At 38.0% G+C, this 70,599-nt stretch overlaps 7 protein-coding genes and 2 long non-coding RNA genes across 16 annotated transcripts in view; 6 read left to right on the forward strand and 3 right to left on the reverse strand.

Moving 5' to 3' along the window:
- LOC123504062 (importin-13-like) overlaps positions 1–2,916 on the forward strand; it is a 42,307-nt gene extending 39,391 nt beyond the window's left edge. For all 5 annotated transcript variants that reach the window (XM_045254329.1, XM_045254330.1, XM_045254331.1 and 2 more), the window contains exon 19: positions 1,369–2,916. In XM_045254329.1, the coding sequence (XP_045110264.1) occupies positions 1,369–1,477 (109 nt within the window). In that variant the 3' untranslated portion in view covers positions 1,478–2,916. The remainder of the gene's footprint in view (positions 1–1,368) is intronic.
- A 5,125-nt stretch (positions 2,917–8,041) lies between these two features.
- On the reverse strand, positions 8,042–13,020 carry LOC123504022 (protein kintoun-like). Its single transcript, XM_045254234.1, has 2 exons — positions 11,345–13,020; positions 8,042–11,168 (listed from the first exon to the last, which is right to left on the reverse strand). The coding sequence occupies exons 1-2, from the start codon at positions 12,953–12,955 to the stop codon at positions 10,248–10,250; spliced, it is 2,532 nt and encodes an 843-aa protein (XP_045110169.1). The 5' UTR covers positions 12,956–13,020; the 3' UTR covers positions 8,042–10,247.
- Positions 13,021–14,930: 1,910 nt separating this feature from the next.
- Positions 14,931–25,915, reverse strand: LOC123503993 (dynein axonemal assembly factor 11-like). 2 transcript variants are annotated; one of them, XM_045254192.1, is made up of 10 exons: positions 25,497–25,915; positions 23,892–24,059; positions 23,159–23,333; positions 22,632–22,810; positions 21,908–21,986; positions 19,994–20,111; positions 17,874–17,998; positions 16,942–17,107; positions 16,253–16,407; positions 14,931–15,191 (listed from the first exon to the last, which is right to left on the reverse strand). In XM_045254192.1, exons 1-10 carry the CDS (start codon positions 25,504–25,506, stop codon positions 15,005–15,007), a joined length of 1,362 nt encoding a protein of 453 aa, XP_045110127.1. In that variant the 5' UTR covers positions 25,507–25,915; the 3' UTR covers positions 14,931–15,004. The 2 variants fall into 2 exon arrangements, with proteins under 2 accessions (XP_045110127.1, XP_045110126.1); XM_045254191.1 differs by having other exon boundaries at positions 17,874–18,001.
- Positions 15,061–18,539, forward strand: LOC123503995. 2 transcript variants are annotated; one of them, XR_006674671.1, is made up of 5 exons: positions 15,061–15,194; positions 16,280–16,410; positions 16,591–16,721; positions 16,947–17,130; positions 17,797–18,539. It is a non-coding gene; the product is annotated as an uncharacterized LOC123503995 (long non-coding RNA). The 2 variants fall into 2 exon arrangements; XR_006674672.1 differs by having other exon boundaries at positions 16,591–16,692.
- LOC123503996 lies at positions 25,371–50,552 on the forward strand. The gene is made up of 2 exons (XR_006674673.1): positions 25,371–25,430; positions 49,381–50,552. It is a non-coding gene; the product is annotated as an uncharacterized LOC123503996 (long non-coding RNA).
- Positions 26,159–35,913, forward strand: LOC123503992 (uridine-cytidine kinase-like 1). 2 transcript variants are annotated; one of them, XM_045254188.1, is made up of 12 exons: positions 26,159–26,281; positions 27,437–27,570; positions 27,660–27,824; positions 28,373–28,479; positions 30,611–30,781; positions 30,945–31,016; positions 31,411–31,572; positions 31,817–31,906; positions 32,230–32,439; positions 32,932–33,117; positions 33,262–33,427; positions 33,923–35,913. In XM_045254188.1, exons 1-12 carry the CDS (start codon positions 26,166–26,168, stop codon positions 34,066–34,068), a joined length of 1,725 nt encoding a protein of 574 aa, XP_045110123.1. In that variant the 5' UTR covers positions 26,159–26,165; the 3' UTR covers positions 34,069–35,913. The 2 variants fall into 2 exon arrangements, with proteins under 2 accessions (XP_045110123.1, XP_045110124.1); XM_045254189.1 differs by lacking the exon at positions 26,159–26,281 and adding an exon at positions 26,313–26,429.
- On the forward strand, positions 36,923–48,004 carry LOC123503991 (DDB1- and CUL4-associated factor 6-like). The gene is made up of 14 exons (XM_045254187.1): positions 36,923–37,118; positions 38,896–39,031; positions 39,332–39,468; positions 39,615–39,793; positions 40,123–40,258; positions 40,468–40,628; positions 41,678–41,828; positions 42,574–43,102; positions 43,403–43,845; positions 44,455–44,497; positions 44,624–44,770; positions 45,090–45,342; positions 45,508–45,616; positions 45,728–48,004. Exons 1-14 carry the CDS (start codon positions 37,049–37,051, stop codon positions 45,808–45,810), a joined length of 2,577 nt encoding a protein of 858 aa, XP_045110122.1. The 5' UTR covers positions 36,923–37,048; the 3' UTR covers positions 45,811–48,004.
- Positions 50,553–51,385: 833 nt separating the features above from the next.
- LOC123503994 (carbohydrate sulfotransferase 4-like) lies at positions 51,386–56,597 on the reverse strand. Its single transcript, XM_045254193.1, has 7 exons — positions 56,429–56,597; positions 54,705–54,803; positions 53,941–54,067; positions 53,425–53,560; positions 52,575–52,778; positions 52,040–52,292; positions 51,386–51,729 (listed from the first exon to the last, which is right to left on the reverse strand). The coding sequence occupies exons 2-7, from the start codon at positions 54,793–54,795 to the stop codon at positions 51,428–51,430; spliced, it is 1,113 nt and encodes a 370-aa protein (XP_045110128.1). The 5' UTR covers positions 54,796–54,803; positions 56,429–56,597; the 3' UTR covers positions 51,386–51,427.
- A 5,927-nt stretch (positions 56,598–62,524) lies between these two features.
- The window catches only part of LOC123504206 (AT-rich interactive domain-containing protein 3B-like), a 123,506-nt gene continuing 115,431 nt past the window's right edge, over positions 62,525–70,599 (forward strand). Inside the window, 1 exon segment of the mRNA XM_045254559.1 lies at positions 62,525–62,666. Coding sequence (XP_045110494.1) covers positions 62,631–62,666 — 36 coding nt within the window. The 5' untranslated portion in view covers positions 62,525–62,630.

Consider the following 70,599-nt stretch of genomic DNA (forward strand, 5'->3'; position numbering starts at 1 on the left):
AATAATAGTTTTTTTTATGGGGGAACCATAAAAAAGACTCGCCACAACCCCTTCTCGAGTTCAGACTTTGGTTTGTTTACATCCAGTCATCCACTCGCCACCATAACACTCACTGGCTCCTGCAATCTCTACTCGAATATAGTGTCTGTGTGCCTCAACCATCATGCTTATGCGTAAACTCCAACGGTTAACCATCAAGGAAAAGCTTGAAATAATTGAACAGCTTGAAAACGGAGTGAAACCTGCTGCGATTAGTCTTCAATATGGCATACCTATGCAAACCATCAGTGACATAACAAAGAGCAAAGAAAAGCTACTGAAATTCGTCTCAGAAAGTGATGATAATAGGGAAAGCACCCAATATAAGAAAGCAGAGTTAGAAAAAAAAACGATTGCAGTATGGGAGATCAGAAAAACTTGAGGAAACTGTAATGAAGTGGCATCGGCAAGAGGTGGGCATTGGGGTTGCTGTTTGAGGGATTGAGATTAAGAATGCTGCAAAAAGGTTAAGTACACCCTCTATTGCAACTAATTGCAGTAGAGGGTGTAAAATGAATGACAGTGAAGTAAGGTACAAAAAAAAAGGTTAAAAAGGGTAAAAATGGGTCATTGTCGCATATAGTCGGACAAATACCTTACTCTGGTTTCCTCCCCATAAGGTCCGACTAATTGAGCTTTAACTGTACTATGTATTATGGTATCTTCTCCCTGGATGTTTGCATTGAAAAAAATACTAATTTAGAATGACTCCTTTGGTAATAGCATCCTTTTTATGCTGGGTAGTTCCATAGAGCCAGAAGAACATCTTGAAACCTGTAAGCAGACAGTGGAGCTAGATATGTCATTCCCTGTATAAAAGCTGCATGTTACATCTACTTAACTTTACCTTATCAGATATATGAGATTTATGTGATGTATATTGATTTATTTGTTTGATTATTTATGGCATAATTTTGAGATACTATTATTAAGCTTATTGTTTTGTCTTCTTCATTGTTAGTTTTGTGTTCACTGCTTTTTTCATCAGCAAATTTTTATCTCCAAAATAATTTCTGAATTACAGATGTTTTAACAATTTAGTTCAGTCAGACTCCTCTTTAGGAGGCAGTATAGCACAGGCCAGATGTCCTTCTTTCACATTTGATAGCTCCTTTATTTATGGCTTACTGTTTTACCTTCCTGTCCATACTTTTCTTATTCTTAGTTTTAATCATCATCCTTTTTAAAAATTTCTGTACAATTGCATGAATCAGCTTCACCTAGGTCTGATCAGGGCTATTTCATTCTTAACTTTCTTCAGTCTGTCTTTAAAAGGTTTTTCAACCATTATAACTACAAAACTAACTTTGTATCAATGTGTGTTTTCAGAAACAGAGGGAACAAGCGTAGAATATTAGAGGCTGTTACTGACCTAGCACTAATAGGACGAGGATTAGCAGGAACTGATTATGGGGCTCAGACGAGAGGGTTCCACTGAGAGGATGGATGGGTGCTCCACCTGCTGCAACCATCTTTACTCCAGGAAAGGTTTTAACACCAATGTTCCTTATGTATTTATATCCATGTTCCTTTTTTATCTAACCTGTATAGTTAGTCACGTATATTTGTTTATAAAGAAAATGTAAAGGATTGGTTACAGTTTAGGATGAAAGTATCAAGTTGTTTCATAAATTAAGTAAACTGTTGACTATTATTTTTTCACAAACAATATTAAAAACAGACTTTAAATCTAACTGGTTCATAATATTTGAATGTCTAATTTTCAAGCTGCATATTGTTGCTTTTAAAATAAATCTGTGTGTAAAAAGAAATTGAACATTTGAGCACTTGATGACATCTACCTCTTACTAGATATTTACTTTGATAAATTATTTGTGCAGTAAGGAGGCAAAGCTTGAACAAGTTTTGCCATGTCTCATTCTAATAATGCTACTTGTTAAGTTGAATAGGGTGCACAGTTGTAGCCCACCAAGAAACCATGGAGGCACTCCTAACATTACCGGTAGCTGAAGAAGAGAGCCAGGCCATCGACAGATGGTGGTGTGTCTTAAAAGATTTACATGTCTTCTTACACTGTTACGAGAGTGCATACTTCTCATGGCTTGGGAGATGGGAAGAGAAGTGGGCTCGTTTTTCTGTTTTGTTAAATACATTTAATGTTCATGTTAAACAAAGTGGAAAGAAGTTAGGAGTCACAAAGCTGTATTATAAGCTGGTTCCATTAAGTGATCCATATTGTGATTTGCTTTGACCTTGTATCAGGGTGTTTAGGAGTAGACCACTGATAACATAACCAGTGATAAGTTAGTATTTTTTACTTGTGTTTAAGTTCTTCCCTCTTACCAATGAACAAAGTTTTTTTTTTTTTTTTTTTTTTTTTTTTTTGTACAAATTAGTATGCTGAAAATATAGCAAATTGTAAAACATAGATTAAGTTACATTATGGTCCAGTCTTACTTTCATAAAATAAATATATATATATGACAAATTCAGATGACTGAAAATTATCATACATTTCATCACCATAGCATTTACAGCATTCTTAGTTGTTACATTCAGAGTGATGGTGGAACTTTACCTGAGCACTCTCCTTGGCAAAGCAGTGTTTGGGATTATTCCTGCCTTGCCATCCAGCTCTTATTATCCTAGGAGATCACATTTACTGAGAGTTCATTGTGATTAACTGTGCTCCATCCCAATGATTATCCTTAACTTCTGAATTTTTTCTCTCAATAGTTTATTTTTTTACTATTCATGTGATGCATTAGATAATGGGGACAAAAATAATTATGTTATAGTCATGCATTATTTACTTGCTTTAAGGTATGTTTGTTGGTAGAGGAAGTCCACTAATATTTATACATTGACCATTGTCTTGCCAGATATTATCAGGTGAAGTTTGCAGTAACTCTAAGCTCACTATAATATATATATATATATATATATATATATATATATATATATATATATATATATATATATATATATATATATATATATATATATATATATATATATATATATATATATTTTTTTTTTTTTTTTTTTTTTTTTTTTCTGAAACAACAATGTGCTGTCATAGGCCATGTCTGTCTGATAAAACTCTTATTTTGATAAAATACAAGTAAAGGCAGGAAGAATATTAATTCAAGGATGAATTTGCAACCTAAAGATTTCCATCATCATCCTGATGACCACACTTCATACATTAGGCAGGGAGAGAACTCCAGATTTTCAGCAAGCTTTGATTAAAATACCAAAATTACTCGGTCAGTGGATCAAGAGTCATGTCCTCAAGTCAAGCGATCTTCGTTTTTTTCTCTGTTTTGCCTTTTCTTTCACTTGCATGTTTTCCAATTTAGAGATATTTTCCTTACCTTAGCTACTGATAAATTCATAGCAGACCATGGGGACTTAAGATTAAGGGGAAAATGCCAGATGCAGTTGAAAGGAGTGTATTATATTATGTAATTTTTAACTATAATTGTTCCTCTGGCTCATATACTTACATACTTCAGACTTTCATAGGGATACTGATAATCATGGGAATTATCAGTCATATATTCACTGCTGTTTATCCTACTGATGACTCAGAATCTTTGTTCTAATATCACTTGAATTTTGAAACTCCACTAAACTGCATCAGAGATTGAGAAATTGAGATAAGATGTAGAAATGTTAGCAAATACAGATACTTCCCAAGTATAAACATCTTAGTTGCAAATATCCAGAGATAAGAACAAGAGACTTGGCTTAGGAGAAATCCTAACTACTATTGTATTTGAACTCCATTCTGCTACATGGTATGGAAGACAACAGTAATCACAGCTAGGAGTAAGCTTATGTATTCTTCCTCCCATTATTTCTACAAATTTTAGTTTTCATTTTGTCCCTGGCCTCTGGTGAAATAGGATAGCAACATGAAGGTGACAAACCAGTAACAGTCATTGTGCCTAAGTTAGGAACAGCAGTCAACAATCTTTACGATTAAAAAGAATAGGAAGCAGATTATAAGTTCAGATGAATTGTCACCATACATTAAATCCATCATCATCACACAGAAATTTGGGCTGATTGGTGAAATAACTTTTCATGTGGTTGGAAAACTGGATAATTGCAAATTTTTCTTAATATATATTGGGAATTACATGGACCATAGATGGGATATGGGTTAAAGCAGCAAATCTTGCAAATGTACATGTCTAATGACAATGTTTGTCACAATTCCATTCAGTCTTTCAAGAATTAGGTGAGGGATAGAAAAGATATGAAAGATATGAGGTGATTTGTAGGTAGTTGAGTTACTAACAAGTAACTGAATATGGAGATCAAACCCATAACCTTCAATTTGCTGGGCTACTATGCTTTCCATTATGCCATGGCACTCTTTGGTGACAACTATACACCTGGAAAGCAAAATTATTGTCAGTAAAGTGATTGCTTGTGATGATGTTCCTGTTCTAATGAGACTGAACTGTGAAAAGTAAATAATGTCGAATGAGAATATTGAAATCTTTATTGTAAAGTGCCTTGTGTTATTCATTATTGCATAAGATTGAATTACATTACCTACTTTATGAATGTGAATATACACATGTGTATTTCATCTTGGCTATCCTCTTTTGATGGGGTGCTAGCCTGGTATTTTGACAGGCAATGAATAAATGCTAATTTTAGTGTCATGGGTATGTAGCAAATTATTTTCATGAACCCTTTCCTTTCATCATCTTTGGGAGAGAAGAGATTTATGGAACTAATGGGTAGAATAAAGTGAACATGCTGGGAAGTCTGTGGTGGGTAAGATGGATTGCTTTGAAAAACACTTGCTACCACTGATGTGGAAGAACTGAGGCAAAACTGTTTACTTTCCTCCTGAAATAACTTTTTAGGTCAGATTGATCCTTCAGTTCAAAATGTATTTTGAAGTTGAATGTTTTGAGCATGAAGAGCTAAGATGTGAGTGTTTGTGTAGGGAGAGGTGAAGGTTCTGTGTATTACTGTTATGTTTTAAGTAGGTCAGAGGTGAAGTGAATTGATAAGGAAAGAAGAGAATAGAAAAGTTTGCAAATTCCAAAAAAGATGTGAAGCAAAACTCAAAATTTTAAGTCATTGTACCATCTGAGAACTTAAATGAAATGTGTTTTTTAATCCAGAAATTGAGTGTTATGTTTTAAATTTCACACAAGAATTTTTGTCAACTATGTATTAAATGGATTTTGAGAAATGTGTTCTTGATTGAATTAGATTTTTATATTAGATTTAATAAAATTTATTAGACGAATGTGAGTTTGAGATGCAGATCTGATTAAATTACATTTCTTGGTATGGTAAAATATAAAACACACCATTCATCTTGGCTCGCTGTATATGTAATTACAAAAAAGAACCCTTGTTATTTTCAGATTTTCAGTACCTGATAGAATTGGACATGAGTTTTTATTTTACTAAATGTAGCAGCAGGAAAAGCCAATCATAAGATATATACTATTGAGAAAATTATAACCTGGTGTAAGCCTTAATGATGAAAACACAAAACTTTTGTGTGTGTGTGTGTGTGTGTGTGAGAGAGAGAGAGAGAGAGAGAATATGAGAGTCAGTTTCTCTCTCTCTCTCTCTCTCTCTCTCTCTCTCTCTCTCTCTCTCCTGAGAACTAACTTCTCTAAACTATTAAAATAATTGCCTTTTTTCATGCATTTCTTACACCAGGTTATTTTTTTTCAAACATCTTAGAAATCAATAAAATGTTAAATTTCTCCATAATATTTTTTTGTGGTGCTCATCCTTATATGTAAACAAAACTACTGAAATTCCTCAGGCAGTGTTCCATCCATCATACTGATTGTTTGACCCACCAAAAAAAAAAGGTACAATTTGATTGTTTTTATTTGACACCCACACACACACATAAATACATGATATATACATACGGAATCAAATGAGACACTTCATTAAACTTTCACCAGCCCATATCATCATGTATCACATTATTATACTTTAAGATTATTTTCTGAAGCATGGACTGAATTGATTTCCAAAGTGAATAGCTGCAAGTTTATTCATAGGTCAGGGCACTGGCAAATGAATCATGTCAGTGGTGTATAAGATAGTATGTGTTCCACTAGTACTTTTAAATTCTCCTTTGTGTCCAGGAGCAACATGTGTTGCCAGTAAGTTTGTGATTTGCATTTACAAGAGCCATATATGCCATTTGAAGTTGGGGATAATACTATAAATAGTATGTGTGCCTTAGATCTGTTGGAATAATCCTTAAGAGTAATTGATTCTGGTAATTTCCTTCCAGTGACTTATCACTCACAGTTCATCTATTGTGCTCCACTTCCTGTCACCTGGTATTGTTTGCACATGAACAGGCCTTGTTTTTCATTTCAAGGTTTTAATGAAAAATTGTGTTCACACAGATTTTTGTAATTTCAATACACATATCCATATTGAATTGGCTGCTAATTCCTTAGTTTTAAGTGTACTTGGGTGATTTTTCTGATGTTAGTAATAAATATGCTCCAATAATGTAGAGCAGAGAACTTTTGACAGCTCTGTAATCATTCTAATTTCATTTCTGCCATCATGGATTTTCAATATGCAATTTTCACTGTTATCAAGCCATTGAGGAGTGGCAACAGTAACACAAACAAAGTATGCACTGAGTGTCAAAGTCACCATATCTTTCTAGATGAGATCCACATATATTGCTCAAGTGGCTTACTCAGATTTGAGATAGAGCAATTAATGTGCAATTGTGATTAATGCATGAATGTACATGTTATCACTCATACTTTTCAAGAGCAGGTTCCATGCCGACAGGTCAACAGGAGAATATCAAGATTTTTTTTAAATCCATGTACATTTTAGAAAACTATATTGCAATATTTCTATTTAGAAAAGGTTGAGTATTGTGTGCCAGGACCAGAGACAGCTATTTCCTAGGAGTAATGAAATGTTTGAGCTCAGCATGAATTATCTCAACTTAAGGGATGATGCATATCAGAGATGGTAAATCATACTTGTTAATAAGCGTTGATGCATAGAGGATTTATGTATAAGTTATTGTTAAATCTAGCTATCCTCCATCTAATATAGGAGACAGCCATGACAGGTATTTGCCATGTTTGTTTTATTGTACATATGTGATTAAATGTGACATGTGAGTGACTCATTAAAATGAAATATAGTTTTCTTACAGTTATTTGTTTCTTCATAATTCTTACCCTTCACTTCCTTGATCTTTATTTAAGGGATTACTGGAGGTGATCGACCACTGCTGCCACAGTATTAAGACTTTCTGTGCCTGTCTTACAGCTTAAGGGATGGCAGGCTTTCACAGTTGCAGCATTTTCTATGTATTTTAGGTGTTCTTTTCGGACTTCAAATTTAATTTGACTTACTGTCCTATTGTGCAGTATGCTACAGTAGATGATGGAAATGCACTCACTTTGTTCCTTCATCTTGACCAGAATAGAGGATTCATGATAATCTAAGTTGTTTGTTTAGTTTTCTGCTTTTCCAATTTTTTTTTTTTTTTTTTTTTTACTGCTACTGCTATTCATTTTGATATATTAATCCATTTATATCTGAAGCCTATTCCTGAATACTCCCTCCATAAGGTCCAATAGAGCAGTACTTAATTAACACTCATAAAAGAACTGCTGGAAAACATGATGGGTTGTGTGATTACAGCAAGATTAGATGGGTTTATGCTGTGGTCATGCAGGAAACAACCAATGCTTTATATCAGGTTGGGCTTTAACATTTACCTGCTGCCTCACATCACTGCTAGGCATCATCAGCTCCTGAAATAGGACATTGTAATTCTCAATAACCTGCAACAGACCTAATAACTGCCAAGACAAGCAATATTCATGGTAAGTGGAACACACATCCCTAACAGGTCCAGCACCTAAGTAGCTCAGAGTGCTCCCCATGGCCAGGCTTACCCACAGTGAACCAGTCTATTTAATGTCCACATAAGCCAATGGCTGTGTGGATTGATAAAACTAAGTAGGGTCTTGAATAAGAAGCAAACTTGGTAATATATTGATTTAATTTTGCATTATATAGCAATATTACCTTGAATATAATGAAATGTTGAAAAGGTCTACTTCCTATTAGCATTTAGTGAATACAATGCACCACATAAGACAAAGTAGCAATCATGATCTAGTGAAGGTCTGTACTAATCTTGTACTCTTAGTAACCCATCTTTGACATTCATGTTACTGTGCATCTGCTACTGAAAACACCAAAGTGAGGCTAATACTTTGTCCTCAAATTTCACTTTTCTACCACTTTAGTTAAACTATGTGATTGCCTAAGAAACATGTGAGCCTTCAATTATGTAAAAAATAATATCATGATGGTTTAACAATCACTAAACAATTAAACATGTCTTAAGACATACTCTCAAAATTAAGCAGCAGACTTTACAAAAATAGGAAAAAAATTAGTACAAAATCCTTATGAAGACAAACTTACATTTTCAGAGAACAAATTTTCAAGAAATCTAACATGATGCCCTTGTTTTCCATGCTTCAGGTTATTCACCCAATATAAACATAACCATAACACCCTTAGTGTTATACAGTCAGTTGTTCACTTGGTGCTACAAATCCAATGAATTCCTTCCAACACCTCTGAACATTATAAAGCATGTTTTAAATAACTTATAACAAGAAGTCACCCTTACAGAATGGCCTATTAGTACTCACTTCCAGTCTTTATGGCTAGAATGAGCCTCATTAACTTATATCACCTTCAAAACTAAATCACAGGAATCAATCACTGGGAGATATACTGGTGTAAGCAACATAAGGTTAAAGGTTGCACAACTAACATTATTGAGCTCTGAATATCCAGCCAATACCGATTCATCTATACTGGTGAAAATCTGAAACACTTCTGAATATGAAAACCTTCAAAAGGCACAACTACAAAATTTCTACCCAATGCTGACCTAATAAAGAGACTTTTGTCTGCAGCAGACAGGAAAGATGCAAGTTGAGAATCCTAGATCTAAAGTGTTGAAAATTTAAACAATATTAACATACAGGGTGCAGTATAAGTAATTGTATTGAACATAAATTGACTATAGTAGTTTTGAAATGAAAGTAATGTATTACAGCAGTTAAAACAAAACATTTAATAACAAGTAATGCACAAAAAGCATCAATGTTAAATTGTTCAATACAATCCCAGGAGCACTTTTACAAACTTTTTGACACATTCCCAAGGTAATTACAGAAAATTTTTCTGAACACACTTGTTATAATTCAGGAATTCTTTTTGGTTTGAAACTAAAAAAGAAGTCTGGTGGTATTATGATCATGATAGCTAATTAATTGATCGTCAATGTATAAATTCATACATAGAAACAAAAAAATAAAGAAAAAGGGGTTACTTATTCCACATCCTGTATATCTAATTATATCTGACTGTCTTTCTGCTACTTTATATATATATTTGCATTATCTATCTGTCTATCTACTGTAATCACATACACTGTATGAGAAAATGTGAAACAATTTCAAACAGAAAAGATAAGTTGTAGAGATGTGACAACATACATATAAAGAAAGCTTCTTTCCCTCCTGGTCTTGTGCTAGCATCTGTTACACTTAAGACAGTTTGCTAGTGTGGGCAAACACTGCACTGGCTAAATTTTCATGGTCATAAGAGAATAGAATGGTTCTTAAAACCCTGAAGATTTAGCCAGGTTCAGTGTAGGTCTTGTAAGAAAGGTGGCTGTCTGAGGTGTAACACAGGTGATAGTACAAGACCAGGAAAAAGGTTACTATCACAGTAACACCTGAATAGAATCCATGTTTCATTTGGATCTAAGATTCTCAACATGCATCATATTCAAATTTAGAAAACTCAAGTTTTGTACTTTCAATTTACCAGACATAAGGAACATAATTTTAGAGTATAAATTTGGCATGTATATGGAACAATCACACAGGTTTAATAACAATGCTCTTAAAAAATAGTGACAAAAAAGTACATAAGGATACAATAGTTAATGTTTCTGAAGTAAGGATACAACAGTTAATGTTTCTGAAGTAGTCTGAATAATTCACATAGCTCTTTTGCACTGACGTGACATTTTCCCCTGAAGGAGTAGATAAGCATTTCATCATAATGTGTAAGTGCACATCATCTTCCATAAGTCGCCAATGTACCTATGTCCCTTAGGCAGCAAATGAAAGCTGCAAAGGTGTTCTCCCTCCTATTGTTCATTTGTCCATGTCCAGCTGGAAAATAAGGGTGTTAGAGGGCTCAAAACTAGGCATCTTGTTTTTCCTGTTTTTCCTCTTCTTCTTTTTACTTGTTTTGATGATGAAATCACTGTTGTCCTCCTCTTCTTCTTCTTTATTTGTTTTTTCACTGGCAAGATCACTTTTACCTGAATTATTATTACTATTGTCATCACTATTATTATTATTATTATTATTATTATTATTATGCTTAGTTGACTTGTACATATTCTTATTCTTTTTCCCTGTCTTCAGAAATTGCAGTACATCATCACAGCTATTAATATTGCTGCTGTCCTTAGGATTGTTAGCATCACTGTCTACATCCACTTCTGTTGTGTTGGAGTTAGTAGCATCAGTGTCATCATCAGTGGCAGCATCAGTGGTGAGGTCACTATCACCAGAAGATGTGTTTATGCCAGCATCTTTCTCACTTTCAGACTCCCTACGTGCCTGAGACTTGCGCTTCCTTAAGGCTTTGCGTTGGTTTTTGGCCCGTTGACCCAAAATGGAGGAGTTGGACCGGAAAAGCTGCCGAGATACAACCTCATTGAAGCGAACACTCTTCTTCTCCCCCAGGCTTGAGGCAACACTCTCTTCAACACTCTCTTCTCCCTCCTCATCATCATATCTTGACTTGCTTTCAAATACTTCAAGGTCAAGTGAAGAACTTGTGGGCCCTAAGAGACCTGGGGAAGGTAAGTTGCCCACCTGGGATTCACTCAAGGAACGGACACGGTGCTTCAAGATCCCTCGAGGCCAAGAGCAGGTGGGTCCTCGAAGCCGAAATGGATGGCTGGCTTCAGTTTCACACATGCTGACTGTCCGAGCCATCCGAGGTGATCGAGGGGGGCAAGCACAACTCTTGGGGCTATCTTGCTTTCCTTCAGTTGACTCATTCTGTAATGCAAAATACAAAGTTTCGAGTTCTGGTTAAATAAAAAATTTTCAAAATAAATTTATATGGTAGTAATTAATAATACGTACATTTAAACTTTCAATAATTCTATACAACATCGATTCACCCAATACTAAAATTATAATACATCATATCCAAAATTTGTATTGCAGATTACCTTTGGTTTTTCTTCAGTGATGGGTAGATTAATGGTGGTCATGACGTCTCCATGTCCAATCTTGCAAGTCTCCCAAAACTCTTTCACAGCCTTCTTGACCATTAGCACCACTTTCCCCTCCTCCTCCTTGTGACTCAGGCCAGAAGCAGCAATCTTATGAGGGCTGACATCAACCTTAAGGCTGTAATGAAGCAAGGTCTGACCTCCCCCAATGCAGGAAAATTCAATTCCAGCATACAAATTGTCAACTTGTTCAACTTTCATACTGCTGGGAAGAACATTTCCACAATACAGAGAAATGATCATGCTCTCTTTATTTTGTTGAACAGAATAATTTGGTGCTAGTGTCAACTTATGCTCTGCTGATGATGGCTCAAACACATTATCTTCCTCCTCTGCACCAGTAACTTCTTCCACATCCTTAGCACCATCATCCTGGGATGACACTGACTCTTCCGATACATTATCACTATCACCATTAGTCCTCAAGTCAAGCTCACACTCAATGCCAGAGTCTGATGGAGGAGACTGACTGTGTGAAACAAGCTTATCACTGTTCTTGTTTGATGGAACCACAGCCAGATTCAGTGTCAGTTTCTGTGTTGACACATCAAACTTAGCAGTGCTCTGATCCTCATCGATGGGATACCTGAGGGGGAGCTTCAATTTGTACTTGGGTTCAGATTCTGTTGTGAGGAGAACAGACTGCTGCTGAATATCACAGTTCAATTGTGATGCCCGGGAGACCTGTGGCAGGTTCACTTCAAGTTCCAGGGCCTGTGGCTGCCATGGCTGGTTGCACTGGGGTATTAATTGCACTGAATAATCTTGAATGTCCATTTTCCTTACATACTTAAGCTTGTACTTTGGTTCAACAAAATTTGATTCTTCACTAATTTTCTCTTCACTTACATTAACAAATGAATTACCAATAATGTTAGTCCTGTGATCTTTGTATGCACTCTTTTGCTCATCAGCCTGGAAATGTTTCTTATCCACATGGCGTTTTATGATGGACTGGGCAGGCATGCCTATGTATTGTTTCTCCTTCACTTCCTCTACCTTGCCAACTTTTACACTGTAATGTTTCCTGAGGCTATCCAGGGCCGTGTCGATCAAGCTTTGCTTTATGACAGGCGAGTGGAAGGCCAGCTGAAGGGCTTCGGGATGAAACACGACATCATACACCGCTGTTGGTTTCCTTGACCTGTCCCGGTGGTCATGCACAGCCTCGCGCCGTGGCTTAGCAATAGCATGCGGCAGGGACCATTTATGGCACTTTTTACCCCCACCACTCACTGCCTGCAGATCCGGTTTCTGCACCACATCACTGCTGCATATATTGACAAACCCCACACCATCATCGTCATCGCCTCTCAGTGTTAAGGCGAATCCCGGACTCGGGTGAATGAAGACAGCTTCCACCCCACGTTCCTTTTCAAACTCTATCACTTCTTCCTCATATTGTTTTCGGTTCTCTGGATCATTCACTTCTTTAGCGTAGTCACACAAGAGTTGGCGGAACTTTTTGTCCTTGAAGGATTTCGCTAACAGGGTGCAATCTTCATTTGAAATCCCATCGAGGAGGGTCTCTGCAGTAAGTGAAGCCATGTTTGTGGGAAGTCAACAAGCAGATGCCAAGTCTCGCCGGCGCTCAAGTGGCGTAGTAGCCACAGTGGAAGGAAGCAATAGAGGTAAAAATTTGCGTAATAACTAAGCAAGGAGGGAGAGCGAGTACATATGGATGTGTAAGACGATATAAAGCTACAATCATAGTACCATTGAGAAAAATGTCACTGCATTAATGGTAGTTGATAAGGTTCTCTCTTTTAATTGATTAGTAGAAGCGACATAATGCGTAGGGCAGGCGTTTTATCATCACATGATAAGTTGCATGTTTACCACACCACCAAAACCTGAAAGAAAACAAGCATAGCAATCATGGAATTATGGGCAGTGACAGCAAGAGAAAATGCCTGCGTGGATAGGGCTTTAAAAAACAGTAGGAGACCGGCATGGCACGTATTCGGTACAGGATATCTAGGTTACATAGTATGTCCTTAACCATTCGATACGGCATCCATCTCGAGGACGATTGTGAGTCTTGGGCTTGTTTATGCTGGTATTGATGGACTTTTTACAGCTCATTGAAACATGTAACTAAGCATCGACTGAGGTGTCTAGCGAAGCCGAACTTGCTCCCACAGTTAAAGCCCCGCGGCATAGCAACTGTGGGTCACGGAGAACGAACACCATATAGCACTTTTTTGTCTGCCAAGGAGAATATTATGACGTTTATCATTTCCATTAGAGGCCTTTCGGGTTAAGAATATAAGTTATGTGCGTATGAGTGTGTAATGGAACATCTGTGTGGGATTGCTGGTCTACCTACTGTAGTATGTTGTATTGATAGTATATTTTGAGTAAACCTACAAAGAGTAGACCGCTAACTGATATGGATGTAAGGAAAGTGCAAGTAAATTGTTATAAGATAAACTGAAATAAGAAAAGTGGATGGGTGACGAAAAAATAAAGAAAAAATAAATAAATTACATCTAATGAGAGATATATATCTACATAGTGTTCAGAGGTCACATGAAGAACACTCATTCAATCCTGTCTCTGAACGTCTCTATACTCGTCCAGTTTTTCTCTTTATTCGATGCACTGTACAACATTCTTTGCTCTTATGACCATTAATTATAATCTATACCAAGCATTGAGGAAAATACTGCATTTTCTATGTTATTCAGACATTCTGACACGTGTATGTAAAAGCCTTTGCCTGGCAAGTTCCTGTCTTTTCCAGAACTACTCAGCGCAAACAGTTGGAAGGTGCCGCGGTTTTAGGCCTAATCTATCCCGCAGTTGTAACGCCACGCACTTCCATTCACCGAGCGCCACGTTGACTAGGGCTGCGTAAAACTCTCTCTCTCTCTGTCTCTCTCTGCGCTAAAGACATTGATCCACATTCTGAAACATCTCTGTGCCACACTTCAAATAATTCATTCAAAATGCTTTGATTGAAGTTCCGTAGTTTTACAAGGTTGCTTTAATGGCTTTAGTCACAGATTTCGACATTATATATATATATATATATATATATATATATATATATATATATATATATATATATATATATATATATATATATATATATATATATATATATATATATATATATATATATATATATATATATATATATATATATAACTTGAGAACTGGCTAATCACTTATGTGGCAAATCTGACGATAAAAATAAAGTCAAATTATTAATATACATATGTATTCAGTTTTGAATTCTATAAATGACTGACTGACTGACGATATATTACGGAAACGCCGATATATATATATATATATATATATATATATATATATATATATATATATATATATATATATATATATATATATATATATATATATATATATATATATATATATATATATATATATATATATATATATATATATATATATATATATATATATATATATATATATATATATATATATATATATATATATATATATATATCACCGCCGGAAAAAAAAACTTACCACTCAAGGATAAAGAAATAATACAAACAAGAACAACATTATCTTTATAAAGCCACGAAATTACTGACTAACGACTGACTGACAGTGAGAGTGTTACTCAAGCGGCGGAACAGAGGGATCATCCACGAAGTTCGGGGAGATTGGTCTGACAGGAACAGCTGAGCGTCGCGTCTCACAGCACTGCCCGCTTCTGACACTGCCTGTGCTTGCGTTGGTGCTGAAGATGTTGGTGTAGTCTACACTTGATTTCCTCTCCGTGACTTCTAAGTAATTGGAGTGGCTGGTAAGTAAGATAGCATTAGAACCGCATCGGCGTCTTATCATGACTATTAGTTATTGCGATTTTCATAGTTGCTTTTCAGTATGTTAATCTTTGGCAAATATAACTCATGCTATCTATTTATCTATCTATCCCTCAATTCAGCCATTTCTAAATGTAGCTAACTCTTTATTGTGTATCAACTTATCTATTCACATAATCTGACCATCAATCATCCTTTCATTGTTATGCATGATCATCCGTCAGTAACCTTCATATCACTAAAAAATGCTTCTAAGGAGACATATCACTAAAAATGCTTCCAAGGATACACAATGGAGAGAGAGATAAGATTAACTGAAGATTATGATATTTTTACGCAATAGAAATAGTCATTAATGTTTTTATAGGAAATTATAAAATAAAACAAAATTAGATAACAAAATAACAATCTCTCTCTCTCTCTCTCTCTCTCTCTCTCTCTCTCTCTCTCTCTCTCTCATGAATACACTTTAGGACCATACAAGCGATATAGTAGGTACATACATAGTGCATGGGTTATCATACAACAATACTATATAAGTCTCATTATCTGTTTTCGATAATGCTTTCATACTGCCTATTGTTATTGCAGTGATGTTGATTATGAGAGAGAGAGAGAGAGAGAGAGAGAGAGAGAGAGAGAGAGAGAGAGAGAGAGAGAGAGAGAGAGAGAGAAATGATGTACGTAATTGTCCACAATACTAATTAATTTCAACACCAGTCAGATGATATTGATGTGTGCTGTGGTGACTTTATGGTGATGCGTTGGTAAGAGAAGCACAAGAGGGGAAGGCACATCCCCCCAACCTCCCCTCATCCGGCCCCACACACACACACACACACACACAGAGAGAGAGAGAGAGAGAGAGAGAGAGAGAGAGAGAGAGAGAGAGAGAGAGAGAGAGAGAGAGTTTCCTAATACATGAGAAAAAAAGATCTAACACAGATTAGCAGATGGCAGATGGCTAACCTAACTTAAAACTAACAACCTAATCTAACCTTATCTTTATATAGCGTAAAGTAATCAAACTGAAGAATACCTGGACTGCTGCTCTTTTTGCTTTGAGGTCTCTCGCGGCTCCGGGCTTGATGGACGCACGAAGGCTGATGTAGAGGAGGAGAAGGTAGAGGAACGGGTCACCGGCATGATTTTTTCCGGGTTGCTGGCGAATGACGGGAAGCGGGGAGGCGCAAGCTGGTGAGTGAGAAAAGAGTACATAATTATTTTCATCCATGTTCAGTCAATAGGAAATAATTGACAGAGAAAAATGTAGCAAAGTTAAAGCAGTTTGTTCTTTCTCTATTATAATTATTTATTTTCCTTTAGAAGTATGACTATTGAACGAGAAACGAATTCATTTTGTATTTTCACTTGCAGTTAAGTCATTGGCGCGGTCGCTGAATAAATAAACAACTGAATATGGATCTTTTATAATAGGATTCGAATTTTGAAAATCTTCCGCTCTCAACAGGATCATAGGTGATAAAGATGAATATTCGAATTTTCATGTATGTTTTACTCGCTGATAACAAAAAAATCTTAGTAAATCATGAATAAAATTATGAAAATATGCATGAAAACAACGAAATATCTTCACTAGAACTTGTTAAAAGATAAGATGGTGAAACATTTGAGAATGCTACAATAAATTCACAAGCAAAATTCCTTTTCATAAATATTCTCTCCACAACACAATAATAATTACTTGCACGTACTTGCCCTTCTTACCTTAGGCATCTTGACAACGAGGTGGCCGGTGACCTGCGACCTTTGGGCAGTGGCTTGACCCGGCCTGACCTCCTCCATCATGACCAGCTGCAACACCTTCTCCTTCACTGTGATCCGTACATACCAAGGCTCCACGTCGCACGTCACCAAGGAGGCGTCCAGATGTCTGTGTATAGAGGCGAAAATATTGTATGTCATGCATCCATTACGTGCGTCTTGAATGCGTGTATATACACGCCATATGGCCATATGGCCGAAAGAAGAAGAAGAGAAGGAGGAGGAGGAGGAGGAGGAGGAGGAGGAGGAGGAGGAGGAGGAGGAGGAGCAGGAAGAGGAGGAGGAGGAGGAGCAGGAGGAGCAGGAGGAGGTGAAAGATAATCTATTATGGGAAAACATTATTAGTTAATGGTGTTGATAGATAATTGATGTGTGATGCGCTGATGTCAAAAAGTAATTATTATAGATGAACATCATTATTAGAGAGAGAGAGAGAGAGAGAGAGAGAGAGAGAGAGAGAGAGAGAGAGAGAGGAAAAGTACTGGCACTCATTGTTTCTCTCAATGTCATTCTTTTATTCTTTCAGTCTTTCAGTCATTCATCCTCCTTCCATTTATTTTTGTCTTTCACCGCCACTCTTTCACATTCTATTTTTCCACTATCATTCTTTCATTTCTTTTATACATTCACCTTCAATTCCTTTAAGTTCCTTCAATACTATAACAGTAACAGTAACAGTAAATGTGCTCTGTAATAATAGGGGTGAGACAAAACCTTTCCTTTCTTCACTATCATTGTTTTTTCATTCATTCATCCATTTTCATTCATTCCGTCTTTCATAATTATTCTTTCTTTCAGCTCCACGAGGATGGCAAGCAAGTAACGGACAGTAGCTATTCTCTATAACACTGGTGGGAGAAAACGAAGTAGTTCACCTGTACGTGTTCACCTCCAGGACGAAACAGTTGCTCTCCTCGTCCTCGGTCAACTGGAACGTGAGCTTGGCGGCGTTGACATTCAAGGGGCGCCCGTCATCAGTGAAAAGACGAACCTCACGCCGCTGCTGCGATACACATTCACACAAAACAAGTGAGTAAACATGACAAGGAACATTAAAATACATTAAAAACAATAAGGAAAATAGAAATAGAAAAAAAAAGTTGACGTAGACATTGAGTGAAAGTGACAAGGAATGTTAAAAATATAATAAAAACAACAAATACAGTGAGGAAAATAACAAGGAACTAAGAACTAAACATTGAATTAGTGTGGCTGGGAATATTATGCAAAAAAGAGTTTAGAAATAGAAATTGTACATATTGCTGTATAAAAGTATATGTAAATGTGTGCAGTGATGACGAGAGAAAGAAAAGAATAACATGTTACAATAACGAAATATAAAGAAAACGATGGCAGTAATCTGTAGCAACGTTCCCGCTATTCTCCGTAAAGAAAAATAAGATAGAAATATAAAATATAGAAATACCAGCTGTTGCATGTATTTCTGCTTGAAGGTATAACTATATATAGGGATTCTCGGAAAACTTGATGAAATATAAGGAAAACTATGTAAAATGAATTACTGAAACACATTGAAGTGAGTTGCCTCGTGAACAATAAAATTTATCTTGCATGTATTCAAATTTAAAAGGCATCTATTCATAGTTATAAAATTCAATGAGAAGAACAGTTACGGAATAAAATGAATCAGTGTAACAGAAAACAAGGAAGATAAATATATTCAAATTGATTCAGTTGCATTAAAAGGGGAGAGTCAGAGTAAAAGGAAGATCATTCACGCTCTGGCAAGCATTACACTCAAACTAACAACACCATACACGAGTAATAACAACGAAATAACATGAATTAGCGTAACATGTGAAACTGATGAAGTTAAACATATTCCTATTGCTTCAGTTGTAGTGACAGGAAAGTCATGACGAACGAAAGATAATTTACACCACGACAGTCAGCACAGTAACTGGTAAACTCTGGAACTCACTGCTTCCTTCTGTATTTTCTCCTAACTTTGACTTTAGCTGTTTCAAGAAGGTTTCAAGACATCCTCAAAGTTTGTATAATTCGTTTTTTACTCTATACAGACTATCACCCTCAATGAGATTTTGTAGGCCAGTATCCCTCTCACATAATAGAATACTAATGATACGCCGAATTTCATATCAGTGTTCAATTCCTTTTCTGTTCAATAGCTTAACCTCTAGATCAATTTCCCAGTGCTTGAAAATACACCACACAACGTATTCAGTGGTAAGGGAAGAGACACATGTGTAAAGAAGCAATTAGTGTTGTGGTGCCTGGACTCTGTATTGATGAAACTCTGCAGATCAACGGGTGGGAACATTTACCCTTTAAGAGATGATGGCGAGGCGAGGACACCGACCCTCCTGTGCAGCCACACACACACACACACACACACACACACACACACACACACACACATTGAAGGAAAGCCTGGATAAATATAGATATGGAGATAAGTCCACACGAGTGTATGTATAGTTAGGGAAATACACACACACACACACACATTATGGTCGATATAGTCACAGTTATTTATGTTTTTCCTCGTAGTAGTGGTAGTAGTAGTAGTAGTAGTAGTAGTAGTAGTAGTAGTAGCAGCAGTAGCAGCAGCAGCAGCAGTAGTAGTAGCAGCAGCAGTAGTAGTAGCAGTAGCAGTAGTAGTAGTAGCAGCAGTAGCAGTAGCAGCAGCAGCAGTAGTAGTAGTAGCAGTAGTAGTAGCAGCAGTAGCAGTAGTAGTAGTAGTAGTAGTAGTAGCACCAGTAGCAGAAGCAGTAGTAGTAGTAGTAGTAGTAGTAGTAGTAGTAGTAGTAGTAGCAGTAGTAGTAGTAGTAGTAGTAGTAGTAGTAGTAGTAGTAGTAGTAGTAGTAGTAGTAGTAGTAGCAACAGTAATAGAAATACTATAGCATAAAAAGTAACCACAGTAACTTGCATACTAAACAATATCACTCTTGACATATCCTAACATTTTTCTTTGCCTCAAGTTTCATCACAAGAGTGCAGAGCGACCACCGACCTTCCTGACGTCATTGTGCAGCGTGCTAGAGGTACTTTGGCGGTCCCTCTGGCGGGTGAGGCGCTGGTGCATGGCTAGCCGGGTCTCAGGGGTGTGGCTGCTTGCGCCCTTCCACCACCTGACGAAGAAAGAGGTGTCAGTGTGTGTTAATGCTTTCTCCACAATGATATGCCTGTCTGTTCTATTCGTCTGTCTCTCTGTCTGTTAATTTGTCTGTATTTTTATGTATAGTCTGCTTTACAAGTCTGTTGTTTGTTCTGCTACTTTTTTCATCCGTTAGTCAGCCTCTTTGTTTATCATTCTGTTTTTTGTTTGTGAACCAGTCTGTCTGTATTTCCGCTGAAGTGCTCTCTCTCTCTCTCTCTCTCTCTCTCTCTCTCTCTCTCTCTCTCTCTCTCTCTCTCTCTCTCTCTCTCTCTCTCTCTCTCTCATGGGACTATATTCTCAACTCATGCATTGTGTCGCAATTGTAGAGTTTTATATGCTGCTTCTCTACACTATTGTATTCGTCTCTCTCTCTCTCTCTCTCTCTCTCTCTCTCTCTCTCTCTCTCTCTCTCTCTCTCTCTCTCTCTCTCTCTCTCTGGTGCCACGCGGTTTTCTCTTATTACGTACTCAGAAATGAAGAGAGAGAAGAAGGAGGGAAGGAGGAGGAGAAGGAAGGAGAGAGCGAAGAAGCGTGAGAGATAATGGAGATGGATGAAAGACAAGGAACCGAGAACGAGGAGAAATGATACGGGGTGGATGCACGGAGAGAGAGAGAGAGAGAGAGAGAGAGAGAGAGAGAGAGAGAGAGAGAGAGAGAGAGAGGGGGGTTGAAGTAAGGAGGGGCAGAGAAGGAGAGAGGAAACAAAGAAAAAAAAAGGACGAAGATACCAAGGAAGGAAGGGGAAAGAGATAAAAAAAGAAGTAGGGCAGGGAAGCGAGGAGAGGAAAGCGGAAAGAGGAAAGGAATTTGAGGATACCAAGTAAAGGAAGGGAGAGTGAGATAAAAGAGAGAAAGAGAGAGAGAAAAAAAAAGGAACTTACAGGGAAGCAATAAGAGGGAAGAAAGGCAAGAAAAGAGAGAGAAAAAGAAGAGTATGAAACCTAAGGGGAGAAAGGAAGAAAGGAATCTAAACATATAAACAAGAGAGAGAGAGAGAGAGAGAGAGAGAGAGAGAGAGAGAGAGAGAGAGAGAGAGAGAGAGAGAGAGAGAGAGAGAGAGCAAAGAAGTGAGAAAGAGGAGATAGAGGTAAATATAGCAAGGAATCATATCAATAGAGCAAGATGCCGTTAATTAACCTTCGCCTCCCTCTCCTCCTCACTCTCTCTAGTTTGCCACGAAAGATAAAAGATAAGTTACCAATCTTTCCACTCCACCACCTTGATATTTCCTCTCTATCCTCTTTCATTCATCTAATCCTTCTCTCTCTCTCTCTCTCTCTCTCTCTCTCTCTCTCTCTCTCTCTCTCTCTCTTCACTGAAGTCACTACGATATGTGTGAAAAGGCTGAGGTGATGAACATAATGGTGAGTCATGTTTAAGTTGTTTCATGTCACTATTATTGCTATTGTTATTTTTTCTCTCATAACTATTATTAAATATTATCATCACGTGTCATCAACACTATTACTATCACCATATTATCATTCTCGTTTTTCCTATTGGCCTCATCACTAGTTTGCATGACTATTATCATCTTCTCAAATCTTAACAGGCTCTATTAGAAGTTATGGGAGCTGTCAAGATTGTTTTCATAATTGTAGCGAGAGGTTAACCAAGGTTCTGCGTAATCAATAGGAAAAAGCACTCAAGAGAATCCGACAAACTTTCTAAGTAGTGTTTCAGAGTAACTTTTTGAGGGAGAATAGAGCGTTACAAAATAAGCACCACGAATTACTAGATTATATTCGTATCATTTTCTCGACCTACTTTTCGTTGTCTTCCTCGTCCTCCTCGGCGCTGTTCTCCACCTCACATTCACAGCTCTCTCGTTCCTTAGCTCGCTTCTCTGCAAAGAATACAAGGTACAGTAATAGTAATTAACCCTTTCAGTACCATGACGCGTTTCCATATTCATTATGGTTCCTTGGCTCGCTTCTCTGAAAAGAACGTAAAGCACATTAACGCCACGATAGAGAGCAATGTTTTTTTTTTTTTTTTTTATTTATACCATGTTCTAACACTCTTTTATCTCTGGGCTCTTTCTTGGCTACTGGTCAACGACTGGGAAAGTTAAAGACGACGAGGGAAAGGAACTGGCTACCTAAATCTATACGCTGAAACCTCATGCATGGGTGGCGCCCCACCAGCCCAACCTACGCTTCATGAGTAAGGCATGCTTTAAACCTTGAGGAAAGTTAAGATTTCAGCGGTGACTTCATGGTTCCAGTTAGAGTATATTAGGTATTGAACATCATTGTGAGAGAAAACAGCCATAAAAACTCGAATAATCCTCTTTTTCGACCTTTGAAACAGGAGAATATGAGAGAATGCTGTCGAGAAAGAAAAAATATATATAATTTCGTTTTAAACTCATAACTTACTTCAAAAAGCTTATATGAAGTTTGAAGTCTCCTTACAAACCAACCCTATGATTTCGTTTCTTATGTTCGTTGATTTATATATCAACAGCTCACATGTTCTTTTCCCTCACCCATAGCCCGCTCCTGATCGACCGCGACAGTAGCAGCGGCTTCAGAAAACTCTTGAAGAACCCGAAGCCTTTCTGATCTGGTGACCCTTGTCCCGTCCAGCTCCTCCAAGCCTGGTAGGACGCAGATGACCCATGCCCTGTAGCCGCGGTAACTCGTGCAAGGATTACCGGTCATATGTCTGAGAGAGAGAGAGAGAGAGAGAGAGAGAGAGAGAGAGAGAAATTTGTTATATGGAATGATTAAGTGGAATGTGAGACTTACCAAGTACTTATTCTTAGGGTTAAGATTTGCGGACTTTTAGCTCTATTCTTTAGAGACTGGCACCTTTAATGCGTCAATTTTTTTTTTTTTTTTTTGCCTATTCTGTAACCCTTGGCCAGTCCCTCCCCCTTACATAAAAAGAGTATGAAAAACATTTGATACTAACAAGATTATTTATGATACTTAAACTTACATTGTCAAACACACACACACACACACACACACACACACACACACACACACACACAAAGCACCTAACACTTACAGTTCAGCGAGGCATGGCAAGTCCTGAAGGCTCATCAAGGAGGTCAGATCGATGATGAAATTAGCTGTGAGGTCCAATTTACGTAGTGACTCGCACCTGCCCAGACCTTCCACCCGCTCTAGGTTGTTGAGGGCCAGGTTCAGGTATTCCAGGTCACGCAGCCGACCCACGTTCTCTGCCAAGTCACGGGGAACTGATGATAATGGCTGAATTGGACTTGAAATGTTTTAAAGATGAGCCAGTAAACGACGAGGTATAAAAGTAGAGAAATGATTCACTACTAAGGAAGAATTCAGTAAGAAAAGTTTCTTATCTTGATTTTATTTATTTCAGATTTTAGAAAAGTTAGTAGGAAATGAGAATTAACTCTGAAATAAGATGTTTTATTTCGAAAGGATTGAGTGCAAGTAAACTTTGTTGATGGAGTACGACAAGTAAGTAAATAGATATATAGATAGATAGATAATAAAAATGAGTCGAAAATGGAACAAATCTAAAGTATAGCAGTAATTTATAACATTTAATCAAGAATCGAAGAGCTTTACCCTGAGGATGCTGCAAAACTTGATACATGAAAAGAAATTGTTTTACCAATGAATTCATTAGCTCAATCACTACGTTTCAGTTGTTTTACACTACGCTACTCTATACCCCTAAAGATAAGTGAATATATAGATAAATAGATAAATAAATGCATAGATGAATAAATAAAAGGATCATATAGAAGCCTTACCGATCTTGGAGATGAGATTTCCTTGCAAGTACAATATGCGAAGTCTTGGACACCATCGATGGAGGTATTCAATTTTCTCAATGTCTTGCTGGTGAAGGGAAAGCTCTTCTAGCGTGCTTACTTGGCCCTCATTATGCTCGGCGCGCTTCCGAACCAAATCTAGCGTGACTACCGTTAAAAAGGACCATTGTTAGAGGCTGAGAAATAGACTAAGGGTGAAGACACTCTTAAAAGTTTCATTCTCTTATGTCAGCTACTTTTTGTACACTTTAGTGGATGTTATTAAGGAATTTCCATGATTCTTCCTATTTGATAAAGATTCTGCATTATAATAGTAAAAAAAGCACATAAAAAACAGATCGGTCGTCGCTGTGGTCCTCGAAAATATAGTTCTGATAAGAATATGAAGCGTTTTAAGAGTGCAATGAGAAGGTAATACTAAATTATGACAACAGTAGGTGAAGATAGCCTAGGATACGTCATGTACCGAAAAGATATAATCGATGGACAACAAAATTTTTTTAGTTTCTCTCTCTCTCTCTCTCTCTCTCTCTCTCTCTCTCTCTCTCTCTCTCTCTCTCTCTCTCTGGTGAATGCGTGGAAATTTCCCGTGGTTGTGTCTATAATTTCAAGACACAGATAGCATGAGAGAGAGAGAGAGAGAGAGAGAGAGAGAGAGAGAGAGAGAGAGAGAGAGAGAGAGAGAGAGAGATTCCTTTAATAACATAATTCACTTAAGAAAATTATAATGATCTTGACACTTCCTAGCACCCCAGCTTCCTATAAATATACATCCACACCCCGAACACACACAAAAGAAATCTTTCTCTCTCTCATCAAAAAGTTATTTCCCACGTTCATTTCTGACAATGCTGATGTTTACGACCATGCAGTCTGGGATGTGCTGTCCCTCGACAAAAATCCGTTGACGTTAATGGTATCAATAAGGAACAGCTCCATCATCATCCTTGGGTCAATGTTACTGGATACGTGTCAGTATCTTTAACCTTTTGTCATTATCTACTATTACTTTTATGGGTGATGCTTTTACTCTCTCTCTCTCTCTCTCTCTCTCTCTCTCTCTCTCTCTCTCTTTTTACATTTTATAGATGCCAATCGACTTTGAAAGCGCTTAAAATTCCGCATCGTGTGTGTGTGTGTGTGTGTGTGTGTGTGTGTGTGTGTGTAATTCACCACGGTCATCTGCTGGTTACTCAGCCAGTCTTCCCCATTACGGAGCGAGCTCAGAGCTCATAGACATCTTCGGGTAGGACTGAAACCACAACACACTCCACAAACCGGGAAAGCGAGGCCACAACCCCTCGAGTTACATCCCGTACCTATTTACTGCTAGGTGAACAGGGGCTACACATTAAGAGACTTGCCCATTTGCCTCGCCGCTTTCCGGGACTCGAACCCGGACCCTCTCGATTGTGAGTCGAGCGTGCTAACCACTACACTACGCGTGTGTGTGTGTGTGAGAGAGAGAGAGAGAGAGAGAGAGAGAGAGAGAGAGAGAGAGAGAGAGAGAGAGAGAGAGTGTGTGTGTGTGTTTCACTCAATAACTTATAATTCACTTTATAAAGTTACGTTATGTATACTTACTTCTCACCATATTTATGTTTTGTAATGGATGAACACACGCTCTCACTTGCAATTAATGGCCTTGAGGATTTTACACATATGTTCACGTTTTACACTCAAGAATCATGCACATGCCAGTCATCAAAAGTGCTTTTTCGGCTTTCAGAAATTTATTTACTCTACCTTACTGCTTTTAGGGTCTTTAATATATTGTTAACATCTAAATTCAATTGCATGGATCAGATTCTTGCCAGTCCTTTTTTCTTTCTTTTTTTTCGCTTATGAGTACATTTATATGTTCTGTATAAACTTGTACACTTTCTATTAGCCTTCGTTTGGACCCTAGAAGTTGTATGGTCTTAGTACTTATGTAATATTTCCATACATATCGCACATCTAAACAAGAACTGAAGGTCATGTAAGCAGAATGGGTCATGCAAACGAACACCGTGGGTCATGCAAGCACTCTGGGTCAGCTGATCGGGTCCCTGTTGGCGTCCTGGTGATCGCCATGGCAACGAGGCACCGACACCTAGCACACTCCACTTCTCGCGCAAAAAAAAGTGCTATTTATTTATTTCTAAACATGGAACAACCAAACAATACATCTAGAAAAACTACCTAAACCTTAATTTTGGTATAGAAATAAATGGAAATAGGGCATGCGATGTTAAAATACTAAAAGGAAATATGGTCGGTAGGAATCTGGCAAGGAGATATGGACGCAAGTGCAGCTGTGAGAGGTCAGGAGGAGTGATGTCTGGCAGATTCAACCGAGATCCTCCCAGCTCCGCCAGCTCTGACAGGTTGGTGTTTGGGGAGCGAGAACAGCATGCCCTCGTGTATGTAATGAGGGGAATTAGCAGCCGCATTGGACAGCAGTTATGATATTACAAGAGGGACCCAAATAGGCTGGTCCAAGGGCAGTGTAGCCTGGAAGGGAAGACGAGTAAGGTGAGGACAGGTCGCCTCCTGCCACTCCTGGAGCCGGGTCAGGGCGGTCATGCATGCTGGAGATGCTTTACTGAGTGAGTTTCGTATAGCCAACTTCTAACTGGATGAACTCTGTATCGATACCTACGTGCATATATTTTTTCTAGCTATTTAATTTCTAATGTTTTTGTTTTTATCCCTATTCTTATGTTCGTGGATTTCAAAATGGGTTCTCTAATTTTTTCCTCTTTCAGTTTCTACTACAGTCCTCCTTTCCTGTTTTTTTTCTTAATTTTTCTTTGTAATATCCAGCATTTATCAGACCTTAATTAGTAACCTTGTCTTTTTTTTTCTGTATACCGGAATTCTTATGCATATTAAGGGATTTTCATATTTTTATTCAGTTACTGAAGTAATTCTCATTCAAGGAAAAATTTTCTTTGAGGATGTTGAGGTTTACAGATGAATACATTAATGAGAATGGCAGTAAAAAGAAGGCATGCACAGCCAGAAACCCACCATACAAAATATATCAGAAAATACAATGCTGAAGCTGTATATGTTCAGAGTGGTCAAAACAAACTCAGATGATTATGACAGTAGTGACAACGGTTCTCTGTTGGTACACAGCTGTCACTAAAAATGTTTTGCAAGTCACTTTCCATGCTCAAGTGACCTTGGTTTTTTGAGAAAGATTGCTTTCATTGTGATGGGGTTTACCTTTTAAAATGCCTAACAGTGTTACATGGGTGAGGTCAGAGCAAGACATTAGTTAGCCACATGTAATTCTATGGGAGTAAAAAATGAATAGCATTGAATCATATGGTTACTTTTATAAGCAATAAGCAATGAAATTGTAGCTCTCAATGGGAACAGGAGTAAGAGTGTGAATGATGTGTGCATGAATGTACAGTACCTTGGCTGGGCCATCCTGTGTGGGGATTGCGGGCCTGATGTGTTTGTTGATAGATCATTTGTTCAAAGTATTGTACCAAAATACTGTATCCTGATCATGGAATATATTTCAGTGGAGGAGAGGACACTGTAGCCCCACAGATGGACGAGGAAGAGTCCATCACAGACCATGGAGAGGTAGAGGTTACCAGTACACCCAATAGTCCTCGCCCACCGTCAGCTGGACCCCCACAAACTCCCACTCAAGGTCAGTCAATCACTTCAGTATATCCAGCAGCCTCCCACTAGTGGGATAAGCACCTCAGTTCTTGGTCTAACGAATGTGTTCTATTCTAGGTGCCTTACGGTCCCCACGAACTCGTCGACAGCGCTCAACATCTCAATCTCAGCCATCAAGGAGCCGAGAGCCCATCTTGCGGGGCCGCAGGCGCACCATCTACACAGCTGGCCGTCCTCCCTGGTATGATTGCCAAGGACAGCTGGTGGAGCCATTTGTTATTGGTAAGTGTTTGTTAATCATGCACATATGCAATAGTTGTGTTGTAGGTAAAGTAATGTAACTGCAGCATCATTCTGCAGTATGAAAGAAATGTAATGGAAGGGTAACATTCTCCCAAGTGTGGAACGGTACAATTTTCTAGTGATTTTTCCTTGGATAATTAAGAAAGTATTTTGAGAATAAGGAAAACCCTGCAATACATCAGTTACTTGATAGTGCATTATTAAAAGATTTGTTTTCCCATTCCTTGATTTGCTGTTCAAGCATCTATTTTTTTTATATATATATATATATATATATATATATATATATATATATATATATATATATATATATATATATATATATATATATATATATATATATATATATATATATATATATATATATATATATATATATATATATATAATTTTTTGAGATATATTTCTTATGTAATCTTCTTAGTATTGCATTGATTGTGTTACATACATAATAGGAAAACCTTTTATTTTTACATAAATTCCTTAAAGATGCAGGAAAACCTATTGATTATACCTACTCCTTACAGGTGTGTGTGGTGGGAGTGCCTCAGGGAAGACTACTGTAGCAAGGAAAATTATTGAAGAATTGGACGTGCCCTGGGTTACTCTTCTGTCCCTTGATTCATTCTATAAGGTAACAATATCAGTTACCATTACCCATAGTAAAAGCTTATAATTTTAAGCTTTATCTAATATAGACAAGTTGATGTTATGCATGGAGATTATTCTCACAGTTTTGACTCTGCATACAGATTTGCACTGTCTGAAATTCAAATGATAACTCAGGGATATGCATGTTTCTTTTTTTTTTTTTTTTTTTTCTTTTTTTTATTTATTTAGCACTGTAAAAGGCACTAAGCTTTTGCTACATACTAAACATTTGGAGGCCTCTTGTCATGTTTAAACTCAAAGGAAAGTTTCATGCTTCCTTACAGGCATTTAGCTACTACTAACATTTCATGATCTTTCCACTCTTATGGATTACTTCTTTTCATAAAGAAAGGAACTATTGAAATTTTATTTATTCATACAGGGCAGCTTTTAAAAGTTCTCCCAATTTATAGATTACATCTTTTTGGTTATAGTATCATGTGCTCTTTCATTAACTCAATCATAATTTACACAAGTTGTAATTTTGATTTTGTTTAGTATTCTTAATTTTCCCTTTTAGATTTTGATGGCTTGTGAGTTTCCTTTTTCTTTTTTTTTTTTTTTTTTTTTTTTTTTTTTTTTTTTTTTGCTGTAGACTATCTCTTAGGTATTCATTCTTTTCACATCTTCCTCCATACAGTTTCTGTGGTAAATATAATGTGTTTCAGAGCATTCAGCTTTACTTATTCAATCACTTTGCAGCTGACATTTGTTTTCTCTGACATAGCGAAGAGTAACATGGTTGTGGGATTGAATATGACAGTAGCAGTATACTATATTATTTATAAAGGTAGCAAATATACTTTCTGACTTTCAAGTTAGCAAGATGTGATGATGGGAAAATGCATAGGAATATGCAATCAGGCTTTGAGCCAAAAGAAACGAATGCTTTTTCTTGTAGTGCATGTGTGATTAGTAAAAGATTCTGCAAATTGCATTAAAAGCATCAGTGCATGTGAAATTTTTAGAGAGTGGAGGTAGAGCGTAAAATATTGAAAACTACGTGAGATATGGTTTCATGAGGTAAGAAGTATTTGTGGAAACCCAAGAGAATTAAGCAACTCTGTACTTTTGCCCTCTAACAGAGACATGGTCATGGGATGAAACACAACAGGGGAGAATTCAGGCACTGGAGATGAGATGAGCTACGTGAGGGCAGCATGTGGTACAAGAAGACGGAATAGAGAAACAAAGGAAATTATTTACGAGAGCTGTGGTATGTCGGAGAAAGTTGTGGGTCGAGTGTTACATGTGTGGGCACTTGTGGAGACGGAGAGGGAGAGAGAGAGAGAGAGGGGAGGTGAAGCAGAACACACTTGGGCATAGCCTCTAGACAAATGAATTTGAGATGGAAATGGTACAGTGTAATACAAGGGATGGATGAGTTGATGGAATAAAATACATTTAGGCAGGTAAATGACTGTGCAGAGAATAAAGGGAGATGATAAGATGAGTAACAGTATACTGGTTTGCTGAAAAGAAAGCAAGTTATCACCAGTCCCAAAGAAAATAATGTAGTTAACATTTTTATCATAGGTAGTGCATCAGGTTTAAAGACTTATTTCTGAACATAACTAATTGTTTTAGGGAATTTTCTAAGATTGATTTGTGAACTTGCATTCCATTTTGCTTTTGTCCAGCTGTATTTTGCTGCATACTTTTGCTTTACTGCATCTTGTATGTAGTGGTGTGCTTATGTTCCTGAATTTTGTGCTGTGCTGTGTTAATTAAAATGCCTCTCACCAGAAAGATAAGGGTTTTGGATTGATCATGAATATTAACCTTTGACTGTTATTGCATCACTTGTTGGTTCATTTGAATAAGTCTAGATTTTATCAAAGAAATCAAACTGCACATAGTAAAAGCTTCAAATAACTCCATCTCTTCGTTACCTGTCAGTGATGCCCTGCGGAGCTGTATTCCAAACCTGCACAACTGCTTATAAGACTGAAGGCAAAGTATAGCAGTCGAGGAGTTAAGAAAAGTTTTATATTCTTAGTTTTTCCTGTGTATGTGGTGAAGTAAATTTTTTTTTGCTGTGCTTCTCTTTTCATATAATTAACATCAAATTTTTTATAAGCATTAATTTTTTTTTTTTTTCTATACAAAAATAGGTTTTGACTGAGAAGCATCATGAGGAAGCAGCAAGAAATGAGTACAACTTTGATCACCCCGATGCATTTGACTTTGAACTCGTGGCCAAGACTTTGGTGCGTCTTAAGGAGGGCAAGAAGGTGGAAGTCCCAATCTACAATTTTGTGACACATTGCCGAGAAACAAAGACGGTAGGTATCTTAGAAACAGTGAAAAATTGCTTTCTTAGGTATACCTTTGAGTCATGTAGATATTATTAGAGGATGATGTGAAAAATATTCTATAGGATTTAAAGAATTAGACTGTTGTAGAATTCCAAAGGTCTAAATCCTGTTTTATTATTGTTATTTTCAGAAAACTATGTATGGAGCTAATGTCATCATCTTTGAAGGAATTTTAGCATTTTACTCTCCTGATGTATTGAAGGTAAGTGGCTCTTTAATATCCATTTATTATTTTCATGTAGTGCTTGCATAAAATGAGCATACATAGATAGGATACTTAAGAGAGATTAGTGTATAGTCTGTGTAAGAAGACATTGTTTAACTGCAAATAGTCATGTATTTAACTGAGGAAGCAATTTAATGTTTTTAAACCTCAGGTCATCTTATTCAACTGAAAAACAATTTAATGCCTTTCAAACATTCTCAGTTAGTCTTATTTTGTTGAGCAAGCAATGCAGTCTCAATTCACTTTCTCAGATGGTCTCATTTCACTTGGAAAACATCACAGAACATCATAGCTTTTCTATACTGAGGTATAAAATAACACAGGGAAGAACTTCCACATTAATTTTTACCATTTCTGGATTACTTCCTAGCTGCTGGACATGAAGGTGTTTGTCGACACTGACTCTGATGAGAGGTTAGTGCGGAGGCTGCAGCGAGACATTGCTGAGAGGGGCAGAGAACTGGATGGTGTCCTTAAGCAGTACTTCAAGTTTGTGAAGCCAGCCTTTGATTACTACATTGCTCCCTCCATGGTATGTATAGTGCAGTTGTGGTCAGAAGTCTAGAAACTTCTGGTATTTACTTCCACTGTATGTTTTCTCTCAATCTTAAGCCCTATATTTGAGACACTGTAGATTTAGTGTTGGCATTATATAAATGTCTATAAAACTTTATGAATATGGAAGAAATTATGTGGCATTGAAAGAATTATGTGAATTTATTTGGTGAATAAGTCAAGGATAGACATGTTTCCTCTAATCTTGATGTACTCTGCAGGTACATGCTGACATTATTGTTCCAAGAGGAGGAGAGAATGAGGTGGCAATCAACCTAATTGCACAAAATGTCATGACTCAGCTTCAGCAAGTAAGCAGTAATTTTTATTAGTTTTGTTATAATAAAATGATCAAAATAAAAATTTTCAAGCTAAAATACTTTTTGTGGTACATTTGTGTAAGCCCCACATTATGAACATTACAGTACTAGTATTTCTAAGTTACATTTAACAAAAATATTGTCTGTTGTTAAGTATTACATTCTAGATACTATAAAGTTGTGATTTCTTTGAATTATGCTATTCAAATCATCACTAGGTATTTTATATTATCATTTAGTTGTTTTTAATACTGAGGTGTGAATATTTACTACTCAGCATGTGATCAATACCTGTTCTGTCATGTTTTATACAGAGGGGCTTCAAGCTGCGTGAAAAACTAGCTAATACAAACTTTGGCATGGCAAGACCCAGTTCCCTCCACTTACTGCCTTCTACGCCTCAAATTCGTGGGCTTCACACATTCATAAGGAACAAGGATACACCACGCGATGAGTTCATATTCTACTCCAAGAGATTAATACGTCTTGTTATTGAGCATGCTCTTGCTCTACTGCCATTCAGGGTAAGTTTGCATTATTTATAGGTTCTCAATGTCACAGGTAATTATCATAACCTAAATACTCCTGGAGAATTTGTGACTTTTCCTGTATTCCTTATCCATGTTTCTAATACATTTATTATAGCAGGAAGGATCATATTCTCTCTTTTGCATCAGTTCTCATTCTATATGCTAATGTTTTGTTTTGTTGAATGAATGAATGTAATTTTTTTCTGACAGGAAGTAGGGGACAGTACTTGTTATGAAGGAGCCTTGTTCAGGACAAATGTCTAAGCAGTGAGACTGATCTCCATTATTGTGAAAGCAAGAAAACTTTCTTTTTTGCATGTGAGCAACCAAGAGGTTAAGAGAGTGATGTGAAAGTGAATGTTGTCTTGGCCACCCCAATTTTTGGGGAGACGGTTGTGTTATATGTATGTAGCTATGCAGGAAATCACTGTTCGTGTAACTTAAATGTGATCTATTCATCTTTTATTCTCTTCTTCCTCTCCTTAGGATATAACTGTTGAAACCCCTCAAGGCATTCCATATGAGGGCAAACACATTGCAACAGAAAAGATCTGTGGTGTGTCAATCCTGCGGGCAGGAGAGACCATGGAGAATGCCCTGTGTGAAGTCCTAAAGGATGTCCGTATTGGCAAGATCCTTATTCAGACAAATCTTGACACTGGAGAACCTGAGGTATTTTATTGCTTTTGTTAGAGAATTGAAGACTTAGATAATTAAAAATGAATCAATATTATTAACTTTTTTTTTCACTTGCAGTTGCAATATTTAAAAAACAAATGAAATGTAAAATAGTAAAATAACTTTCTTTCATGGCAGTTATACTATTTGAGGCTGCCTAAAGACATCAAGGACTACCACATCTTCCTCATGGATGCCACAGTTGCCACAGGAGCAGCTGCCATCATGGCCATACGAGTATTGCTGGACCACGAGGTGATAGAGGAACACATTTCTTTGTGTTCCCTTCTCATGACTGAACAAGGTAAGAGGTGACATCCCAAGTATTTTAGGTTATATAGCATTGTCCTGTTTCCTTTTTAGTGTGGCATTATTGATGTGTAATATCCAGCATTTAGGATCTTATCTCTACTGCTTTTAACTTGCTATAGTGGATGGGTGCCTTTCATGATTCTCTCAAGATGCTTAACAAAACACACACACACACACACACACACACACACACACACACACACACACACACACACACACACACACACACACACACACACACACACACATGAGAATTGATATAGAATACCCAAGCCTGACAAAAACTCAATCAGGTCTTGATGTTTGCTTATGCCTTAACTAATAAAGTGTCAGACATGTTCCTTTGAGTGTCCTGACTGGGGTTCAAGCCCTATTGGAACACTCATGGTGAGTTTATCCTACTTGAATAATATGTTTTTCAGTTTTGCCCATGATTCATATTAACTTTACTCCATTGCTGTACTATATCTTCTATCTTCTATTACAGGTGTGCACAACATTGCCTATGCCTTCCCCAAGGTGAGAATAGTGACCACTGCTGTTGATCCCTGCGTTAACGAGAAGTTTTATATTGTTCCTGGCATTGGCAACTTTGGTGATAGATACTTTGGGACTGAACCCTCTGATCAGTAAAGTGTTGCAAACTATGACAGGTATTTTATCCATCCAATACCATAGCATTGTGACTTTATGCAGTTTGCTGTACACACCCAAATTGTTACTGTTAGCATGATTTTTTTTTATCATCATTAGTATCATTATTATCATTATTATTGTTATTATGATTATTACCAGGGGTTTGAATACTATAGTGCTACAGTCAGATCACATGGTAAGCTATTTCTGACATTGTATCATTTTCTTTTTATTCTTTAGCAAAATCTATTTTTAATTTTATGCATATTTTTGAAGGTTGAATTTCTTCTCTGGTTCAGAAATTCAGATTTATACATCTTATTATTTTCAGATTTCTTTGAGCAAGTGTAAATATTTCTTTTCATTATGCAATAGCCCCTGATAGTCCTGATTTGCTTCTAATTTTAAGGAGATGTTTGAGAAGAAACAGGATTTCTCCCTTCTTTTTATCCTTGACTATTAAGACCTGGTCTTACTCATGTTTTTTTTCAAATCAATTCATGTACAGTCTTGTAAGAAGTATATATATATATATATATATATATATATATATATATATATATATATATATATATATATATATATATATATATATATATATATATATATATATATATAAAATTACACATTCTCAGCTTTTTCATCAAATAGTACCTCAATTTGTGGATACTGATGCCTTAGACCAATATTTACTGCTCCAATTTGTTTATTTTGGCCAAATCCATTAGAAATTGTCTAATTATATTAAACTTGTAATTTTGTATTGTAATATATTATTGCTAAAAGTAAGTTTTTAGAAAATGTGCCAGGTAAGCTATATTTGCCCCATTTTTATCAGCATGTCTCACAAACAGAAGCAAATCCATCATTAACCATAGAAAAAATAGACACTTCTTTTGAAATTATGATCAGAAATCAAGTAAGCTGCTGTACTCATTTCTACTATGTTTCATGTGCTACTATAATCACAAGTTCTCTTGTCCACTGACAGTCATATTAGAACTTCAAAAGATATCAATATCCAGTAAGCCTACGTGGCAATTCCTGTGTAAAACATACCTGTATTCATTTGTCATCTATTTTCATATGTTCTTCTGATAATTGCTTTTTAAAAGCTTTCTGTTGATTTGATATTAGCAACCTAACTACTGAATCTATTCCAGTCATTTTCTACTATTAGAGAATGAACTCAGAGTCCACTTTTATTACTCAGTCTTGGCCTTTGATCTGCTGACAATGTTCTCACTAAACTTGATAATTATTGACTTCCAGGAGATAAGAGGACTTGAGATACGGGAAAACAAAAAAACTCTGTGGAAGTCAGTGTAAAAGTTCCTTACCATGAGTGTACGAAATTCTTGTTATCTTTGCATGGAGAGTTCACCACTTCTAATCTGAGTGCATCATAATGGAATCATTAAAAGAATCCAAAGTGAAAAACCTCAAACTCTACATTTCTTGAACAACTCTCCCATAGGGGATTGTATTATCTTGTTTAAATTTCCATGAAGGTAAACTGTCCTTTTCCATTTAGTTACATCCAACAGTCCCCACTTCTCTGCTGTTCTTATCCTTGACAGTTGTCTCAAGCTTCATGGCCTTGTGAGCTTTCTGTCCACACATCTTTGATTAAACTTCATACATCCGTTCTGAAGTTTTGTTATGGTATTAGTTTGATTAGTGGGAAACACACCGTGACTTAAGGTTTGTGCTGTATAGTGATGGCCTGGCTTGGCAGATGTTGATACCAAGGGAGAAGCAGCTTTTGAGTTTCTTATATCTGTTATTTTAGGTATTTGTGTATGATTTCTGTTGATTAAAATGTGCCAAAATACTAGTCAACTTTGTCCTTTATTTTCACTTGTGAAAACTGATATGTAAATGACACACACACACACACACTGTTGGTTGGGACTTGATCATCATTATTGCCCTGGGTATTATTAGCTGTCTCTTATAATGAAATAAGTAGCCTACTGCACTGACAGCTACTTACTTGAAGCAACTTTCTTACCCTAGTTTTACCGAGAGTGATATGTCTATCCTAGCGATCTTAACAGGTAAAATCATTAGACCAGAATTTCTCGCTCCCACTCCATGTCTGCCTCCCTATCTCCACTCTTCTTGTTGCTACTTACTTAATGAAGCAACTTTCCTACCCTGTGTGTGTTTCCAATCTTGAAGTTGAAAATAATTGAGTGGTACTCGAGTGTATATATACACTTTCAATGGTAATGTAAGTACGATAGTTGGCGTTAGAAAAAAAAAAAAGTTTCAGAATTTATGGAAAGCCGTATTCTCGTGACAGACCGCTAAAGTCGCGCTGCAAATCCGTCCTATAATAATAATTATACTTTTCGCAGATACGGTGGACTCATTAGCATTTCTTCTTAAGACATGAAGTTGATCCAGCATTGATATGGATTTCTCGTTCTGGTATACAAAATTTGGTTATTAAATAAATCACGAAGGCGATGGCCATTGTTGGAAATATTCACCTCATATGGTAAGGATTTTCACAGCTAGTAAAGTGGACAGGTTCTTCTGACCCTTCATTTTGTCCCGAAATATCGTTACTATTTAGAAATTAGGAGGCTAAAGTTTCTTCCATAATACCCATGATAAGTTGTCAGGGATAGGACTACCAGTGATAATCAACCGACCAGTTTCCTCTTTCCATGCGACGCGTGTTTCCTCCCCGGAGCATGAAATTAGTTTCCTATAATTCTCCGGTTCATTTTTTCCTTCTTCTCTTTTAACAACGACACCCTTGAAACAAAACAAGGACAAACCAATGGCTTAAAGACCATTACGCTTCCCCCCCCCCCAAGCTCTCACCCCCCTCTCCCAGAGTCCCAAGCGAAGACGAGGCGAGCAATGACAGAGTAGGAACAGCTGATCGGAGCCACTGCTTTGTTTACCTGGGGAAGTTGCGTGCCTGCCCTTACTCACCACTCGGGGAGGACCGTGAATACTGATGTTAAGACATATCATCAATCGCCAGTATGATCCAGTCAGCAGCAATGTTGTATACCCACTTGCAAAAGGTGAGAAATACATGTATAGACGAGAGAAGGAAGGCGTGAGAGGCACCAATTTAGAACAACGAATTTGGCACTAACACTAAGTCAGCGTCATATTGAGAGGAGCTGGTTCTTTCAGCCAGCAGATGACCTAATATACGTAAATTCACCACATTACATGGAATGGTAACCCTGAGCCATTACTTAACTGGGGTTTGATTATTTGCGTAGCTTTTTTCTTGATTTTTCACCCAGTTGTGCATTACTACTGTACTTCACCTGTCTTTGCTGGATATGTTTTCCATAATCACAGTCACAGTAATTGGTTACAAAATTGTATGCATTCAGCTTACATCATATTCTAATAGTTTTGTTCGTAAACCAAAAAAAAAAAAAAAAATATGAAATCACCTTCCTTTTTCTTAACTTGTTTCACTGTCCATACTGAAAAACAAAATAGTTGTTTGAATGCTAACAAACAGCTACTATAGTGGTAAGTCTAGCCAATACTATCTTTTCATATATTATTTTGCCCCTCATCCTCAACAAACTTAGAGATCTGGTGGGAAATTGAGGTTTTAGGAAATGAGTGAAAAACAAAACAAAAAAGAAAAAATTTGGCCTAAGAAAAATCCACGGGAAAAACAACATTTTCCGAAAGTTTTGGGCTAAAAAATATAAAACAAGTATTACTAGAAAATGAGCTCCCAACCCTAACCTACTCTAACAGGGAGCTATGCTTTTTTTGAGTCATGTTTGAGGTACACACCATCCACATAGAATGCACAAGACTAGATTTGCATACCATTATATGTCTCACCACAGCTCCTCATTGGGAAAAGAACCTGATACCAACACAAGTGGGAAAGGCATGACAAGACTCAGTACAACATGGCAGTGGCTTGGAATGAAATACTGTGAAAAGTTTGGCTCCTTGCCTCCTGGGAGGCTTTTTATTACCTTGGATCATCACTGATTGGTCATCACGCAGGCACAACAGCCATCAGTGACGTTTATTGTCTGAGTGTAACTGACTGCTCATCACAACCAGTTCCCTGCTACCATAACAATGCTAACCCAACAATTTTTCTTGCCTTAATTGTTCCATTGTATTAGCTTGGCATATGAATAAACCTAATCTAAAAAGATCTAAAATAAACTAAAATCAGTTATTGATAGCAAGATCCAAGTGAGCTAGGAAGTGGTCTTAATCAGTGAGGGACATGAAAGCTGAGATCTAAGTAAACCTGATGTGCAACTGAGCTGTTATATCTGTTTCGGACCTTTGCATGATGCTTCAAAGTTTGGCACCACAATATTGCAATTGCAATGATAGGCAATAGATTGATTATCAGGTTTTTTTTTATTTTTTGGAAGTGTCTGTTTTGAAGGCTTTTATCTCCATTTTGTGTGCCCTCAACTACATTCATGGAACTGATTGTGACCAGTTCAGTTTTATGATAATGCACTTTATTATGTTTAAAGATTGAACTCTCACTGCATTTCTTTATGGAGTGAGGTATATTTTAAAAATGGTTTGGAGATGTAAAATTAGATGGAATGGGCATATGAGGAGGGAGGAGACCCACAAATGTACTCAAAGAGCTTTGGAGTTGTAGGTAATAAGAAGGAAACCAGAGTAAAACCCAAAAGGAACTTGAACTGGTGTGGAGGGAGACATGAGAAGGAATGAGATAGTTTATCAACACATAAGATTGGAAGAGTTAAAACCCATACAGCTAGAGAGGAAAATATGTTGATTTAGAATAAAGTAATGATGATGCCTTCTCTCACTGCACAGGTAATGAAAACTTCCTGCAGCGGATGTCCCTCCTGCAGTCCATGGAGGTGCACAGGGGATGTGTCAACACAGTGGTGTGGGATACACCGGGGAATCTCTTACTCTCAGGTTCAGATGACCAGCAGCTTGTCATATGGTTAGTCAAGATTGTACACTTCTTTGTTACTGAATACTATTCCTTCTGAATAATGTGATATATCAGTGATTTTGAGGGGATCTGAGAGACATTTAAGGGGTATTAGGGATGTCAAGAGTGGTACAGATAAGATTCATAAGGTAATCAGGTTAGGACAGAAAGTAATGGGTTTAATATATCAGTTTTTATGGCATACTTATGCATCCAATTTATTCATTGATATGACTAATTCAGCAAGAATGAACTTCTAGAGTGAATGGATGAGGCTGAAGAATTACTGACTTTTACTTTGTGTTACAGTGATCCATGGGAGCGAATGACAAAAATGCGCATTCATACAGCCCATCGTGCCAACATATTCAGCGCCAAATTTATGCCGCATACAGCCAATAGAAAAATTGTATCCTGCTCAGGAGATGGCATTGTGATTTATACAGGTAGGCCTACCCTTATTTAGGTGTGTACTATAGAGTATGTGGATATATACATATTTGTATTTCCTTCTTTAGATTTTTAAAGTAAATTTTATGAGCACCTGTAATTTTACAATGCAAGTCATCATCAGTTGGTTTATAATTTTCAGATGTTGAAAGACAAGAAGAGACACATGACTGTAAATTCACATGCCACTACAGTACTTGTTATGATGTTGTCACCCTCCCTGATGATCCTCACACCTTCCTTACCTGTGGAGAGGATGACTGTGTCCGCTGGTTTGACCTCAGAATAAAGACAAAGTGTTCTGTCCGAGAGTGTCAAGAGGTGAGGGTTACTGTGTCAGAGGCTTCTTGTAGTTATCAATGTCCTTTTGCTTTATAGTTCTGTTTTGTTTACAAAGTTGGAAGGGTTAAGTCTCCTAAATTGTTATATATATAATTGTTTTCTGGATGCTGTTATATCCTCTATACACAATGTCAAGATATGTGAAGGAAAATATGAAAAGGTTAAACAACTGGAAAGAGAATATTTATAACTGCAAATAGTATGAAGGACTTGCAGTTTGTTTGACATGGAAGAGAAAATAAAGAAAGTAGCATCAATAAACCATTTTTTAAAATCAGCCAAAAACTGCAACTTGAGCTTGTTTGCAGGACATTCTGCTGAATATGGGCCACCCTGTCACTGCTGTGGCTGTTAATCCCATCACTCCATATCACCTGGCTGTAGCTACCCAGGATTCCACCATAAGAATATATGATCGACGCATACTGGGTACCCGGGCATCAGGTAAACTGTATGCTTCCTCTGTATTGTAGTAGAAGATCTCTTGCTTTTATGTATGATCCATGATAATTCTTTAGGCAGATGTTATCTTTTAGCCTTTTGTTCACTTACAAAACCAAATTCACAACCATTATTGTTACGCACTTCAGTTTTTTGTGTCTACAGATATTGTGGAAACCTCTAGTGGTGTATCTTGCAATGTGTTCCCACAGATTCATACTTGGAACAAGCTGATCAAGCTCTCCTGATGCGACTCAAACCCGACAGCATGGAGGGCAAGAGCCATCGAGTAACCAGCCTGCGCTATAGCCAGGATGGTCAGGAAATTCTTGCCAGCTACTCCTCAGACTTCCTTTATCTTTTTGACACTCAGGTAAGTTATCTCCTCACCACCCACCACTGCTTTGGTGTATGGGAAGACTGTGAAAGATTTGGTTTCTTTGTTAAAAGTGATGAAGTGAATTTTGGAGTGATGGATAGAGATGGGTCAAATACTTGTCCAACACCTGCAGATGGTTAATTTATGGGGAGAAAATGAGAAAAATTGAAAGGACAAGGTGGAAGAATATGAACTGGGATTAGATGAGGCAAGTCACTGCTCTTAGTATTGTGAAAGTTATGAAATTAGAAATTTGAGTTGCTGTTTTATATTGTTTTATTTAGCTGGGTTTTTTTTAGGAAAATGCCTTTTTTTATTATTTCAGTATATGATGCTATTAATAATTAAGTTTGTAAACTGGCTGTGTATTTCTAAGAATATAGGAAAATATGGAGGCTGCAAAATGTCAATTTTTTCACACAAAGCAGCACCTTATTTTATTATCTATCCTCTCAAAACTTTTTAATGTAAGTGAATTAATTATGCTATTGCTCAGTTTGTTCCATTCATTTATAACCATATTTGTGAACCAGATTTTGCCTCTCTATAATAATTTGTATGCCTTGTAACTTCTTTGCTGTTTCCCAGACATGTTTGTTGTAGTAGCCTGATTTATTATTTGATATTTTTTGAGATTCATACTCAAAATTCTTTCTATATATTTATTCTTATTTTATTCACTTATTTGTTTGTTTTTAAGATTTTGATGTTTCAGTTCTGAAATGTTGAGAAGTTCAGAAGTAGAATCTTGGGTAAACTAAAATATCCCATTTTGCTGTTGCAGTTCGTCTCGGTATGCATTTAGAAGTTGCTAGATTGGAATATAAAAGTCTTCTTTTTCATACATTTTATTTATTCTCATAAGTTCACAAAAATCAAGAGCTGGTCTATGCCTGCTTGTAGGATAGCAAAGCTATTGAATAAACACATGTGTGAAAGTTGTGTGACATACTATTGTGTATGCATGTGCTCTATTCCCTGTTCTGACTAACTAGTAACAGATAGTAATAGTGATAAAAGCTTTAGTACACTTATCTTCTCAGAATTATAAAGAAACATCCATGAAAGTTAAAGTGGATAATGATGCCGAGGCTAACTCTGGCCCCACCCTGAAGCGCCTGCGTCTGCGAGGGGACTGGTCAGACACTGGCCCTCAAGCTCTCCCAGAGCGTGAGATGAGGAGCCAGGCTGGAGGTAAGTCATAACTGTCTTTTGTGTTTGATGGTCAGTAATCAGTGTTGGTGGAGAAACAGAGCAAGAGTGGATTGCATTACAGAAATGATAAGAGCTTAAGAAATGAAATATTTGTAGTACTGCATTTCTTATAAATTTTTTAGTCATTTGTCTCTTCAAAATGATTTTATATTTAATATTTTAATCCTTAATCACCTACATTTGGATAATGTAATCTTTGCATTTATCTATGAGTCCTACTTTCAGACAGCAGTCTAGTGATTGTCTTTGCATTTACTTTTGACTAATCTCTATTGTATATTTGTTCCCTTGATAATATTTAGTGTTGAACAATTATCCATATGAATATTTTCATAAGTTAATTTCATGATGCAAAGAATAATAACCTCTAAATTTTGTTATGTTTTTTATTTGTTAATAAAATTTAGGTTTTTCTATATTCATCTCCACATCATACAGAATAGTTTGTTCAGAAAATGCTGTAGACACTTTAAATATCTAGATTTCTTTCGGTTACAGTAGTTGCTACCCATCCTCTTGTGAGGTTGATGCTCTGAAAACTGTATTACATTTATCCCCTTGGAATATTTATTAAGATCTAAATCAGATATATAGATAGATTTCATTATTGTATGAGTAACCATCATTACTGTAGAAAATTGAAGATGTTCTCTAATCTTGCCCTTCAGTACTGAAGATCAAGAAAAAATCTTTTTCATCTTTAAAGATTTTAATTTCCCAACAGATGTTGGACAAGCAAGACCAACTTTGCATGCTACCCTAATGCAAAGAATGACTGATGTGTTGTCTCGTATGTTAAACGATCCCAACTCAAGAGCACCTGGTCAGCGAACAACTTCTGAATCTGAGTCATCTCAGAATGCAGCAGGTGATGAAGAAGGCAACACAGAGAGTGTCAGTCAGCCACCCTCCTCCAGCCCTAATGTTCATCTTGCTGCCACAGCAGAAACATCTGATGCTGTGGCTGAAGATATTATTGAGTCAGAACAGCTTCCCACAACAAGTGAGGCCACAAATGAAAGTGAAGAGTTGATGGAAAGAAATTGTGATGAGTCAGACACTTTGCAACCAGAACAAACAGCTGATAGTGAACCTCATCAATCTGACAGTGCTGAGCCTCAGACAGAAGCAACTGAGAGTGCTGATTCAATAGTTGAAGGGATGAATCATGAAAATGAAATGCCTTCAAAGAATTCCAAAATTGAGGGCTTGCAGGATAGAATTACTTCACTAAGAAGAGGATTTGTCAAAAAGTAAGTCATCGTTTTTTACTTTCTGGATAGAGTTAGGTTTGAATCAAATAACACTTTAATATTATTAATATTGATTGGAAGTGCAATGACTAGAGGTATAAGGAAACCTGACAATCATTATAGCAAAGTAATAGTGATCCTCTTCTCAATGGTTTTGCACTCTGTGGTAGATGATATACTTTATCCTGGGAATCAGAATCGTTATGTCTCTGACATCTAAGGTGCTGTACTTTATGGCTCTTTTTTCAAGGGTTCTGCAGATTTAATTTCAATTTTTCTATTTTCTTTTCACTCCCACAGACACCAGGTGGAACCATCAGTCGATCTCTCTTATTCTGGGCATGGAGTCTCCAGCAGCATGATCAGTTTAGGTGTGGGAGATGAAGTATCTCGTGATTGTAACTCACAAGAGAATGAAGATGAAACCAGTGGTTCACCTAGAGAATCCTCCCCAAGGCTGCTGCCTCAACCAGACCAAACTCCTGAGCCCTCTCAGCCTTCAGAAACTGTCTTGTCTGAGATCCCAGGCTCCTCTTCCTCCCCCTGTCCGTCCACATCCTCTCATCCTCCAGTGACCAAAGCTCAGACAATCTCCACATCCACCTCTAGTCCAGCCATTTGTAACATGGAAGCTGACCAATCTGCTTGGACTGGCAGGGGAGGTATGGGAGCAGACTCGGGTATGGCAGCGTCCTCTAGTCATGGGACAAGAGCCAGTGAATTAAATGTTGGACCTGCATTAGGTAAGTCCATCTGTATATCATTGTATTGTTGATCAGATGAGCATTGAAATTTATTACCAGGAATCAGACTTTCTGTTATGTAATCATTAGTTTTATGGTTTCGATTTGTCCATATTTTGTTATAATACAACACAGCATTAACAATTATTTTTTAAAAATAACTTTAAGAATTCTAGTAATTATCAACTGAAATACTCCAAAACAGGTATGCCTGGTAAGCATTGGTTTGCACAGTGTATAAGCTTATTAGGCTGAGAAATATATTATTGATTCCTAGGTAAATTTGATATAGTTTTTGTTTAGAGGGGCATTTTGTTAGCCTACAAAGCACTCAGAAGCATTCAGATAATGCAACACTTCCCAACAAAGTAGATTATAACCTAAATAGAGATATTCGTTGTTTTGCGTGATTAATTACTATTCTTTTTCATTATAGACTCATAGAATACAGGCAAGTAATAGCAGTCGCCATACGTAACTTTGTAATGCTGAACTTCCATCTTGTATGCCAGATTAGTAGAATTATTTGATGAGGTACCGTATTCAAAATTCATTATTCGTTCATTTCAGATGGAAAATGATAGAGTAAGAAAAACACTTCCTTTTCAGACTTTGGAGATGATGATAGTGATGATGAATCCACAAGTGCCAGGTTAGATTTTTTTTTCTGCTGTGCTTTGTGGACTTGTACTATTAAAACTTTTTGTATATTATTACTTGTTCTTATATTGATGTTGTTTATATAATTGAGCTTAATGAATAACATTACTACTTCAAGAACTGCCAGTGCACGCATGGCCAATGCAATAGAGCGTGCTGTGCAGCGAGCCCGAGGGGAACGTGCATCAGGAGGAGGAGAGGAGACAGAGGTGACGGTACCTCAGGCAGCTGTTCGCCAATGTTATAAGGGTCACCGTAATGCCAGGTGAGAAGTCATTTATGAGTACCTACTTCCTACCTCGTATAATCTTTTCCCTGTCAATTTCATTCATAATCTTAGGCATTTTGAATAATTTAAAGGCAGCCTCTGTTAGCTGATGGTAGTCTACCAAGCTGCATGGATGTATGCAGTTTGGTTGTCAGATTCTCTACTTATTAAAATTTTCCTCAGTATCTCATCTTCCATCTAAGTCATAACATAAGCACTAGCACTTTGCTTTTAATGTAGTAGATGTTAAATTTGTCATAAAACTCAAGTCATACTACAAAAGTGATGTACAAGATCTTTCATGCTGGAATTGCAGAACTATGATCAAAGAGGCTTGCTTCTGGGGAGACACGCACGTCATGTCTGGCTCAGACTGTGGCCGTGTCTTTGTGTGGGAACGCAACACTGGGCGACTGGTGATGTTATGGGAAGCTGACAGGCATGTTGTGAACTGCCTGCAGCCCCACCCATCCTTACCAGTGTTAGCAACCTCTGGCATTGACTATGATGTGAAGCTCTGGGCTCCATTGTGTGAAGAATCTCGCTTTGATGAAACTAAGGCTAAAGAGGTGAGATGAAGACTTATCATAAAATGCTTGTATACTCACTGGCTTGAAGTTGAAAGTTAACATTTGCATAGGATATTTCATGAAGTACTGCTTCCAGGATTATGATGAGCTTCTGGGACTGTGATGTGCATTAAATATTATTTATCATTCATGCTTTTAATGCAGATAACACAGCGAAATGAGGCTCTCTTGGAGGAGACGCGTGACACTATTACAGTACCTGCAACCTTTATGATCCGTATGTTGGCCTCTCTCAACCAGCTCAGACGAGGAAGTAAGTCTCACATTTATGCCAAAATCATTTTATGTTATTAGAAAAGCAATAGTTATATGGAAGATTGTGTAGGTGCTCTTCTATTAAGTAATGTGTGTGGTGTTCTTGCAGCTACTTTTGCCGAACGTTGGAGAAATCGCCGCCAGGCTCGTAGACAGGGAGAAGAGGAGGATCAGGGAGGCAGTGCTGAGTAAAGGGGGGAAAATCTGTTAGGTTTATATTATATATATACATATATATTATTTTGTTTCTTTCATTTATAGTTTATCTTATAGGATATTTGACATTTTGATTGTGTGTTACTTGAATTTTTATATAGTACATATTGCTGATGGCTAGTGTGTGTGTGTGTGTGTGTGTGTGTGTGTGTGTGTGTGTGTGTGTGTGTGTGTGTGTGTGTGTGTGTGTGTGTGTGTGTGTGTGTGTGTGTGTGTGTGTGCGTGCATGCATGTGTGCGTGCGTGTGTGTGTGTGCATGTGTGTGGGCATGTGTTTTCATCTTGTTTATTTGATATTATGATACGTCTATGTTCAGAAGGACTTACTCATAGATGCATCACAGATCAATCTTTAAAGGAAACTTGAGCATTTTAATGAAGCATGTCAATATTTTGTTTTTGAAAAGACTGAAGTAATGTTTTTGTAGTTCTATTCTTTGACCATCCTTTGAGCATCAAGATTAGAATGAGATAATAATATGAATAGCAAATATGGGTTGATTGATTTTACACTTTGCAGTTAATTTGAACAATACAGCAATTAATTTTCTATATAGGTAATAACTAATATTTTAATTTGTACAATGTATTCTTGATGATTTCAAACTTGACGACTCTCCTTTTCTATTTATTATTCTTTCTTTCCTAAAGTATTCTCAGTCTTGAAGGCAGATATTTATAATGATAATATGTAATTCCATGTTAATTTTAGAAAACATGAGACTGGGATCCTGTTCACTCACATTTGATCACCTTGTCATGCCTTGGAGTTTCTGGGTGTCATGTTACATTAATTACATTTGGCAATCTGCAGGACATAGCTGTTTTGTATGAAATATAATTTTGGCAATTGCTCTTTAGTTGCTAAAATGAGGTCTTGGGACCAATTTCACAATTGTTTTCTATTGTGATCATTACAAGTGAGTGATGGTCATCACCCCACCAAATTGTGTGAAGAGTATGGAATCAGAAACTTTTATTTTGTTGTGGTCATCACCAGGATGAAAAATTCTGAAACCATGAAAATAGTTTAAATAGGACTTTGGTGTTGGTAATGCAACTTGGTGAGGCATTAGGTTGAAACACTACCAAACAGTTGTGAAATTGGGCCTTGGGAGCTCCCAGGGATGTTGAGGATGTCTTCCTTTTTACTAGTTATTTGGAAATCTCTGCTTTGCTACTTGTGAAATGTTGGCATCTCTGGTATAAGTTCATTTAGATTCTGTGCATATCAAGGGAGGATAGGAATAGCCATGATTTGAGGTAAAGATCAGTTGTGGAATGTTTACATTTTTTGTATAAGCTAATTTAGATCTCTGTGTGAAGATCCAGGATAAGAATAGCCATGATTTGAAGCAAGTGTTCATTTTATATTCATATATACTGGTTTGATGATATTATATTATATTTTGTAGTCACTAGGAGAGTAAGAAGTTTTACTTTGAAACTGCCCATCATTTGAAGGCACTGAAATTCAAACTTAGTGTTTCCAAACGTATTTTTGGTGTTGCCAGAAGAACAATCATGAAAAAAAATGATCAGTTTAGAGGGGTTTTTGAAGACTATAGTGGCTGGAGAATATCAATCTAATTAAACCATCATAGAAAGTGTATGCTTCTCTATTGAGTGATCCAACATGAATGTATTGTTCTCACATTCATGGATATGTTGTTGAAAGTTAAAGTAATATGAGATCTGTTTCACATCAGAATGCCAAAGAAATTTGCAGGTTCTCCAACATTAAGCAGATCACTTGCACACTGATTTTTGAAGTACTAAATAAGGTATCTGAAACAGAAAAAAAGAAAAAGAAAAAAAATGATCTTTGTTTTACTAGTGAAAGGAATGGAAGAGTGAGGGTACTGATTATCTTGTACATTACTGAAATGGAGAACATAGAGGTGAGAGTACATAAATAGAAAATCTTGTATGGTGATGCCATGAGAGGGGGAAGTAGGCATGCAGTTAGCAAGCTATGAAGAGCAGTGACCTTAGAAATAATGATAGAAGATAAGATGTGTAACATTGTGGCAGATTGTAAGATGTTGTTTATGTCTAAATGAAGAAGAGATATTGATAAGGTGAAAAGTGTTTTGTCTGACAAATGACAGTAAGATGCTGCAGAGTATTATCATCATAAGCGTGTAGAGAATAAAAGTTTAGGCTGAGAACATAATCTATGAATAATAGAAAGGAACCAGATTGTAGACAAAGCCCTTTAGGACACCACTGTTTACAATTTTTGGGAGAACATTGGTGATGTACTAAAGCTGTAATAGACTACCCACAAAAGATAGAGATAGATTTGCAGAAAGGTGAATTGAGATAATTTGAGGAAAGCTTAGAGAAAAATGAAATGTTGCTAGACCATCAAAGCTATTGCTATGCCAAAGACAATAACAAAGGTTTCACTGAAATCCCTAGGAGATGATTACTAAGTAATTAGGGAAGACTAGATCATCAGTAAATCATCCTTTACATAATCCATTCAGAAATTTTTAGTGGATGGATATTTAAAGTCTTCCTGTTGAAGATAGTTTCAAAAGCTTAGAAAGATGGGAATTTACAGCTAAAGGGTTGACGATTTGGAGTGACACGATGCATGTAGGCAAGCATACAACAAGAATATTGATGCTGATAGACAAGAGTTGGAGGAATTTTATGAGGTGAGAAGTTAACATGGCAGCACAGTTACAGAGAGTAGCAGGAGGGACTCCATCAGGTCTATAAGCTTTCCCTTATTTATTTATCTATTTGTTTATATATATATATATATATATATATATATATATATATATATATATATATATATATATATATATATATATATATATATATATATATATATATATATATATATATATATATATATATATTTTTTTTTTTTCTTTTTTCCCACAATGTCTTGCTTGGAGGGAACTTTATCAGTATCTGCAGGATGTTCATGAATGAAGAAGATCTGGAGTCTGGGTGATGGTTCTGCTGACAGTAGGCTATCAAAGGCATTGCTACTGGACACTGGCATGTCCTGGTGGCAAGATGGTGTTGTTATAATCACCTTAATTACTGGAGTGTGAGTGAATTGCTTATCTTAATATTACTCAGTGACAAACAGAATACCTTCATAGTTCAACTAGTACCTGCTTATAAATTCTGCATCACTTGACTTTTCAAGGTTGTTCTTGAGTACACACTTCTAAACTGGAACTGTTTTTGTTGTGGTATGACTATTTTGACAGAGGATATTTATAAATAAGAACATAATGAAAGTAAGGACACTAAAATGTCCTTTCACTTTTACATGATAGATTCTGAAGTGGTGCTGACGCAGTCAAACATTCTTACTAATCCATGTTGTTTTGTGACTTACTAGTCTAGTCTCTGTCATAGTTAAAATGTGCCATCTTTTTACCTCCATGGTGTGTGTTCCATGCCAATGTTTAGTGTGGATAACCATAACTTGTTCCACTTTGCGCTTCCGTTCTGTACTAATGGAAAGATATTGCTGTTTTTGATGATGAGTTTTGAGAATTTGCATGGTATTTAGGAGAGAGAGAGAGAGAGAGAGAGAGATTTACTTGATTGTTTAGTTTTCACAAGCTTTATTATGATGATTATAAACAGTAATCTCTTATTGGATGTTGTAGAGGCATTCTTAGGAAAGGCTGTGAAAAGAAATTTACTTCACTCAGTTGCATGGTGAAACAAACAATTCTTTTATTTCTATTTTTTTTCTCTGATAGAGTTGATGTTGATTTCAATATGAGAAACTAAGTACAGGTTTGATGTGCAGCTTGTGAGCCTCTGTTATTACATTTCCCTCAGTAATGAGATGGTAGCATGATGAGGACTCTGTAGGAAGGCCACTTTAACTCCTTCAACAGCTGTCATGCCTCCATCTGTACAAGTGTATTAGTGGTAGAATGAAAATATGTTAAGTGGAGTTTTACATGATTGGGAAAGGCTGATGATTTATGAACATCTATGCACTTTTCTTTGAACACTAGTAGTAATAAGGTATGTAGATCTCTTCCTCCCAAACTCATAACTGAATGTAAGTACTGTATAGTGGATGACCGACAGTGTTACATATAATCATTAAATGCAAGCTTTCACACCATTTTTTTTTACTGTGATTTGTTTTATTTTGGTTTTCAGCATTATAGTTTTCCTGCTTTCATTACTAAAAACTACTATACTTTACCTTGAGTCAGCCAATTTTTGTGAACTGAGATTTTTAACAAAGACAAATTCAGGTACCTTAGTATAGTGGTTTTAATTGCATTTATTTTTTTTGTATTATAGTACAGCATAACTATATATATGAGCATACTACAGGTTTATGTATGTTTAGGAAATATCAACTCATTGAGGAATTGCAAGACTCATTGCATCATGTCAGACGTTTACCTCGAGAAATGTTTGCAATACTAAAGTGAGGTTTGTGTTGTGAAAGAAACCACCTATATTTGTAGAAAGTCGTGAATAATTTGAAACAATTCTATAGCCAGTTTTGTGTCAGTCTCCATACAAATCATGTAACTACTAGTCTATGAGCCAGATTACAAATTAGAGGGAAACAGTGCTTTTCTAAAATGTTAATATCCACAGCTTGTAATAAGTCATGATTATTATTTTCTTGTAAGGTCTCGGCTTTCCACAGAAAATATCTTGTTGAATACAAGTCAGATACAGATACAAATAAATTTTATACCAATGCTTGATCATCTTGCAACCCTGTTTCACTTGTGGTAGCTAATTAACATGGAGTGAGGTAAAGGAGAGGTATGGTAGATGAAATAAGATATCATGCATGACATGACAGACGGTTGTCAGATTTATTGGTTGCCTTTCCTTGGTTGAAATACTTGAACTTCTGTGTGGGACAGCTGGTGGGAGCTTTAGGGCAATGCATACATGTTCTTCATTTAGAGATTATCTACTTCCATAGTCACTGTTGGGATCGTCCGGTATTTTCTGAAGGTATTTGCTTAAAAAAAGAAGTCTAATGTATTCATAGTACGGCAGAAACTGAAAGTTCAAAACTTGAGCTAAACCGAAACATTCTGAAGCAAATGAAGCATTGTATTATGCCTTATATGAAAACATTTCATAGTAGTTATATTAAGGTGAAAAGCAGCAGCCCACTTATGTACATGTGTATACGTAATTGTATGAAATGCTATCAATAGGGAGCTTTAAAACAAGATAATGCTATCGATAGGGATGATAGGATACAAACTACTTTTTAGACTATATTTGCCACGTTTAGGCTTCTTACAATTTTCTGTGTCCATGTTCCTTTAAGACCAACGACCCAATAATGTGGCAAGAAAAAAGCAGCTCCCACCTTCTGCAACTCAGTTTGCTTGTAAGTAATGGTCAGAGGTTGACTTTGTACGTGACATGCAGTCAATACGAATCGCGCCATTGGAATGAATCACAGGAGCACTGGATACTACGATGATAGTTTTTACCGTCGATTGATTATATTTTCGTGGAAGTCTAATTAAGAACGAAGCAAAATCCTAAGGAATTCGAATAAAGCAAAGTTTCCAAAAAATACCTTTAATAATTACTGTACATAAACACTACTACAAATCTTCAAGAAATAAAGGCACCGACTTGTTTCTGGCAACATCTATCGTCCCAAATAAATTGTAGCCGAGGTTGTGGATGGCAGAGGCGCAATACTTTTCCACGTCTGCCAACAGGTCCTCGTGTATCTCCCACCGCCACGCCAGGTACTCGTCTCTCGTGTCCCTCACCGTGCCGTAGACGGGATCTATATGGTTACTTTTTTTGTGCGTATGCTTTTCAAGGAACGCTGTCCATTCAGGAGGGAGGGAAGCTGTTTGGTTGCCAGATAGGAACCGCCATAACTTGGATGACTGGCCTGCGAACAAGGAATCAAGGATCAGTCTTTTATTATTGGTATAGTTTGTAGTATTTTGGGCATGCACTGAAATTAACAAATTTTGTGCAAAATCTTTACTACTGTTCAAGGATTATATCTATGATTTCAGCAGCACTTTATCTAGAAATATCTATGTCTGGGGATGAAGCACCCATAAGAAAGCCAACGTATCATCTTTATGGTTTTGGACGACTGACGAGAAGGCAGTACCAAAGGATACGAGCTTAAATAAAATGTTAACAAGTAGTGAGTCTGGGCTTATAAAACAATAATTCAGTAGGCTAATTACCTTCTGGGTCTAGGCAGAAACTTTCGTACTTAAGTTTCAGAACTTGGCCAGGAAACTCGCTCTCTAGTTCTTTGATCTGGTTCAGGTCGTCCTCGATCAGTGGGCAGTAATAATCAGGCTGCAGCTTGGTGAGGTGGTGTGAGTACATTGATCGTAATGAGGCCCGGGGGTCGCGGATGAGATGCACAAGTTTGAAGTCAAATTTAGAACTACTCAGCAGTTCTCGCATCCATCTGATACGGAATCGGATGACCTGATGGATTGGAGTTGAGTATGTTTAATGATCCGAGGTGGTGGAAGGATAAAGAACGTAAGGTTATGCTTTTTTTTTTAGGTTATTCCTCCCATTCCTTTCACTGGTAAACTCGAACTTTCTACCTATTTTAGTAAAAACTGCTTCAAAAGATAAGTATTTAGACACTTTGGAACTCAGCCGGAATAACATGATACTGATTTTTACTTTTGAGAAAAGAAAATGTATGGTACTCAAGATCAGATTCCTTCTAGCATACACAAATTCATTGGCTAACCTTACCTTCATAATCCTCAGGTGCTCGGAGCGACACGCCTCAGTCAAGGTGTCCATAGTGAAGCACTGGGTAGATGTACGGCACCTGCCAGTCATTTTGTGGCGCACCACGTTTCCCTTACTACGCGTGTGTAGCCACTCGATGAAGGCCTCGTCGAAGCGACACTCGCCCACCGCTTCCAAGAACGGCATCCCATTTTCTTTCATCACCTACATGTATTGATAAGGGACTGGTTGTAAATATGAACCGTTTACAATAATCGCGGTTATACCGGGACTGAAGGTTACATCACAATATTCTGGGAAGACGCTACTTCTCTTACCATTCTGGATAACCATTTTAGGTTCTCTCCTTTTATTGACTGGTACTTTACCAAGGTAATTTTTTAATAGATCTAGGCCAGAGGTCCCCTTACATTACAAAAAAAAAAAAAAAAAAAACTTGTCAACACTGTATCTGTAATCATGTATGTAAGCATACAGACAGCAATGAGAAAAAAAAAAAAAATAGTGAATTTGTTTAATTGGTCGCAAGAGTATTATGATACAAGGTTTGGTCTCCGCGGTAATGACTACACGCATGTCTATCCATCTTTTATATCGTTTTGTTTGTACACTTTCCTTCATATGTCCCTTTTTATATTGTTATGATGATATCAAACCTTATAACACCCATCCACCCACCCGCCCACCCACACACACACACACACACACACACACACACACACACACACACACACACACACACACACACACACACACCCACCCACACCCACACCCCCACACACACACATCCACCCCCCCCCCCACACACACACACACACACACACACACACACACACACACACACACAAACCAAATTTCCGCTGGATGCCCGTACAAACAGCTCCGGTTCAAAGAAATAAATGGAAGGTTTGGTTTTGGACATAAGTTCACCGATGAGGCTGGTGCCGCTGCGGGCCGTGGAGCCCACCAGTACCCACATCTGAGGTCTTGAGAGAGAGAGAGAGAGAGAGAGAGAGAGAGAGAGAGAACGAATATGTTACATAATGTATGAGGAAGGGAAAGCGAAGTTGATATTCTGTGACTGTTTTACGCATTAATCACATATCGTTCATACTATTATTTTCATTTCATTACTCTTCATATTGTTGATTTTTCATCATTATTGTCATTATTGTCATCATCACGAAAACCACCAAACTAATCATATATTTCAGCATCATTCTGCCCTCTCTCTCTCTCTCTCTCTCTCTCTCTCTCTCTCTCTCTCTCTCTCTCTCTCTCTCTCTCTCTCTCTCTCTCTCTCTCTCTCTCTCTCTCTCTCTCTCTCTCTCTCTCTCTCTCTCTCTCTCTCTCTCTCTCTCCTTACCTCTCTGCATACTCATCCTGCACCTGCTGGGGGGACAAGTTAAAGGCCTTTTCTCTTTCCTCCAGAAGTCGTTGAAAGAAGTCAAAACGAAGTGATTCTCTCCTCGGGTGCCTATTACGTGGGCGCACTATAGATAGAACATAGACAATACTAGAAACATATCAGAACATACAGTAACATAAGTAGATTCGGGAAAGTCTGTTCTTAATATTTACCCAGTCTCCTCTTGAAGGTGTCTAATTTGTTATAATAGTGTGAGAAAGAAAACGTAGGTAGATACTTCAAACAGGTGGTGAAGATAAGACAATTGATTCCGTAACATACATTAGGCATTGAAACTTTCTAATATATATCTAAGGAATAAGAAAATTAACATGTGTACAGGCAGGTGAAAATATTAAGATAATTCAAATATTTTCACCCACTCGTAAGCACTTTCTAGTAATTCGGAAGTGGAAGAAAAGCGTATTAGTTTCTTCCTTAAAAAAAATAGATAATACTATATGTACTTCACCTGTACAGGAAAGAGGGGTCACTATAATAACAGGTGGAGTGGGTTTGGTTACGTGGAAAGTTCATATGATACGTGTCAGAATATGAATGTACAGTACGTGTGGACGATAGGTGTGACATTGGACAGGTTTATATGTTTATGTGGTGTGTGTAGCAGATGTGTGTGTCATTCACCTACCGGATCTTTGGGTAGGACTGAGTGTGTGTGTGTGTGTGTGTGTGTGTGTGTGTGTGTGTGTGTGTGTGTTTACCATGTAAAGCCAGCATCGTGGTCCACAGGAAGAGGGCAGCAGCACAGGCCAGGATTATCATGCAGGCTGCCTTTAATTTTTGCTTCTTCATTCTTCCGGCTTACAAAAGAGAGAGAGAAAAAAAAAGATTAAAATGAAAATGATAATAAGAGTGATGATGATAGTAATAACAACAACAATAGAAATGCTGCTACTGTTGCTACCTTTGCTGCATGCTGCTGCTGCTGCTGCTGCTACTACTACTACTACTACTACTACTACTACTACTACTACTACTACTACTACTACTACTACTACTACTACTACTACTACTACTACAACAACAACAACGATAACTACTACTACTACTACTTGTGCTGCTCCATGTATATTTCAAGCATAGACAAGATTCAAATTTCATTGTGGAAATAATAACATAGAGGAGAGAGATCCTAGTCCCCTCACTCCATAGAAGAAGAGCTGGTCAGTTTAGTTCCACATGTGTTCCGGTATTTTCGTTACGTAGATGAGAACTATAGCAGTTGTGATGCCATTTATCACTGTTGGTAACCACCTGCACCATCACACCTGTTTCCTTGTGGCGCAGACAACAAAATAATATATTGAAATTGGCCATTTGCTTCTCCCAGTTGTCCCTTTCTACCCCCCCCCCCTCTCTCTCTCTCTCTCTCTCTCTCTCTCTCTCTCTCTCTCTCTCTCTCTCTCAAAATATCAATATTATATAATGTTTTAATGGCAGTCTTTTTTCGCATTAATCAAATAGAATCTTTATTAAACTGTCAAAGTAATCTTGAAAACACCCTTTAGAATCTTCAGTAATCACCATTATACATATATGCTAAGAATAATCGAGCTAAGACCATTCAGTGTTTCAGAATAGCGCCTTTATTGCGCAGAAAGTAACGCGTTAAGCAGTGTACGAGTGCGTGATAGGAGAGTATGAAAGTGAATAGGAAGTCCATAATCTCTCGTTGTCTTGGTACATATATAGCCTAGACATCCTCTGACAGATACTAATGGAAGTCACTGGAGAGCTGAAGCGTGTTTTCATATTATCTGGTGCACGGTGGGGTCGGTGGCTTACGTAACAGACACTATGTATTCATGTACATTGATCTTTTCAGTACCATGACGCGTTTCCATGCATATTCATTCTGGTTACTATTTGGTGATTTTATACAGCTTCAGAGACTCATGTCGGGGGGGGGGATTAAAATAGTGAAGACTGTGGCCATTAATCTCCTGACCTCCATACAAACTTCCTAACGTAAGTAAAAGCGTCTAGTCACACCCAAAACTCAAGACAAAAATGCATCCCAGTACTGAAGGTGTTAACAATAAGCACACGGGGTCTTCATATTCCTATAGCATCTTCTTACGTGGTCTAGGCAGTCTCTAAACAGCCTCTGGCAAATGATTGTGAAAGTCATTGGAGTGTTAGAGTGTGTTCTCATCGTTCTCATTGATGAACAGACTGTTTTACATCACCAATAAACACACTGGTGTATGGTATCTATAGACAACTTCAAATAGCTTTAGTGGACGGCATTGAAGTCTTAAAGCGTGTTTTCTTAGTTCTGATGACAGTTTAACAAAAGCTATGTGTCACCATTAGGAAAAAATGTCATAAGAAAACGACTATATTCTCTGTTGCCTCTGACAGTAATAATTGTAATGGGAGAAGAAAACGTTTAAAAATACTAGTTGCCGCTAATTTTCCTTACCTTTAACTGTAGTTCTTATGTATTTCAGTTTTTTTTTCTTGATTTGATTTCGGTTTTCTTCTCGTGAGTTATTTTTACTGAAGGAGACCTGACAATGCCTCTCCACTCTCCACGCCACCAACGCAGGACTAACAACACCTGACAGCTGACCAGTGCGCAGTGACGACTCTCTCTGGTCCGTGTGTGTGTGTGTGTGTGTGTGTGTGTGTGTGTGTGTGTGTGTGTGTGTGTGTGTGTGTGTGTGTGTGTGTGTGTGTAACACACACACACACACACACACACACACACACACACACACACACACACACACACACACACACACACACACACACACACACACACACACACACACACTCACACTCACACTCACACTCTCTCTCTCTCTCTCTCTCTCTCTCTCTCTCTCTCTCTCTCTCTCTCTCTCTCTCTCTCTCTCTCTCTGTTTCTCTTATTTAATTAGACACAGTGCACATAAATAAATTTCACATAATTTTGAAACGGAAGCTGTAGTGTTAAGATAAGGCTACGGAGGCGGTGGCGTAGTGAATAAGGTGGTGAGCGTGGGGCATATACTTGTCACCATGATACCCAGGTTCTAGTTGATTACACCAAAGATGCGCTTGGGTGGTGATATGGGCCCTAATATGGGTACCACTATAAATAAAATTGCTTGCGCCACTAATGGACGGAAGCTTAACAGCGCTTCTCACATATACTCTTCAAATATGCCTACAGGCGATAGGCCTATAGGTTATAACGTAAAAAAAAAAAAAATAAGTACGAATACGTTCCAGTGTCATTCATTCAAAGTTGCTTCCACGGGACGCCTTGGTGACCGAGGGAGTCATATCCCTGTCACTCGCACTTCTTTCCTCAACAACAGTGTCAGGCACTCCCACCTCCCTCCGCACTGTCTTACACTGTCACTGTCAGGCACCTTAAACCTCCTCTCCTTCACGTACTGTCCCTGCCAGGCACATTATACTTCAGTATCACTGTCAGTGTCAGGCACACTATTACACACTTGACGTTTCATGGCCCTGTCACTGTATAGGTATTTCACTTCCCTTTGTCTCCCGGAGATATTGTCACCGTTAGGCGGGTGTGTCCGCAGCACACTTCACCTGCTGGATGGACATCCTGGTGACGTCCACTGCTGAGGTGAAGGCGTTCCATAACACCACAGTGTCGTGGGAAAAGGCTCGTTGACACTACCGTTCACTTCTTCAGGGAAACCGAAGCGATGTAAGGGGCGGTGTTAGCTGCACGTGGACGTTGCGCAGCAATATGAGAGCCTCAACTCGTCTTTTGTGCACCATGGTGTCCAACAGGTGGATGAGTGTGTGGGTGCTGTCACTGTTGCCTCTCTTATATATACTGCCGATACTGTCTGTCGGTCTGGAGCTGGTGTCCCTGGCCGCTGGCACCGTATACTAAATGAGGGGCATCATCCCATGATGGACCTTGCCTGTGCTTTATACAGCGTCATGAGGTTCTTGGCGTTAAGTATAGGTGTCTCACTCGATACAGGAGTGTCACCCTTAATTCGGCCTTGTCTTTGTTGGCAACCATCAGTTTCCAGCGGCTGTTTTGAGGGGCGGAATCTGTTCCTGCGTGACCGTAGCTTGTCACTGCTTCATCATGGACTACTCTCTCTCTCTCTCTCTCTCTCTCTCTCTCTCTCTCTCTCTCTCTCTCCGGAGAATACAGCTATATAGGATAAAAACCTCTCTAACCCAAACCCGAATAAGCCGAATATCAGACAACTGGAACATCCTTATGGCTGAGCTCCACTCCATCCCCAATCACACCAGAGCCAGTATAGCCAAGATCTGACTCTGAGTGACTAGCAAAAGTACACCGGTAGTACAGTACATATTGCAATGCTGACTCCTATGTAACCAGTGTGATGTGCACGGTTAAGTGATCTCTTAATGAAGAATAGTTACGTGAGCCCTTAAGTGCATGACCAATTAGTGCTTTATGTAGTGTGTAATGAAATATGCTTTAAATATCTCTCTTAAGGCTTAAAATGTGTTTATAATGTCTTAACATGTGTGCCATAACAATAAACGTAGGCTAGATGTTTATGTATAAAAAGAAACTGGCCAAATAACGTGTATTATCGGATGAAGCGAATATTCGGATAAACTGTCAGTCACCTCGCCCCGTATAGTTCAGCCTAGTTAATTATTGTCTCCCAATATATGGCACGACGAGCAACACACTGCTACACCGAGTGCAGCAACTACAGAACTTTGCTGCTAAAATATGTGCTGACGGAGCGAGAAGATCCGACCACGCCACCCCTTTTATTACCCACCTTGAGTGGCTCAAAATTGACAAAAAAGTTACTTTTGATGTTGCCGTCCATGTATATAAGGTGAAAAACAAACTATTTCCTGAATGGTACATGCACCTGCCTACTCATAGCGAAGTCTCGGGTCACACCTACACAACACGACACCAATATAATCTTCACGCACCGCTCACTCACACAGACACTGGCAAACGCTCTATCACTGTCTTGGGACCCAAAGTGTGGAATGACTTGCCTTCGCATGTTAAAAACTCAAACACACTGTCCTCCTTCAAAAGACGCCTAAAGATCTTCCTCATGCTATAAGTTAGCACGTTCTTTTATGACTGAACTCACTGTTCTAATATTAATAGACTGTAGTTCACTTACATTTTAGTTGTAAACTTATTTTACTAGTTTTTTTTTATTTACTTTTAGTCATAAACCTGGTTTTACTTGTTTTTACTTCTTTTAAATGTTTTTATTTTTATTTTTTGTCTTAGCTATCTGTTATTATTATTCTAGAATGTAATGCATCATTTTTACTCTTATCTATTATTATCATTATTCTAAAATCTAATGCATTATTTTTACCTTTTTGTATGTTAATAACTCATGTAAAGAATAGCCATTGTTAATGGAGATAAAGGGATTCTGATTCTGATTCTGATTCTGATTCTGATTCTGATTCTCTCTCTCTCTCTCTCTCTCTCTCTCTCTCTCTCTCTCTCTTTTTATTTTTTTTTATTTAAACATAACTTTATACAAAAGAACATGTACCCAAAGGCGCACTGTCGTGTAATATGCTGTTTTTCTTCCCTCAAGTGCATGACAGAGGTGAGGAATGGACCAAACTTTCTGTACATCAATGTGTTAAGCTGCTAAGTCAAAACTGTTTCACTGTCATAGGCAACAATACACAACACTAATAAAAGAGTACATGAAATCTTGGTAAGGATCAGTAAGAAAGGGATTTAAAGAATAGGTTTTGCAATTTTTTTACACAATATAATGTTTGAACGTGTCTGTATAGAGGAAGAAAGAAAGATGTATACCTGATGGAAGTGAAAGGCTTAGTGAATCTTAGTGAATATATCAGAACAGATACTAGAAGAAGTTTAGCAGCATCTCTTCTTAGTGGAGTCAGTATACGGTTTCGTGTAGAGCTAACTTCTTTTTGTCTTCATCTTTTCCTTTCTCCTTCATAGCCTTCATCGCTCCCAAAGCTGCTGATTGGGTGTCCAGTAGCCTGAGTACCCTTGGCTATTGCAGGACTAGTGTTGGAACCTGGAACCACGCAATTCAAGTATGTACACACACACACACACACACACACACACACACACACACACACACACACACACACACACACACACACACACACACACACACAACATAGCGATTTTTTATATTAATCTTTATAAGTACTCGTACAATACAAGATATCATTATTGCTCATTCCTTTGCCCTTAGTACCATACTGATCAAAGAACATAAAAAGAACGAAAAAAAAAGGCCAAAACCATAAGAAATGTCAAAAAGGGTCATTTAAAATTAGAGGATAGGTGTGTTGAAACTTCCATCTTGAAAGTGTAGTGCTCTCATTGAAAGAGTAAAATACAGAAGCAGATCTAATTCTATTGCCTATTCTTATTGTTTTACAGACTTTCGTTTTCAAGATGTGCGACCGACGCCTGGTGATGTATGGGTTCTCGAAGCTTTGCGAGTTTCTTGAAGCAAATCTCAAGAAGACATCATAACCATCAAGTAGTTCCTTTATTTGTGAATGTGATGCAAATTAGGAAATAAAATGCTTGGGTCTCTCTGATAGATGTCTGTGCATTTGAGTAGCTTCTGTTGTTGATGCTTTCTTAGTGACAAATAATACTTGAATTGAGTTATGTAGTCTAACTAGTTGGTGTGATGCTTGTACTACTAATAATACGTAGTTATAGATCTTCTGTATATTGGTGGTGGTAAATATGTAGGTTCCTTTGACAGACTAAAAATATAAAGTCTAAGTCAGGTTATGTTGTCTGTTCTGAGTTGTGATGTTTGTAGCATGGAGGTGTTGACCTTACAGAGTGGATTGGCGGTGGCACTAGTTACATTTCCATAAGGAAGTGAAGACCCCATATGTATAATAAATTCACTAATTGTGTTAATGTCTTCAGTTTTATTCTGGATATCATTAGAAGACAGCACTGGTGGCGGCACTTGTCACTTCACCAAGAATAACTGAAGGATTTATATAATTCAATTTCCTTATTGCGTTAACCTTCTCATTATCAAGGCATCAGATAAACTCTATTTTGGCTGCCATTAAAAGATTATTTAAATTGGTTTGGAGATATAACTTTTTAGTACTAAGGCATCGGTTAAACTTTATTCTCTATATATTTAATTGGATATAGAAAGTTAAGGATGTAGGAGTGAATGAATTAAGAAGCTGACAGGTATCATAGACAAGATCATATTTCATAACATTTCTGCTCGTCTCACAATTTCTTTCAAAAGACTCTAATTGAAGTTACACAGATTTATAAGGATGTCTTTACTTCTGCAGTGACAGATTACCAAAAATTCTACATTGATAACAGGAAAAATAGTCTTGAGAACCAGGTTAATTATTTCTATTCCCTTTGAATGTAGTCATGATGAGAGGAAGAAGCGTTTGAAATACAGGTAAAGGTGAGAATGACTGGAAGGGATAAAAACACGCTGGAACACCTCAGATACCCAGCGAAAGAGTACGTGTTGAAGCCAAACATCGTGATGATAATAGTTTACCATCAATCCTACATCACTGAAGGAAAACACTCAGGAAAACCCAAATAATTTCTGTGGCATTTGGAAATAATCCTAATGAGAGAAAAAATGCGTTTGAAAGTATAAGGGTCACAATGGAATAAGAGAGATGAAGGGAGAGATGAAGGGAATACTAATCTGAATGTCTCCTCTTCTCCTCTCAGCTACACTATCGCAGCACAGACCAACAAACTTCATAAGGGAAAGAAAGACTTGTCATTTCCATCAGAAAACGTGAAACTCAGTGTTCGTATTGGATATCAGTTACGTATGATTGGCGTCGTGTCTTCATTGACTTCTCCTCCTCCTCTTAGCAATCCATAAACCGTCCCGACCTGAAAAAAAAGCCCTGAACAGCATCACCTTAAAGAAAACACTGGACAAACAGCCTAAAAATTTCTCCTATCACATTTCAGTCCAACCTTGTCTCTCTAACATCACAAAACTCACGATCTCACTTGTCCTGAAGATCCCAGCATGTAAATAATGGCTCGTAATCCTTCTCAATGCCAATCAAGGCTCGTATCAAACCACGCCCTGAGGGAGGTGTCCTCGCTGGCCATCACTGCGGCGCGCAGCTCTCCACTCGTGACGTACTCGGCCCGTCGAGGCGCTATCAAACTGCCATCATTGGTCGATTACGTGGCATCAAACTCCGCCTCCTGTGATGGCCCCGCCTCACCCCACCGATGCCATCCCGGCCCCGCGCACCTATTGGCCACCCACCAGCCTCCCACCACATTGATCTCACGCTGGAAATTATCACCGGCAAAAAACGAGGGATTTTTCTGAGGCGTACCACCTCTGCGCAACATAAAGGACGAAATGACGTGGTTAGTTACTATATCATACGCGTCATTGGCTAGAAATCCTCGTGTTGGAGGTGTGTGATGTGAAAGTTATCTTGACGTGTTGACTTGGTGGCTTCTGGCATCGCAGCCACCTCGGGACGGTACCCTACAAGTCCCGCAGTTGTTATCCGGGGTTGGACAGAGGTAGTGCGAGTGGGTGACTTGTTCACGTAACTTTTACAGTGGTTCCCTAAAATCCGGCAAAATTCGGGTCAAAAACAGAGAGCCCGTCCCTGTGTACCAGATGGAGCACCAGGAGATGGAGGAGGACGGGCGCCTGGTGAGTAAGGCTTGGCTTCACGCGCCGAGCGGTGAGGGAAACAGGCCGGGCGTGATGCAAGGATAGTGGGCGGCGGGCGGAGGGTGTGTATAGGTGTGTAAAGATCCTTGTGAGTGAGGGACAACGCTCGGTACTCAAAGAAAGCAGTAAGCAGTCTCCCATTGTTGTGTTAGGATCGAGAACGTGTGTGTGTGTGTGTGTCTGTGTGGTAATCACTCTGTAGCGGGGAATGACAGTATGAATATGCAAGTGCGTGAGTATTTATCTAATTGCAATGACATGTTAATCCTTTTGTTATAATGTTATCGTCTTTTAACCGAGCATGTGGAGGCTCTCATTGACTGCCACAAGAGTAAACAGTGACGGTTCTTTTGTTATGCTCCGAGTCAAGTCTGAAATGTTAATATCAGCTGCATTTTGTGATGGTTGAATTTTTGATACTTTTCATACTAGTTCAATAGACATCTTACCATACTGACACCTTCACATGACGACTTGTAACTGTAAACACTGCACTGTAACGCTAATCAGTCTGAAATGTTTCTGTCAACTGTATTCTGTATTAGTTCAGTTTCTGCGACATTTGATAGTGCTTTAACGGACACCTCACCAAATTGACACCTTCACATGACGGTTAGTAATTGTGAAAACAGGGGGAAAAAAATGATTAACTTCAGTATTAGAAAACAGGTTATAAATTTCCTTCATTACTGAGAGTTGTCACTGTATTATGTTGATTAATTTATTGTACGACTGCTTGATTTTATTCCGCTACAGAACTGCGATCATAAAGCGCCGTGGTTAATTCTTCAGGTATTCTGGGACTGTAGAGCATAGTTATTTCTTTAATTATCACAAAATCAATGCCATTTCGCCACATAACGAAGTCTCACATGCAGTTAAATAACGGTGAGTGTGTGTGTGTGTGTGTGTGTGTGTGTGTGTGTGTGTATGATCAGCGGTTTCAGTGATAAGTGAAAAAAATAAAAATAAAATAGTGCAGTTATTTATTCAAGTGCATTAATACAGCATACATTTTTTTTTCTCATGTACCTGTTTGAATTTTTTTTCGTCTATCAGTAACAACATCTTGTCACTTTCCATTCATAACAATTTTAAAAACATAAATATTTCCTCGCTGCATAACACTTTTCGTCTAAGATAACACAAACGAGCAGGTGTCCGTGTGTGTGTGTGTGTGTGTGTGTGTGTGTGTGTGTGTAGCTGAACCACTGCCGGGTAAAAACAATGAAGTAGGGATATCAGTGTCTTCGTCTCCCGCGAAGATCAAGTTACCGAAGACTGAGGTAAGGTGAGAGGGGGAGGAAGATATTTACCTCCCGAAACCTTCCCCTTAACACGGTAAAGGTAGCGGTGGCAGTCGCTCCTGTTTTTTCAATATCATTCTCTTTGACGGGATAGAAGAGGCTGGTGAAGGAGAAGCAATATAGAGAAGATAAGTGTCAAAAGAAGATGGTGGAGAGTTTTAAGTTTGGAGTGGGCTGGTGATCGCTTTTAGATGAAGATAGAGATTGAAAGACCAGTGATTACTGAAGACATAGATGAAAGAATCGATGACGTTAGCGGAGAGACACAATAAAGGGGAAAGATGGTATGCTGTATACATTTTATAGTTAATATGTTTGAAATGGGTAAATGAGTGGACTGTGATGAGAAATAAAATGAAATAAAAAAAATAGGAATATTTACTGTCAAAACGTTAGAGAAATACTGTTTTCTTGTTTCCTCTCTTTTTTTTTTCGTGATCATAATCCGTTTATTTTATACTTAAGCCATTGTGATTCTTCTGTGTCATGCAATTATGGAGAAGTGGAGCCATTTTTGAGAGGTGTCAAACTGTAAACACCGTAGTAAATATCTTGAGTGAATTCTTGTTTGTAGCGGAATAAAAATAGATAAATAAATGATGGAGGAAAAATCGCTTATTGTGAGAGTGAAAGTGAGAGTGCATTTTTTCACCTTTACCTGAGCTCTTACATTATTTTTCTTAGATGTTGAACCTGTTAATTTTTCTATACAGATTCAAATATTTTTCTATACAAATTCAATTACAAACAGGAAGTAGCTTTGAAAATATAATTCCAATTATCGCACGTGACTGTTGCGTTATTTTCCTCCGGTTAACATATTACTTATTTTTCTTTCCCTTGAATAAATGTTGAACTTGTTTTATCATCCATTTTTTTTTTAGATTCGAATGCATCCAAAAATTAAATAAAAAAAAAACAATGATTGAATTTCTAAACTACTTCACTATTTTCTTTCTCTTTACCTGCTTTTATTTTTCTTAAACCTCGTTAGGAGAAATTTTGTAAATTGGTAAATTATTTTTTATATAAATTTTAAATGTAGCCAAGTCTCAACACAGGATTCACGAACCAATAATGGAGTCAATAATGTGTTGCGTTGTATTCCGTGAGTTTTGCCTTTTTATTGCTATTCTCGAGGAAACTAATAATGAAGGCAGTAACCACCACCATCTTTAATCAGCAAACATAATTAAAGATGATGCTCGTTGCTGCTTTCACCATTATAGTTTCCTCTTGAAAGAAAGTTATCCCAGAAAATCACCCCGTATAGGATATTGCCTTTCTCTTATACGGTTTTATGGTTATTTGTGTTTCTGTTCTGTCAGTCTGTATTTCCTTTCTTATTTTTGCTCTTTATTTTCTCTCATCTTCTAAAATGAACTGATTTCTTTGCCTGATGTTGCTGTGTTGCCACTAAAACATGAAAATAAATACGGTTTTATGGTTATTTATGTTTCTGTTTAGTCAATCTGTATTTCCTTTCTTATTTTATCTTTTTTCCTCTCTTGCCTTCTGAAATGACCTGCTTTCTTTGCCTGGTGTTGCTGTGTTGCCATTAAAACATGAAAATAGGGTAGAGAAGTAATGGAAGCTGCACAAAATATATCTTACCTGTGTCCACTTATCCTTATCCATGATGTCGTGTTATCTTTTATAGTCAACCAGCATCTATCCTATTCAGAGCCAGTTGCTTATAACCTCAACTGAACTTCCTGTTGTTAACCAGAATATTAGCAAGTAAACAAGCATTCTTCACCACAAATCTAAACTTGAAAATGTTCTAATATCATAAAAAGAAGGAAGAAAATAATGCTCTGATACTGGAAAAAAAATAATCCTCTAATGATATCAAGACGAAAAAATCAAGGGAAGGTTAAGAGAAGAAAAACGTAGAATTCACATACGAAAAGTAGCAACAATTTCTTCCCCCATTTATTTCGTGATTTGTTACGCGGGACGATGACTAGTGTGATATCGACGTTTAAGTGTGACAGGCGGGGAAGACAGGTAGCTGCTGCGAGGGGGAGGAGAGAAGGGAGAGAGAAGGGAGAGGGAAAGGAGAGGGAGACGGGAGGTGAGGAAGGAGAGGAGAGGGAAGAGGGGTAACTGTGCTGAATGGTGACGTTTTTATGGTTGTCTTTTGTACCTCGCAGCCGTTCTCTCTCTCTCTCTCTCTCTCTCTCTCTCTCTCTCTCTCTCTCTCTCTCTCTCTCTCTCTCTCTCTCTCTCTCTCTCTCTCTCTCTCTCTCTCTCTCTCTCTCTCTCTCTCTCTCTCTCTCTCTCTCTCCCTTTCTCTTTTTAACATTAGTCTTCTCTTTCGTAATCCTCTCCCTTAATTCGTGTCAGTCGCGTTTCCAACTTGGTGAGTCTTTTGTCTCTTTAGAATAGTTTCTTGTTCTCTCTCTCTCTCTCTCTCTCTCTCTCTCTCTCTCTCTCTCTCTCTCTCTCTCTCTCTCTCTCTCTCTCTCTCTCTGCATTAGTCTATCCTTCCGTAATTTTCCTTTTTCTTTCCTTTCCTTTCCTTTTCTAAATTAACCATCTTCGAATCTTCAGTCTCTCTTTGTACTTATTCATATTTCCGTATTTTTTCCTTTTCATTTCCTTTCTTTTCTCCCTTTCCTCTCTTCTCTTTTCCTTTCTTTTCCTAATTCAGCATGTATCTTCACTTGCTCGTCTTGTCTCACCGTCTTGCCATCAGCTATTATGTAAGGAAGCAACGCACTGTGCTTGCCTGCTGGAGAACTGAAGGTATCTACTAAAAGCCCGTATAGACTGTAGATGTTAATTTTAACCTCTTCAGTACCAGGACGTGTTTCCATATTCATCCTGTTTATTATTTAGTAATTTTAAACGGCTTCAGAAACTTTTGTGGGAATTAAACTAGTGAAGACTGCATGTGGCCATTAATCTTCTCACCTCCATAGACCTTTCCTAATGTACATAAAATCGTCTAATCACACCCAAAAATCATGGTAAAAATGCGTCCCAGTACTGAAGGGGTTAAGAACTGGCTGACTGACTGGATGGGTGGGTGGCTGGTTGGCTGTTGTCTTCTGGCCAATATTCTTCAGCGCTTCGTGTTCTACCGAGGACTGTTTTCAAAGGCCACACTGATGGTGATTCATATTTTTCTTGCACGTTTGGTTTTTGTTGATGGTGCAGAGATCTTGTAAAAGTATCTCAAGAATCTCTCCATCAATTGTGGGTGGTTTTATGATATGATAAGGAGCACATTAGTAAAATCCTCTTATGATGACTATATTGAGTGTTAAGATCAGAAAGCATTAGATTCACGTACAACACTCACTTACAATGTATTTAAAGCTTTTCCTCAATTAAAGTCTTTTTATGATCATTTATTTCTTCGCCTCTTGTGGTGACCGTCATCAGATCAGAGAAAGTAGGAGGCGTGAATGCAGCAGATAACACGACAGGTGACCACGCCCGTACAATATGGCATGGAAGTGTGTGCCCGGCTTTGTGTCATAGTTAGGCGAGGGTACGAGGCAGGCAGGCCGCGGGGGAGGTGTCGGGCGCCGGGAACGCCCCTCCCTTATTGGTTTTTCATCGGTATGCGCCACGAGGCCTAATTTGGGGTTACGATGTTTCACTCCTTTCTTTTCTCGCCATCCTGGACGTCCATTGTTTTGGCCCGACGACCCGAAGGATCCGCCAGGACCCGCCAGGCATCCCCCGGGTCCACGTCCCCCTTAAGAGTACGGCTGCGATCCCTAATGATCCACAGGGTCCTCCATATGGGATTTGGCTGTCCTCCTACGTGTTGGCCTGTCTTGTTGATAGTGTGGATGAGGTCCTCGCTATATGCCTGCCATTCCCTGCCATACCCTGCTATCCCGTGTCATTGTCCCTTCTCCCAACACCCTGCCTTGCTCCCCTGCCAGCTTGTCCCCCTCTTAGTATACCAGGCCATACCATTGTGCCCCTACCACCTACCGCTGACGCCCTGCCGCCCACTCCGCCAACAATAACAGATAGGCTCCCTGCTGTCATTAAGAAAGTCCCATCCATCACTCCTTACAAGGCTCGTTATGAGGTGCTCCGTGACCTGAACGGGCGGGCGGCGGGGCAGCTTCGGCGTGAGGGGAGCAGCACCTTCCTGGCGGGGGGAAGAGTAACTACGCTGCCGAAGACGCCGCCAAAACACTATTGATCCCGCCTATCCCCGCCACAGCATCCGCGAACTCTCTCTCTCGATCAGACTGGACCGCAGCAACCGGAGTGTTGGCGGTGCGGGAGGTTGCGTGTGGCCCCGAGGCAGGACAAGCGGACAAACACACTCCATATAATTGTTGATCCCTGACCCTTACTCTCAGTCGGCTTACGAATTCACTTATTCCCTGTCAGAAAATCTATAATTTGATGTGTTCGTGTTATTGATGGAGACAGAGAGGAATGGGGATCTTGTTAAACTCTCGTATTTAATCTAACATTCTTAAACATTCCTAAACGCTTTGTTCTCATCAGCATTGTTGTCAAAGGCCACAGAGATGATTAGTATCGGGTTTCCATGTGTGTTTCGCCTATTAATGATGTAAAATTCTTGCTAAACTATTACCAAAATCACGAAAATACTAAATAATCTAAAAAAAATTCCATTACACTCTGTTAAAAGTCGAGATAAGACAGTGTTAACGTTTAGGAATGCAAACCTTAGATCTACAACATAATATCCTCCTTGACTTGTAATGAGGAAATGAGGGAGTGTAGTTAATTTGTTTTCTAAAGATTGATGGGGATTTTCACGGGCATTTTACTTTTTTTTTTTTTATCTTTTCCCAGCTTCCACTTTCATGCCAGAAAAAGGAGAAAAATTATAAGTAAGGAGAGAGAAAAAAAAAAAGAAAGAAAAGAAATGTAGTGTGAGTGGCAATGAACATGAGTTTAGCTGTGTGTAAATCATGTAATTCTCTCTCTCTCTCTCTCTCTCTCTCTCTCTCTCTCTCTCTCTCTCTCTCTCTCTCTCTCTCTCTCTCTCTCTCTCTCTCTCTCTCCTTTTTTCTTGATGTGTCCATTTTTACCTTTTCATCTTCTCTAGTTAATTCATAATTTCTTAAGAGCATTAACGCAAAAGAATTTTCCTTATTCATTACTCTATTACTGTTAGTGTTATCTTTACTGTATCTTTTTCTTTATAAATGACAGATGATTGTATGATATATTGTACAAACAGATATTTCTTTTTTTTATTTTTATTTATACCATGTGGGCTTTTCACGGGAATTTATGGGCTAAAGGGGATACTTTTTAGGGTACCTCCTATCTCAAAGCCCACCTGCTAGGAAACCGTTGCCCCGAGTGAGGAAGCCCAACCTACACTCGGACCGTGCGCTTGGAGACCCCTCGGACCCCAAGGCACGCATGGTTCCACTGCACCACGGCGGTCCTCTGCATTCTTATTATATAGTTAATTTCTCATCAGTATAATTTTTAAAGGCTACACTCAGGAAAAACTGATAAATATTAAAAGATTTCATGATACATTGCATTGAAATACTTTTTTTTATGTTTGTATTCTTGAAAATGTTCTCCTCTCATCACGTCTACGTTATTTTCGAAGACCTTATGAATGTTCTTATAGATTAATGTTCTCTCCATAGTTAAGCATAGTTCATATTCCCTTACATTTAAATGGAAAACTTACCAATAAAAAAGACGAAGCGACGATACTGTACCCCAAAAGCACAAGGTTCTATACGAAAAGAGGCTATAGAGTCAATGGCTGTGTGCGTATCGAAGGCACTATTCACAAGGAGGTAATGTTGTCTGCCCAGCCATTACACTTAAATGGAAAACTTACCAATAAAAAAGACGTTAGCGACGATACTGTACCTCACAAAGCACAAGGTTCTATAGACGAAGAGAGGCTATAGAGTCAGTGGTCGTGTGCGTATCGAAGGCACTAATCACAAGGAGATAATGTTGTCTGACCAGCCATTAAGGGACACGTGTATGCTAACGAGTCTCAGAGTAGCCCCGTGTGTTATCAGCCGGTCTTGTTATGGTCCCTGTTATCCTGTCTTGCTCCTCCTTTTCTCTTCTCTTCTCTTTAGCATTTTTTTCATGGGTTTTGTTATCTTGTCCTCCTCCTCTGTTTTTTTCTGATTCTCCTCTTCCTCCTGCGGTTTCTATTATCTTATGCTCTCCTTCCTTGTCCTCGTCCTCCTCCTCCTCCTCCTCCTCGTCCTTCTCGTCGTCCTCCTCCTCCTCCTCCTCCTCCTCCTCCTCCTCCTCCTCCTCCTCCTCCTCCTCCTCCTCCTCCTCCTCTTCCTCGTTACCGTCCTCTTCCTACCACTTTTGTTATTCCTGTTTTTGAGATGTCTTGATATTCATTCTTCTTTTGAATCACTTAAAGTCCAACGAGAGAGAGAGAGAGAGAGAGAGAGAGAGAGAGAGAGAGAGAGAGAGAGAGAGAGAGAGAGAGAGAGAGAGAGAGAGAGAGAGAGAGAGAGAGAGAGAGAGAGAGAGAGAGAGAACTAGATTTAATACTCTTGGAAAAAAAATAATAATGAAAGAGACGATAAGGTGAACTCTTTGCTGTCAGATTTGTGTTGGTAAATGTAAAATTTTATCCGTCACGCAAA

Source organism: Portunus trituberculatus, chromosome 15, assembly GCF_017591435.1.
Source record: "Portunus trituberculatus isolate SZX2019 chromosome 15, ASM1759143v1, whole genome shotgun sequence".
NCBI classification, from domain to species: Eukaryota; Metazoa; Arthropoda; class Malacostraca; order Decapoda; family Portunidae; genus Portunus; species Portunus trituberculatus.

Coding starts and splice junctions, on each gene's coding strand:
- LOC123504022 (XM_045254234.1), bottom strand. CDS start 12,955: ATGGCTTCACTTACTGCAGAGACCCTCCTCGATGGGATTTCAAATGAA. Junction 11,169..11,344: donor TCACTGAAGAAAAACCAAAG/GTAATCTGCAAT, acceptor TTTGCATTACAG/AATGAGTCAACTGAAGGAAA.
- LOC123503993 (XM_045254191.1), bottom strand. Junction 22,811..23,158: donor TTGCCATGCCTCGCTGAACT/GTAAGTGTTAGG, acceptor TCTCTCTCTCAG/ACATATGACCGGTAATCCTT. Junction 17,108..17,873: donor CTGGAGGTGAACACGTACAG/GTGAACTACTTC, acceptor CTCTATACACAG/ACATCTGGACGCCTCCTTGG.
- LOC123503992 (XM_045254188.1), top strand. CDS start 26,166: ATGGTCGGTAGGAATCTGGCAAGGAGATATGGACGCAAGTGCAGCTGT. Junction 31,907..32,229: donor TCATGACTCAGCTTCAGCAA/GTAAGCAGTAAT, acceptor TGTTTTATACAG/AGGGGCTTCAAGCTGCGTGA. Junction 33,118..33,261: donor TTGACACTGGAGAACCTGAG/GTATTTTATTGC, acceptor CTTTCATGGCAG/TTATACTATTTGAGGCTGCC.
- LOC123503991 (XM_045254187.1), top strand. CDS start 37,049: ATGTTAAGACATATCATCAATCGCCAGTATGATCCAGTCAGCAGCAAT. Junction 39,032..39,331: donor GACCAGCAGCTTGTCATATG/GTTAGTCAAGAT, acceptor TTTGTGTTACAG/TGATCCATGGGAGCGAATGA. Junction 43,846..44,454: donor AAATGTTGGACCTGCATTAG/GTAAGTCCATCT, acceptor CTTCCTTTTCAG/ACTTTGGAGATGATGATAGT.
- LOC123503994 (XM_045254193.1), bottom strand. CDS start 54,795: ATGAAGAAGCAAAAATTAAAGGCAGCCTGCATGATAATCCTGGCCTGT. Junction 54,068..54,704: donor CACGATGCTGGCTTTACATG/GTAAACACACAC, acceptor TTCTATCTATAG/TGCGCCCACGTAATAGGCAC. Junction 51,730..52,039: donor TTTCTGCCTAGACCCAGAAG/GTAATTAGCCTA, acceptor CCTTGTTCGCAG/GCCAGTCATCCAAGTTATGG.